At 41.1% G+C, this 56,906-nt stretch overlaps 2 protein-coding genes across 2 annotated transcripts; one reads left to right on the top strand and one right to left on the bottom strand.

Moving 5' to 3' along the window:
- Positions 1 to 859: 859 nt before the first annotated feature.
- On the bottom strand, positions 860 to 20,585 carry slc2a8 (solute carrier family 2 member 8). Its single transcript, XM_034118184.1, has 10 exons — positions 20,227 to 20,585; positions 18,518 to 18,680; positions 12,972 to 13,178; positions 11,488 to 11,587; positions 7,741 to 7,952; positions 7,468 to 7,617; positions 6,457 to 6,565; positions 4,954 to 5,127; positions 4,066 to 4,211; positions 860 to 2,746 (listed from the first exon to the last, which is right to left on the bottom strand). Exons 1-10 carry the CDS (start codon positions 20,319 to 20,321, stop codon positions 2,600 to 2,602), a joined length of 1,503 nt encoding a protein of 500 aa, XP_033974075.1. The 5' UTR covers positions 20,322 to 20,585; the 3' UTR covers positions 860 to 2,599.
- Positions 20,586 to 21,117: 532 nt separating this feature from the next.
- LOC117472780 (tetratricopeptide repeat protein 16) lies at positions 21,118 to 48,281 on the top strand. Its single transcript, XM_034118183.1, has 13 exons — positions 21,118 to 21,230; positions 21,662 to 21,846; positions 22,004 to 22,094; positions 23,303 to 23,440; positions 25,731 to 25,831; positions 26,673 to 26,802; positions 28,100 to 28,314; positions 28,514 to 28,806; positions 30,014 to 30,158; positions 30,245 to 30,410; positions 32,497 to 32,630; positions 47,610 to 47,751; positions 48,007 to 48,281. The coding sequence occupies exons 1-13, from the start codon at positions 21,198 to 21,200 to the stop codon at positions 48,133 to 48,135; spliced, it is 1,902 nt and encodes a 633-aa protein (XP_033974074.1). The 5' UTR covers positions 21,118 to 21,197; the 3' UTR covers positions 48,136 to 48,281.
- Positions 48,282 to 56,906: the final 8,625 nt, after the last annotated feature.

Raw genomic sequence — 56,906 nt, 5'->3', positions numbered from 1 at the left:
AGCTGGACTTTTTTAACATACTCAATTGTCTCCATTTTGAGAAATGTGTCTAAATTAAACAATTGAGTTTCAGCAGCAAAGGGTTCACCTTGAAATATAAAGCTGCCTTGAGTTGTTTTGTGTGTGCAACCTCCAGTTGCTGTTGTTCCTGGAGTTGGAATTTATTCAACTTTTAGCCCAATGTTTAAATTAAATGTAAAATGTTAACGTTTGTTTACTTTTCTTACTTGCTGTTTTTTCAAAAGCTACAGTCTCTCTGAACAAACTAAGTCTTACCAAGCCACCTGGGGAGTACTTGATGTGTGGGCCTCTTGCAGGGAAGATGAAATGCTCATTACGTCATAAAACTTTAAGGCATAAATCGATGACGTCTTGCCCTTCGGAGTCTTCGAATGAAGTCAGGGATGACGCCATCACGTTAGGTGTAAAACTACGGTGGCCGAACATTAACAACGTTCTAAGAAACGCTGCATACGTTAAAGGTTGTTAAATAATAACGATGCAAGAAGCTCAGGACATAAGGAAAACAAAAAAGGGGACACTAAACAGTGATGCACACGGCTGGGACCAGGAGCGCATGTTGACGGGGAGTTTTGAAGTCGGTCATCGGTCGGTGTTGCTGGAAAGTTACCTTAAATGTACGTTTTGTTGTCTTATTTTACCATTGTAAAGGAGAAAGCGTCAGCTAAATGTAATGTAATAGTGATGCGTGATTCAGATGCAGATAGCTCGTTTTTAGCCAGTCAATACAACTAATTACTCACAATTATGAAATTATAAAAGTCCTTTGCAGTAGGCTACACAAATATTACTACAACCACCATGTTTGGCTATAACAGTGTGAAATTGTACACAGGCCTCTTTGTCCAACTGTGGCTCATTTAATCAGAAATCATCAGAAATCCAAAACAATACCTGACAAGAATGTAAAAGTAAAAAAAAAGCGAAAATCAGAGGTTCAAAACTGTTTCAGCCCCTTCAACACAACACCTGAAATTAATGTTGAATATTCGGTTATAAATGAATTGTAATTTCACGTATTTCGTACGGATAGATCATCCTGCCATCATTTTTAAAAGGGTATTCTTTCTGCCTTCTGCATCCCAGGCTGTCCTTTAATAATAATAATAATAAAGTTGAAATTCTTTAATAGCAATGGTATAAGAAACACCAACAACAAAGAGCTTCATTTGCTCCCGTTCAGACTGAACTCAGAGTACATTTGTAAACAGAAAGTACAATTGTAAAACATTTAATTTAAACAAAATAAGAGCCGAATATTACATAAGTTACCAAAAAAACAGAGTTTGCAGTGTTGTTGATAGATGCTTCGAAAAGCTTTGCATTAGAGAATCTGTTCAAGTTTCACTTCATTTCTCTGATGATGTAAACTACGGTTAGATTAACAATTAGTCAGACTCCAGTCACATAAATAATTCGCCTCCCAAAACATCAGTACGATAAAGATTCTGCAAAATTCTTTGTTTCAAGGGACCTTGCTAACTGTCAGGTCCATATTTGTATTTTGTGCTGCGACATGTTCACATGCTTTAATGTTCAAAAAGCTCTTTATTTTTCTCATACTGCCTGTGCTGCAGCACCTCTTTTCACCCTCTGTCTGAAACCAGAGCCCAGTCTGCTCTGATTGGTTAGCTGACCGGCTCTGTTGTGATTGGTCAACGCTTAGAGATGAGTTTAGTGTAATCTCACCTCACTCATTATGTACAAAATATTATTAACAGACTTCATTAAAAATCAATACAGTTCATTCATAAACCACACCCTGCAAAAATGATCTCAGGCAGCTGAATTATTTCAATAAAACCAACACATTATCTAATAACACCAAATTATGTAAAAAAATGGACACAATGTAATACATTAAGACACTGCATCTGTTGAATTTAGTAAAAAAACACCTTTAGAAAGCAATATGTAAAGCATTCTACAGTGGCCGATCCACGCAAACACGCGACAGCGGCCCAAATCACAGGAAGGAGAAAAGCGCTGCACTGAAAATCGATGTAAATATAAACATTCTAAAGTGCCAAAACACATCCAAAGGAAGAAACATCTTCACCAACTTGACGTAACATACGCAGAGTTTCTTACAATCGCTGCACAAACGAATCACTGCAAGAAGCTCAAAACAAAATGGAAACAGCTTTTTTTTATTTGCAGTGTTTTGAATCTGCTTTTAGTAAACGCTTTGCATGTTTCCTCAAGTTGGTGAAGGTTTTCGAAATGCTGGGCATGTGCTGTCAAGTTGAAGATGGTTCTTAATTTGCATGTGTTTTGTCACATTTGTGGGTTTTTTTTGCATTATTTTTTAAAACTGCAACACGTTACTCCTAATGGAAGTGTTTTGGGCCGTTGTAACGCGTTCGCCCACATTGTGACATTCATTACATATTACAGTTGTTATAACAACTTTCCAATAAATCCTTGAACAAAATTATTTTATAAATTTGACTTTAAATCATACTGACTGAAAAAAAAAGTTTAAATGCCCGCGCAGAGTCCTGAGGATTAGTCCGCCCAGATATATAAGGTCTGGGACTTTTCAGTTTATGTCATGTGTGTTTCTGCAGGAGGGCCTTCATGGACCTGACGTCCCTCTGAAGATGGCTTCGATCTGCTCCAGTGTCTTGCCCTTTGTCTCTGGGACGAAGGCGATGGTGAAGATAACGTTGGCAGTGCACATGGAGGCGAAGAGCCAGAAGGTTCCTGCGCTGCTCAGAAGACTCTGGAAAAGGTCACAGTTAGATGCAGATGTTGGAAAAGATCACAGTTAGATGCAGATGTTGGAAAAGTTCAAAGAGGAAACTTGCATTGTTTCACAGTAGATACCAAAACAAGGGCTGCCAAACGATTCACAACTGTATCGAAATCGCAATATGGACTAGTGCAATATCCAAATCATAGCAAACATAATATTTGGTAAAGTAAATAAGTGAAAATATATTTCTGAATGGACTATTTCATAAAGTATGAAAAGGTATTCTACAGACTTAATAAAAAAATCCTTGTTTGGTACAGATCCTGTCTAAAGAAAAAGATGATTTCATATTATTTTTCAACAATATTGTGAATAATGTTTCAAAAATGACTATTTCTTCCGATATTGCGAATCATAACGCAACGGCAATATCAGTCCAAATAATTGCAATGATTTATATTTTTCTGTATCGTGAAGCTCTAACCAAAACACATACAAATTACCTTTTTTTATTAACACTATAAAATGTCAGTTAACTTTAAAACTCATTTTATCTTTTGCATTTTCCAGAGTGACGTCTTATTTTGTAGGTACAATGTTCAAAACCAAACGAAGATAATTTTACGTTGATATGAAACTGTGAGAAGCAACAAATTCCTCACGTTGGTTAAAGTGAAACGAACAAATTACTTGAATAATCATGTCATAGATTAAGAGATTAAATGTTTATAATGTTTTTCTGTCAAGATGAAATAATTAGGATCATAGAGGTTTCGTTGACTATATCCAATAAGTTATGCGTTCTGTAAAAAATAGCACATTTTTCAGAAGGAAATGTTGCCATAACAATGGGCCAATATCAGCGAAGAGATTATTTGGAACAATAATTATGATATGCACATAAGAGTGGTGCAGTGATGATGTATGTTTGGCATGGCTGCACATCACCACCGCTAAGCTAAAGGCAGACTTGGGTCGGCGTGATGACGTTTAGTAGTCCCATTTATTCACCTGTAAGCAACCTCCGTTTTATGATACACGGAGAAGCTTCGGACGTTCGCAAGTGGAGTATTTACTGACATATTTTATGTCGTAGAACAAAACGTGCAAATCTCTTCAGCTTGTGTTACCAACAGACCTTATTTCAGGCTTCTCACCACAAACACTTCTGTTTTGTCTTTTGTTATTTATTTAATTTCATTTGAACTTTTGTTTGTTTCAGCTGGGACTGTCATCTCATCATACTGTCCTGTCATTTGTGTGTATCTATTGCCTGTATAGCATACACAAAATGACCTCCGGAAAACATGCTCATGATCACTAAACAAGTCCTGTTGATCACTCACCATCATGTCTTGGAAGGTTTTGGTGATGAAGAAAGCCATGCTCCAGTTGGTGAGGACGCACACTGCGCTGGCCACCCCCCTAATTTTGTACGGGAAGATCTCCGACATAATCAGCCACGGGATGGGACCCCAACCGAGAGCGAAACCTGAACACAACAGCGATTATTAATGTTGTGCAACCTGTGGAGGCACACAGACCAGTCTATATGTTCTAAAATATTCCCAGTGGTGGAAGGAAACAATTAAAGATTCAACCAAGGACTTAAATACAAACTGGACATACTAGTCCATTTCAATTGTATGCAACTTGTGATTATATGAAGTTAGATTTTGAATATCTGTGATCATTTGAAGGACAAAGCGTTCCTTTATTAAAATTATCATTTTTTTCAAGCTCATTCAAAAGCTTCTTGGATTAGCTAGGAAAAGCATGGCCATCATTTAAATAAAGAAGGCTTTTCTGAGAAGAAATGTGTAGTTCTCACAGGAACGCTATAAACATATGATGATCTAGTGGAATATGATGCATTGCTGTGGATTAAAGGGGCCCTATTCTGCAAAGGTTCAGGTGGACATTTGTATTTTGTGCCTCTACTGTGACATGTTTACATGCTTTAATGTTCATAAAGGGACAGGGATGTTAGCCTTTGCAGACCATTTACATGCACACAAACCTATATAACACACTACAGGAAAGGGAAAAAACCCAAAAAGCACAATAGTATCCCATTAATTGTATGTCTGATATGTGTAATATGTAATATAAAGCGCTTTGAGCACTCGGAAAAGCGCTCTAATAAATGTCTAAACTTGCTCTTTGGTGCTTGTTCTGCGTGTCGGGGCCTTTAATGACAGGGTTAGAGTTGTGTCAGGGAGTCAGGGTCTCACCTGTGATGAAGACAGCCATGCTGGCCAGGGCCAGCCAGGCCAGGTCAGCATGGGGTTCCTCGCCCGCTGTGCTCTGGATGTCCAGCACCAAGTGTCCCAGTGTGGGGGGGTGATTTTTAGACACCAGGTAGAAGTAAACCCCGAAAGCTGTGGTGCTGATCGCCATGGCAACACCTTGATTATGAATGGGAAACAAGCAAAGTCTGTTATGATCATTTGGTAAAAATAGCTGTGCAGGTAATATTTCAAACCCTACTCCTCTACTGCGCTGGTAGCAGGAAGGGGTCGAATAAAAAAAGATTCCCTCCCTGATCATAAAGGGGAGGGGCTAAACAATCCACACCTGAGAGCTGGAGGAAGCTATTTTGACAAATAAGCCACACCTGTGAGCTGAAGAGGAAAGGAGATGACTGCTGAAAGTTGCACAAAGGAGACGAGAGGGCTGTGAAAAAATGCTGAAAGAGGAAAGAAGTGGCAGTCTGATCCAGTTTATTAACCTAGCTGCATTTTTGGGGACTTTTTTGGTCAACCAGGCTGTACTTTTGAAAACACATGACCCCGGGAGCTGGTGGGATGAATACAATTCATCTTAAACATCATCTTTTGACCTGCATGTGATGCTCTGGGATCTTCCCTGGCCTGCCTGGACCTCCAGGTAAGTTTTGCTCTGCCACTTCCAGGTTCTCCTCCAATCCCCCCAAAACCCTACACTCTAACCTGCACCCAAACGCCACACTCTGAACTCTGTATTCATAAACACCCATATCCACCTTAAATTGAACTGGACTATTTTCAGAGTGTTAAAGGACCCACACTCACTACAAATGTTTAAGCAATGAGCCCTCATTGTATTTAAATCATTGATGGATGTTTTGTTATTTGAAGTTCTGATGATTTTTCATCTCTTGAGTTTCTTAGGATTGTGGTATATTGACTGTATTTTGATCTTTTTGCTTTGTGATTTAAGTTTTTGATCATTTATCCATTCACACTAAGCTGTGGATACACGGTTTGTATTTGATTATTACAGGATTGTCCGTGTTGTTAGAATATATCTGGATGTCTACATCCTCAAAAACTGATATTCATTCATATAATTGCTGAACAACAGTGGTCCCAAAATTGAGCCTTGTAGCACTGATCATGGTTTAATTGCCTACACTTTATTACTATACAAACACTTTGAGAAGGACCAGATAGATATGATCTTACCCGTTTTAGTGTGCTAAACAATGCTTTATGCAGGTCAAGAATCCATGTTGCTTAAAATTATTCATATGGCATTATTACATCTTCATAAAACATTTGTTTAACCCCAGCATTTTGTAATCAGCCCTGCAATATTGTTTTACAGAATGCGGGGAAAAAATGCATGATATATTGCTTCCTGTTATTACATAATGTTACTAAAACTAAAGGCAAATGTTATTTCCTCCAAGAAGGGAGGGTGTATTAGAGTGCCGTCACATATTTGTTTAAAATATGAAGTTGGATTGAAAATACCTGAGATGATGAGAAGGATTTTTCTTCCAGCTCTGTCCATGATCAGCGCGGCCACTCCCGTAAAGACGACCTGAATCAGACCCACGATCACCGAGGCCAGGTCACTCTCCTGAGAAACAACACATTCACATTGACGCTTTTAAAAAACATATACATCATACATACATGGTATGAATTACAATTTCATGTACCAACAAATCAAAGGGATTTATGATTGAAATGTAGTCAAATCATTACTTTTTGTTTGCGTTTAGATTAAGTATATCCTTAAGGGGGGCAATATTACACAAATGTTCACGTTTCATAATTATATTTTGTGCCTCTACTGTGACATGTCACTATGTTACAGAAGTAACAGGGGAGTGTGTGGGAGAGAAACTCCCTCTGGAGGGAACTTTGCGATTTTAGCCTTTGAAGAATGCAGAAAAACCTAATTAACACACTACAGGAAAAGGGAGAACCCCCAAAGCATAATCGGGCCTCTTTAAACATATCAAGTTCTGACCAGGGAATAACAGGCTCTCTCAATGTCCAATGTGGAACTATTCCTGGAAAAAAGTCCAACAATGATTTCAATTATTTTGCTTTGCATAGCACATAGCTATCAATCATTATTTTCGACGACAGTTACATTAAAACGTTGTCGCACGGCGACAGAGGACAGAACAGGAGCACAAATACAGTTTTTATTTAATATAAAGTAATAAACATGCTAATTTTCACATTATTACTTCTCAGGTTGATATAACTATTTGTATTTTTTATTGTAAAGTATCTTTTAGTGTACATTTTACTTTCATTTGTAATGTTTAGATTGATGATGATAGATTAGTTTAGTTTTTAATTAATACTTTATCTTCTTATGTTTATATAAATATTTTATCTTATCTTTTATTTACTTCTTTGCAAATCGACTAATTGTCACAAAACCAAATTGGCACAGGAACAAACATTTTATTTATAATCTGTGATTTATCCGATGGAATAAATCACACATAAAAGCCTTTTCACCTTAAAATGTGCCTGTTCAAATATGTTCTCTGCGTAGAACATGATGGCGTTGATTCCCGTCATCTGCTGAAATATCATCAACATGACCCCGATCATCACAGGCTTGTAGACTCCAGGGTCTTTCAGGTCGGACATTTGGAATCTAGAGCCCTGAGAGGAAACACACATTTTCTCACTGACCAAACGCTTTAGGAAACCATCAGTGAGACATTTCATTCATAAATGTTCTTCATGGATAGACCAAAAATCATTGTAAAAACTCTCCAGACTCACCTCCTCATTACAGGCGTCCTCGATGCGGGCGCACTCCCATTCGATGGGGGCGTCCGGACCTCGCAGGAAACGCAGCGCCTCCTCGGCCTCCCGCCTCTTGCCCTGTGACAGAAGGAAGTGCGGCGTCTCTGGCATGAAGCACATGCAGACCATCAGCAGCGTAGGCGGGATGGAGCAGCAGATTGCCAGCCAGCGCCAGTCTAGGTAGAGCCCTGCAGGACGAGGTCACACAGCTCAGAAGATAGTGGTGCAGGAATGAGTTTTATAACCCAGAAATGAGTTAGCATTCTAACCAATCCGCGTCGTTTGATACCCATGTTAAGCAACTGACGAGATCTTGTTTCTTCCACCTACGAATCTGTAGTTTCAACACCCGACCTAGAAATGATTATACATGCGTTTATTTCATCTCGCATTGACTACTGCAACGCATTGTTCTCCTCTCTCAGCATGTCTGCTCTTGGTCGTCTGCAGGCAGTCCAAAATGCAGCTGCTAGACTTCTCACCCGGTCAAACAAACGGTCCCACATTACCCCAATACTGAGATCTCTTCACTGGCTCCCTGTAGCTTATAGGATACACTTCAAAATCCTCACTCTCACCTACAGAGCATTGCACGGTCAGACTCCTGCTTATGTGGCTGACCTAATTCATACATATACATCAGCCCGCCCACTCAGGTCACACATGCACAATTTACTGTCTGTCCCACGTAACCACCTTAAGACCCGCGGTGATCGAGCGTTGGAAGCCGTGGCTCCTAAGCTATGGAACGCTCTGGCCGCTCATCTACGGTCTGCTGACTCTGTTGACTCCTTTAAAGCTAATTTAAAGACATTCCTGTTTGGGCAGGCGTTTGGGTAACCGGTGTGCTTGATTTTATTCTATTTTATACTACGTTTATATTTTGTTTTCATTGTGTTTGATTGTGTTTTTATTGTGTTTTTATGATGTTTTGGTGCTTTTATGACTTCTTAACACGTGGCTTGTGTGTTCATTTACCATTGTACGATTCCTATGATGATGTTTTATTGTTTTGTCAAGCACTTTGTGACTTTGTCTGTGAAAAGCGCTTTATAAATAAACTTTACTTACTTACTTCCAGTTAGCTAATCTGAACATTTTTCGAAGGTGTTTTTGAGTGAAGGCATGACATATGGTTTGTTGTCAACACAAGCTGAAGGTATTTTTAAATGATGTTCAAAGACATAAAATACATCAGTAAATACCCCACTTGTGAATGTCTGAAGCTTCTATGTGTCCTAAAAAGAGTGGTTGCTAGAAGCAGTGGCTAAATTAAACTACTAAAAGTAATCACGCAAAAAACATTAGCCTCGTTAAGTTTAGCGGTGGAGATGCGAAGCCGTTGCGACGTGATGTTTGTTTATAACGTTAGATTTAACTTCTGGTGATTAATATGTACTATTAATCTGTGAGATTATTCTGGTGAACAAATAACACTACTAAACGTAATCACTCCGAACATTAGCCGCCTTTAGCTGAGATGCGCATCCGTGCGACATTGACGCAGTTCGTGTATAGCAGTGTTTCTCAAACCTTTTCACACCAAGGACCACTTAACCAATAAAAAAACACTCACGGACCACCTAACTCCACAAATATCCAAAAACAATAGGCCTGCTTACCACTCCAACAGTAGATAACAAATTACAGCCTAATAATGACAGCTTAACTTCTCTATATCGCCTCGTTCACACATTAAATCAACAATACAATTACAACTACATATTATATAAGCATTTTGTTCAAATGCGATTTGAAATGCTCAGGTTTTTTTTTTAAATGTAGACTACATTTATTACGGAGTTTATGTCCGAGCCAACAGACTCAAAGATCGTTGGCTACTGAGAGAGATGCAAAATACACTGCATGTATTACGACACAAACCTCAGCTGTGGATTTTCAAAACAAAATACAGTAAAACTATGGTCGCAGGCCCAAGTTTATCTCTCTGAGGTCTAAGCCCTTTTTTCACATGTTAGGCTCGCCTGGGCTTTTTTTGTAAAAATGCTATTAAAACATGAACCTTGGTGACCATCGGGCTGGCCTGCATGGTCTGCCTACAAAACAAAAATGTAAAAACGTTTATGCAGCCCCAACAACAGCCTCTGATCATCAACAGACTTCATGCAACGCTTCATCGGATGCATATATTAGATAATAATCTCTATCTAACTCCTAACACATCTAAATCTACTTCCAGCATGGATACATTTTCATAAAAGACATCCATTGTTTGTTTTAGACGCTTCTTGAAATCTAAAAAAAAAACACATCGTTTTTATTTATTACAAATCGCCTGAAAATGGTACAAACAAGTGGCAACATGTGTGACGAAGGTGTTGCAATGGGCTATATCATGCAATCGAAAGTTAAGCTCGCTCCATTGCGGAGATATTCCCGCGAGAGTGCGGAAAACTTAAATTTATTTATTTATTTCAAATGTGAAATGTTACTAATATACTCACGGACCACTAGGGTCACTCACGGACCACCAGTGGTCCGCGGACCACACTTTGAGAAACACTGGTGTATAGCATAGATAGACTGTATATATAAGGTGTATAGCCTAGCGTTAGCGTTGTACTTTTGATAATTGCCTTTACGCTTAAAAGAATCATAAAACTTGTGTTAATATGTACAGATTATCCTGCGGAGCAAAATGTGTAAATATAAAAGTGTGTTTGTCAAAGAGCTTATTTTTGAGATATTCCAAAATGTAATTGAAAACACCTTTTAACTTTTGTTAAGGGAGCCCTTGCTGCTTGATGCTAACTTTTGAGTGTTTTAGGTTTTTTTGCAGCCAATGTTGGCAATGGACAAGGTAATTATCTCCTACAAAAGGGACGTCATTTGCCTGAATTTCCTTCTTTCCTTCTTGTCTGTATTTTCAAATTGTTGGACCAAGCATCGAGTTTTTCCCCCCAGTTGTGTGCATGTCAGACTGAAGGCTGCAGGACAAAGAGGAGCCTTGTCCAGTCACGGCCGTCTTCATCTGCTGCATCCAAAAATATATTTGCCAGCAGATCTGATTGTTCCACTGGCTTTTCAACAACGACCACAGTGTTCACCTTTGTGCTGAACAGCAGCTGGCATGTGACAAAATTAGATTCCAATTTGTGTTCCTAGTTTGAAAACTACCAAACCGTTACTACTGTGAAAATTGGATTCCTTTATATCACATTGAATAATACCAAATGTGTGACACATTAAAGGGCAAACGACATAATATATACATGTCCTCTCACAGGAGACAACCCATGTCATGGGACACACATCTTCTATTGGGTCAAAGTGAATGGCATGCGGCTAACAAGATTAGCGAGAGGCAGGTCAGTGAGGCTGTAGAAGTTTCAGCACGGGACTCATATTTGAGGATGATGACATCACATGATGCACTGCAACCTTTGAACCAGACGTTGGAAACAGTATAGCAACCTCAGGACATGTTTAACTAAGCAGGTTTACATTAGGTGTTTAGAGAAGATAATGAATACAGATAATAACCAGAACGAGCAAAGATATTACACATTTTGAGATAAGATTTGTAGCTATGTATTTTGCAGCTACTGTCATACGCTGGAAGTTAATGATATACAGCTTGTAAACTGTGACCTCGTGCGACTTATGTTTCTTAAACATTCAGCAAGTTTCAATATCCTGTAGTCAGACTTTTTTACATGAGTTTGAAGGACTCCATAAAGACATAAAGCTGAGGAGACATACCTGCGAGATACACTCCCATGATCCCTATCACCACCATGAGCTGCACACAGGAGCCTAAGGTCCCGCGTACCCGCTCATGGGCCATCTCAGAGATATACAGCTGTATGAAGAGAGACAAAGAGAAAATTACACCAGAGAACGCTCAGTGATATTCTAGACTTTTACCCAAAGACACATAATGAAACTATCAAACTATTTACATTATCGAACTGAGTAAAAGAGAAACAAACAAGTTGCAGCTATAGCCAAAAATCATAGGTATATTACTATTCATATTTTTTTGTTGCGTTATTATTGATTCAGATGCTGTTTACTTACTTATTAATTCATTATTGGTTGTACAAAAAGATCCAAAGTTACCAGCACATCAAAATGCTTGTTTTGTCATTTGATAGAACAATAATGTAAAATAGAAAACCTAGCAAAGGCTCTATATTTATGAGGCTAAAAGCAGAGAGTGTTTGGCAATTTTGCTTTATAAAATACTTGAGTGATTAATCAATATTTATCAAATACATTAACAGTTGACATTTCATTTTCTGTAAATACATGAATTGTCTTTCCAAATGTTTAAGCTCGAAAGTAATTTGTCAGGGAAAATATGTATAAGAGACACATTTAAAAAGGATGTAGTTATTGATGTTTTATAAATATGCAGCATAACAACGCAAACAGATGTGCTAATATTCCACAGACATACCTGTAATGCAATCACATTTTAATTAAAAAAAATGGCTATTTGCATACTTGTGTTGTGTATTTAGTACCCTATGTTTATATACGCTGTTTAAGTTGTAAGTCTATGTCTATCAGTGGATTTTTACTGTTTATTTTGTATGTGAGTTTTCAGTCTGTGGCTATGTTTTTTATTGTCCTGTGTTCTACATTTGTTTTGATGTCCTATCTGTTATTTTTTTATATGTTTGTATTTATTGATGTACAGCACTTTGGTCAACTGTTTTTAAATGTGCTATAGAAATAAAGTTGGATTGGAGTTGAATTGGATATATTTACAGTTTATGTTTATTTAGTTTAAATTGTATCATATTTGTATCTCATGTACCATGCCTTGTAAACATGCTGCTGCAACAAAACTATTCTCCCAATTTGGAATCAATGACAGTTCCGCTGCTTATATATGAATGTTTGCACATCACAACGTCTGAAGTAAAAAGGCGATACTGGGGAGTGTTCATTTCATTCATTCATTCACCAATAAGATGATAGAAAAGCATTTGGAGTATGTCGGTTGAAAATCATTCATACTGTTTCAGGCAGCTGCACTTTGTTGCTGACTAGCCATTAGCTTTCTTCCCCTCTGTAGGGCATGGAAAGAAACAACAGTGAAACTACTTTTCTGCTAGAACAATTATTCAATTACATTATTTGACCCCAGCTTCTCCAAACATGTGCTCTTTTTCTGTTCTCAATCAAAATGATAACCAATTCCTTTAGGTGCTGGAAAGCGTGCCGGTGCTAATTACCGGGACCACCAGTGAGGTGACCCCGCTGGCGAGGCCGGTGAGCACTCTTCCGACGTACAGCATCCACACGTTCTGAGCTGCGATGATCATGGTGAACCCGAAGACGAACGGCAGCGAGCAGAACATCAGACTGAGCTTCCGGCCGAACCTCTCCACCATCCATCCGCCCAGCAGGCCGCCGGCCGCCGCCCCCACCGTCACTATGGACTGAGAAATAAACAACACTGAGCCTTGGGATTTGCCCAATTTGACAACTCCAAGTACACATTAGAAGTAGATTGTTGTCAGAAATCTGCTCTTCTCTGCTGCCTAGCTTTTCTGTCCAAACATTTCACTCATGATTATTCATGATACTTATTTCGATTTATAAAAGGTTTATATGCTGGCCAACGGGTGCAAACCATTTACAACGGCCAAGAACATTTACAATAGGAGAAACACGCTGCAGCTTCAGAAAGGATGCAAATATAAAAACATAAAATGTGCCAAAACACATGTCACATGTGTCACAATAATTATAGCGACAGCAGGAAACAAACAAAGTCGCTGAGAGGCTGAGGCCGGGCCTGTTGGATATTGTGTGACACGCTACAAAAAAGTACTTGCTGAGATCAAACACTCTGTTGAAAAATAATGTGGTTTAATGAAAACTGGGATGATCAACTTATTTTCCTTGGACATGTACATTGTTATATTAATCAAAGCAATCATTAAAACGTGCGGTCAACAAAAAGTACAACGGCCCTGTGTTGTACTTTTTGTTATACACGTTTCATGGCTCCTACACACCAGCCTCTAATTATTAGGTTAGTATACATTATAATTACTAACATTATTAAAATGGGAGACATGTGACAATTATAGCTTGGTACTCAAGTCCATACAGTTGCAGTTCATGCATGTGTAGTTTTCCTTCATCTTTCTTTATACGAGTCATAAGGCCAAAAGGTACCACCACCTAGGCTCAGTCAAAAATAATCCTTAGTGTCCTTTTAGTCTGTCAGTCGAAAAGAGTCAATATTGTGGTAAAGATGTCACTGATGTCGGATGTTCTTCCGTCTCTTCCTGCCGTTTCTGCATCTTCTCCGTGATATTCTCGCTTCGATCGCCCCACTCCTCCTTTAACGAGGAGCGCAGCGTGTCCTCGTCGTCTTTGATTTTGAGTCCTTCGGCCTTGTAGAGCACGTTGGTCCACTTCATCTTGTTCTCCACGGTCTCCACCTTGTTGAACACGATGGCTGTTACATTTATTTTGCTTGCAGCGGGCGCCTTTCTGAGCAGCCGTTGAAGGAGAGGGCTTTTGTTGGGATTTGGGATGAGGCTTCTTCCCATCTTTAAAACTTTTCTTTTTACACTTCTTCTTCGGCTCTTGCTGAGAAAACACTTTCTTCGCAAACTTCATAAACTTGAGATCCTCTCTTGACATTCCAGCTTGTTCCTCCAATCTGTATTCAGGTAAGTCTGTGCCGAACTGCTGTGGCCAAGGTTCATCTAAATTCATAACTAAGATTCTGTTCACAGATACTTCTGGTTTGTCAAAGTCTATTGCATTCCCACTCACTCCTTTAAGTGGTCCATTCACTGTCCAGCCTAGGATTGTCCTGCTTGCATAGGGTCCATCATCCACACTGCATATGACTTCCAATGGTTCCAAGGCCTTAGGAACATTGGTTCCTATCAACAGTCCAATCCCTGCATTTATTTCAGGCAAATTAACGTTTTTTAGATGAGGCCATCTTTGTAGGTCTGCTTGTCTAGGAATGTTCCCACTGTGGGCAGGCATGCACTCTTGGGTGTAGGTTTGTGGCAGTTCACAGAAATTGTCATTTTTTAAGACAGCCACTTCTAGTCCCAACACAATATGGCTATTTAAGACCCTTTCTTGGCCCATGGTTCATAAAAGAATCTGCGCCTTCTTTAGTTAGGCTGAGCTCGTGCATCAGATCCTCTGTACAAAACACTGCTGTACTTCCTGGGTCCAATAAAGCATAGGTGGTGACAATCTTGCTGCCTTTCGTTGACTTGACTTGCACTGGAACAATGGGAAGTTTACAGTTGTCATCACCAGCCCCAGTAAGGTCACTTGAAACTAGTGTGCTGTCCACTGATAGCTCTGATGTATTCTTGGCTTGAGCAGGATTGTGTCTTGCTTCATTCATTGGAAGGGATGTGAAGTATGGTTGGATGTTTGAACCCACATTTTGAACAGGAAATTCGTTTTTTGCAATTTCTGCTAATGTGCCCCACGCACAAACAGCCGAAACAGACACCTTTTTCCATCAAGAAGCCTATCTTTTCTTTGTGTGTTCCTTTTTCAAGCTGATGGCACGAGTCCAAGGTGTGACCTCCTCCGCAGCACAGACATGTCCTCCATTTTGTCAGAATGTGTTCCTTCCATTCAGTATCTGTCTGGGTTTCATTTTCTACAAGGGCTACAGTGGTGGCAAAGCTAGTTCCTACGAAATGTGAGCGAGGCTGTGATCTGTTTAAACCAGTATTTTGTGTTATGAAGGGAGCATCTTGTATGTTTCCAAACACTGGGTCGGTTAAGATTTTAACTTGTCTCTCAATGAAATGTGTGATGTCAAAGAATGTTGCTCTGCGGCTTTGAGCGAGGCTGTGATCGGTTTAAACCAGTATTTGTTGTTATGAAGGGAGCATCTTGTATGTTTCCAAACACTGGGTCGGTTAAGATTTTAACTTGTCTCTCAATGAAATGTGTGATGTCAAAGAATGTTGCTCTGTGGCTGTTCCTCTCCTGCAGCTCACAGGCTAAAGTTCTCCACTTGTCTCTGAATTGGTAAGGTAACTTTCTTATTATGATCATCATATTCGCAGCCATGTCAAGCTCATGCAAATACTGCACCTCTTCCATTGCGTTTGCACATGCTCTAAGGAAGAAACTGTAGTCTTGCAGAGCCTTAACATCTTCTGTTCTTATAGGAGGCCATGAAAGAGCCTTTTGCAAATATGCAGATGCCACTTTCTGCTCATTTCCAAACTGCTCCCTGATTAAAGCTTTAGCCTTGACATATCCCCTCTCTGGATCCATATGCTGGCAACTTCGAACAAGTCCTTTGGGATGACCCTGAGTGTACTGCTCCAAAAAATAGAGTCGGTCACTGTAGCTGTTTGTGTTTTTCTCAACACCATTCTCAAAAGCCTTCATAAATGTATGATATTTTAATGGGTCGCCATCAAAAACTGGAATCTCTCTCTTTGGCAAGGATGAAAGACATTGCTGTTGTATTAACAGTGTGGTTATTTCATTTGGTTTTCTCATAATGCCCAGTATGTTGTTTTGATCTTCACTTGAGTTCAAAGTATCTCCATAATTCATTTGTGTTTTCAAATTAGATTTTTTAAGGGATACTGGCTCTGAGGAAAGGAACCAAGGTGACATGTTCTCATTAGGCCGTGTTGTTGGATCCAAGAAGTCATTGCTAGTCTCTCTTTGGTTTAGCAACATTTGTGGAGTATTTATATTGTCCTTGGCAGTGTAGAGGGCTTGTGGTTTAAGGTTTCTTTGTTCAATATAAGAGTTCATTCCATCCGAATGCTTAGTTCATCCTCTGGGAGTAAAGGAATCAACATTTCATGTGAAATAATGGCTTTTTTACCCAGTTGAATTAAATTATCTAAATGAGTTTGCACACGTGAGGCATTTCCTTTTTCTCTCATATGTGCTTTTATTTCTGGTATGAGTGCTTTTATTTTATTCACACTGGTTTTACGTTCCCGTTGAAGTTGTTCTATCTTATTTACCAATGCCTTCGCAGTGAGTTTGCGTTCTCTTTTCTCATAGTCCATTTCAACATTTTCCACGTCAACATTTATTTGACTCATTTTCTCCGTTTGATTATTGGAGCTTCTTCAGTGCATTCGTTTGATTGTAACACACTCACAGATCGGAAGAAAATTCCTTGAAAAGCATCACATTTCCACATCAACAGAGCAGAGCAACTTCCATGCGACAGAGCGGAGATATACAGTGGAGATACACGGCGGTGAATATGAGCACATTCAGTGGTAAGGCTTACCTAGCCGTGATCCGCGTTGAATGCGGCTTCCAAAACTGCAATCTTTATTAACAGCCAGTGCTTACCTCCGTGAATTGTTTCCAATGATTTCTTATCTCCATTCTCCTCCAATAGATCCTTAATCCATGCGCTGTTTGATGATGATCGCCTTACGCCTTGTGTGCTTGTTGTGTTGTTTTTTGTTGACAAAATATAGCGACAGCAGGAAACAAGCCAACAAACAAAGTCGCTGAGAGGCTGAGGCCGGGCCTGTTAGATATTGTGTGACACGCTACAAAAAAGTACTTGCTGAGATCAAAAACTCTGTTGAAAAATAATGTGGTTTAATGAAAACTGGGATGATCAACTTATTTTCCTTGGACATGTACATCGTTATATTAATCAACGCAATCATTAAAACGTGCGGTCAACAAAAAGTACAACGGCCCTGTGTCACCCTCTCTTCCACACACACACCTCACGCGGGTGAACAGGATTATAATGAGTGCCGCCCATATCCATGTGACCCAAGCCAACCAATCAACAGTGACCAAACAAACATCCTATATCAAAACCAAACGCATTGCTATATACGTTTCATGGCTCCTACAATAATAAAAAACACAAATGTGCCACATGTGTTTTGGTACATTTGTGTTTTCTATTTGCGACAGTTGGCCAACTTTATAATCCCCGAACATCAACAAGCACTCCGGTCCCAGCTTTGCCTGTTTCCGTTGTGTCTTGAGATTCTTGCAGCGTTTCTATTTACTGTGTTTTGTATTTGCAGCGTTTTTCTCCTAATGCACGTGTTTTGGGCCGTTGTAATTCGTTTGCAGCAGTCGGCCACCGTGGGTTAACACACCAATACACATGCAACAATAAGTATACACAAGCAACTACCCAAAAAAAATTACAAAAACTAAATGCTTAATTACTCACTTAAAGGTGGGGTAGGTAAGTTTGAGAAACCGGCTCGAGATACACTTTTTGTTATATTCCATGGAATGCTCTTAACATCCCGATAGCAATGAATATCTTAAGTGCTTTGACAAAAAATCCATAAAAAAATGTCCTCTGTGGAAGCCGTAGTACTGTAAAAAGCACGACCAATCATTTTAGCCGGCCCGGCTAAAATAACTGGATGGCCTACCTGCCTGTCAGCCTTCCATCTGTGCACAAACTTATCTCGTGCCCTCATTGGTCATGTGCGCGTTCGTGTGTGTTGGAGGAGGGGCTCTGTAAGGAAGTGGCAGATTTCTTCCAGCTGTGTATTTTCAAATTCTAGCGCACTCGAGCCGGTTTCTCCAAAATTACCTACCCCACCTTTAAGTTAACTTACATTAGACGTCTGGTACTATTAGAGTTTTTTTGGTGTTTCTTTATACTTTTACCATGTTTTGAACCCATGTGAATCCAATGAGATGTGTATGGGCAACATGTGGTGACATAAAACTGCTGATATGTTGAAAACACATCTTTTAAAAGCAGTTCTGCTTTGAGCCAAGTGATATGGTAACATCCTACCCCAAACCAGGAGGCCTGGTTAGCGTCCAGCCGCAGCCGAGGGTCACTGATACTGGTAAGTTCTGGGATGGCAGGGGAGCTGTACCCCAACACGAACCCGAAGCTCATGGGACCAAGAACAGACACAAACGTTGCCAAGTACAGATTCCTGTTTTTCACTTTACTGTGGAGAGAAAGACGGAAAGAAGATGAAGGACAAAGGTCAGTGTGTTCATTTCTTTTCAAAAAATAAAAATAATGTGATTTTGATTCTGTCTGTTTTCAATTGTTTTTAATGTTTAAACAAGAATAATAATTGTATTGTGTTAGTACATAAGGAAACCTATACTATGATAGAAAAGTATTTGGAGTATGTAAGTTGAAAATCATTTATACTGTTTAAGGCAGCTGCACTTTCTTGCTGACTAGCCATTAGCTTTCTTCCCCTCTGTAGGGCATGGAAAGAAACAACAGTGATGCAACTCTTCTGCTAAAACCATTATTCAATAAATGGATTAACATTGTCTGACCCCAGCTTCTCTGAAGATTTGTGCTTTTTTATGTTCTCAATAACATTTTTAACCAATTCCTTTAGGTGCTGGATTGATTATGGACAAACAAAAAGAATAACTTGTTTTCTGACATGTTGCTGGCTAAAAGGACTTGGGTGGCAGTAGCTCAGTCCACAGGCAGTGCATTCTGATATCTCTTCACATTAATACGTGTTTGTTAATCAAGAAAATGATTACAGAATGAAAAATACATTGCTCACCTCTTTCTAACTACCAGAGCCCCAACACCAGAAATATGTTTTTGACTAAGAACCATCACAGACTACAAGAGGCTGATATAATGTCCACATCTCTCCCAGAAGAGCTGAGTAACTTGGCATGCTTTAATATAATCTCCCCAGTTAAGTAAGTACAACAGACTCAGGAGCCCAATAGAAACATACAGGACATAATGTGTAGACCTTTCAAACTGCTTAATCCAGCAAATCACCTAGATCTGATGACTACAGACTTGTTTCAAAAAGCCCTCTGCTTCATTGACTACCGCCCAGTCGTACCACAATCTTAAAGTGAACCTGAACTCACCACGCAAACAACATCTCAAAGAGAACAAGAGGCTCTTCTTCCTCCAAAAGGCTAAGGAGGTTAAACATAGACTCCAGGATACTTCTACGGGCGCATCATTGAGAGTATCCTAACCAGCTGGATATAACTTGCACTATTATTTAAAGCTGTTTTTGCTTTTACTTGTCAGATTTTCTGTTTTACATACAGTATATTAAATAAGTATTGTTGCCCTAAGGCCCAATATTTTAACTGCCAACGACTGCTTTGCTGTAATTGTGGAGCACATGATAGGAATGAGAACTTGAACAATTACATCACTGGTCCATGGTGAAGCCTCTTCAATAATAACGTCCAAATGGTAGTGGAACAACTAATAGGCACATTATTGTCAAGAGACAAGTCAACATTTTATATTTTTTGGTACTACATTAAAAAATAAATGGATATCCTTTGAATTATTAAAAGTGCATTCAATTGTTTGTAATACACCAGCATGAATTGCCTTACAGTTAGAAGGGTGTAAACTATGCCCCTTGAAGTTAACATACAGATAAATGTAAGACTTCTGTAATGGTACTTTAAAAATCCATATTTGTGTTGATAAAACAGACTACACTCAGCTCGGTACTGTGTATGGTTGTGTTAACTGACCTCAGATAAGCATCTTGCTCAGACATGAGTCCAGTAAGGTCCTCATCTCCATCCTCCGCATCCAGCAGCCTTCTACTCTCGTTTTGGATGTCCATACTGACGACAGTAATGTTACTATTGGGGTCTTCTTGTTCACGTTTTTCATGGATCACAGGTTAGGCGAAAACTATTTCCAGAGTATCGTCTACTTGTGTGTACAAATTGTTGTGCAGCCACACAAGCGAACAGACACCTAATACAATATCTCAGGTCATCGTGAAGTATGCATCGGATATTTCAGTAAAGTTAATCTACAAAATGATCAGCAATGGTTTTTGCTTCCTCCACCGGTGGTAGCCAACTTGCTTTGTCAACATTTCAGTCAGCTGATCATCATTTGTGCCGGCTGTTTCCCGCTTTCAAAATAAAAGTATCTGTGTAGAACCAAAAGAGCGTCTTGTAACAATGTGTTAATTTAAAAAGTGTTAGGAACTATAGAGCCTCGAAAAACAACACTGTCTAACTAAAGGTGAAACTTTCAAAGCCATTTTGCATTCATTATTTTCAATGAGGCAGCTAAAGCTAGTTACAGGTTAACGTTTAGTTGCTAAGTAAAGCCATAACGTTATACGCTAATATTGTCTTCTCTACGTAAAGTTATATCGTTGCTACATCAGTATTACCAAGTATAAACATTGAATATACATATTTTTTACGCTACACTAGCATAATAGAGTCATAATACGTGCATTAGCTCAGCTGTCTTGAAACTTTACCGGAAGTGACCGGAAAAGGGAAGCTCGCTCTCTTCTTGATACGCTTTGTTTAGAAAATAAAAGCCTTTCCCAGACCGCGGAGTGGTATGGAGGTTTCCATAGTGACAACCAGATTCAACATATCCGCAGCAACTCTTTATTGACAGATGGAAATAAACAGAGCAAAATAAACGGAACTAATGTAAAACAGCCTATATCAGCTATTTGAAACACACAATGGACACTTTAGCGGAGATAAAGGACAACACGGTAAACAAATGTTTGTTGAAAAGTAGTTAGGTACAACTAGCGTAATCTTATCAGTATTTGGTCAAATAGTTTGATCAAAGTAATATTGACTTTAGCAAAGTATTTGTGTTTTATTGAAAATGTTGAACACAAATAACGATGGGAGAGTTTACGACATGTAATAGTACCAGAATGAAGCAAGTTGTAACTCTATTAGTAGGCTACACATTTTTACACTTGCTGACAATAGGGAATGGGAATGTCACGTCATCAACGGAAAGTCGTCCATCTTTGGAGGAAGAAACAGAAATATTTCCTCAGTAGTGGTCAGAACTGTTTATACAACAAATATTTATATTTACTTTTTAATTCAGTTAGTCTATTCTTCATTGTTTTGTAGGTTGTCATCCCTACAAATTATTATTATATTTTTTTGTATTTTTTGTCCACAGCATGCAGAGGAGCCAGGTTTATTTCCCACTGCTGTGTCAGCTGAGAAGGTGGAAGAAGCCAGGAGAAAAAGCACCTTGAAGAAGTGTTTTGGCTCCAGTGCAATCTTTCTGGAACCAGGAGAGAAACGGCCTCAAAGACTAGACCTACAGGCGAGCCTCATCATCCAGAGCAAGGCCGCAGAGCAGTGAGAAACACTCATTAAATACATATTTTTCAGAAGTAAATACAATAATTTTACTTTAGCATCACTGACAGCTATGTGTTCCAATGTATCCTGGAACATAACATCCAGTGTGTGCCTTTTCAGGGTTCAATTATGCTTATAAGGTTTTTCTTTGCAGTTACATAAACGGAAAAGAGGCAATGGGAAAGTCTCAGTTTGAGAAGGCTGTGAACTGCTTTTCCAAAGCCATCACACTGCAGCCAGAACAGGTGATGGACATACTAGGACACAAAGCTCTATGTTAAAATGTACTGTATGTTGTGACACTTTGTAAAGATTAAGTTACAATTTTTAGGTAGTTTTAGCCCTTTTTATAATAATAGTAGCCTACTACTAATAATATTTATTAAAGGGGCCCTATTATGCACATTTTCAGGTTTCATATTTGTATTGTGTGCCTCTACTCTGTGACATGTTTAAATGCTTTAATGTAACAAAAAAGTGCTTTATTTTTCTCATACTGACTGTGCAGCAGCACATCTTTTCACCCTCTGTCTGAAACCAGAGCCCAGTATGTTCTGATTGGTTACCTAAATACTTTTCAGATGTCCTACTCCTTAGCCTATCATGTACAATGTGTTGGAGCCCTAGCAAATAGAAGCGTGATCTTTACGTGGTAATTGTAATAGAACAATATTATACTCACTTACTTACTTTAATAATATCATTGTGTGATTCTTATTTGCTAATGTTTATCTATATTTACTACTTCTCACACTTCTTAGCTAAGCTTGGGAACATTCCTTATTAAGAAGTTGTGTTGCAATGTTGTTAGTTACACTCTTTGTGCACCAACAGTATGACCTTCAACTCAGGTGAACTGAGAACATCCTGATATGGCCTCCCTAACTCCCTAAACTTCCAGAATGCTCCATTGTTATCACCAAGCTCAACCCCTCCCTTTCTCCTCTCTCTGTTTTTAAATATGTAACCCAAACTCTATTCTTCATCTTTCACTCTGCAGACTGTATGCTCTCTGTATGACTGACTGAACTTTCTTGCAAGAAATACAATACGACAAAGACAGCTGAATGGTTTGATTCTCTATCCACATTTGATAAATAAATTCCCACCACAGATGTCACCAGGTTGGGGGAAGTCAAGTAAGGAGTCCCATGGAGGCGTTTCAAGCAGGGAAGGAGTGTTTGGTAGAGAAACTTTGGGATTTTTGCCTTTGCAGACCATTTACAAAAACCTATATAACAGACGACAGGAAAGGGAACCCCGTCCCCCCCTAAAACTAAATCTCCTTTAAAGCAAAGATTGCATCACCTGTAAACTCACTGTTGTTTAGTTGCTTGATATTTTGCTTTTATCTGCTGCTGTGAGTTGTTGCTATAAGTTCCAGTATGTTTTTATGTTTCAGATAAACCGTTCGATTTTTTTCCACCTAATAACCTTGTGTTGTGTGTTTTAGACTCGGCTACATGAGAGCCAGGCGGAGGCCTACCTGCAGCTGTGTGACTTCCAGTCAGCAGCAGCCTGTTATAAACAGGCCTCTCTGCTGGAGCCCGGTGCATTCAGGGACCGCCTGGCCTTCATTTTTTATCTCCAGGTAACTACAACACAATTAATGTACAATTCTGTTTATGGACACAACGTAGACTAAAATACGGTGCAAAGAAAAAATGCCTTTTCAATTATTACCCATTAATGTAACATTAGAACAGGTAATTATATTGACTATTATATATCAGGAGCAGACAATTGAACAAAAGAAGAGAGTGTTTCACAGATGAGTTTATGCAAAAATAAATGAAACCATGTATGACAACAGACATAAAAACATATTTATGTGATACTAAAACAATAACAATGATGTCCAATGGTGACATTGAATAACCTGTTGCCTACAAGCTGTCAGATGTGATGATTATGTGCATGATAAATTACATTATTTGGTCGAAATACATGTATTATATTTACTAGTTCATTTTATTGAACAATACTGAGCAGAGTAGTTAACAAAAGAAAATACATTTTCTCAGATGAGTTTGTGCTGAATTAAAAAGGAAATCACAAATCATGTAAAGCTTGAAACAGGTGAGTTTGGACTCAGAAATTGTTATTTTTGATACAGTCAAGTAAAACAAATTAAGTTACATGTTTTAATGTTCAAAAAGCTCTTTATTATTCTCATACTGCCTGTGCTGCAGCACCTCTTTTCACCCTCTATCTCAGTGTTTCTTAAACTTTTTCATACCAAGGACCACTTAACCAATAAAAAAACACTCGCGGACCACCTAACTCCCCAAATATCCAAATAAAATAGGCCTGCTTACCACTCCAACAGTATATAACAAAGTACAGACTAATAATAACAACAGCTTAACGTGACCTCTCTACATCGCCTCGTTCACACATTAAATCAACAATACAAATACAACTACAGATTATATAAGCCTTTCGTTCAAATGCGATTTAAAATGCCCACAGGTTTTACACCTCTTATGAAATGTAGACTATATTTATTACGGAGTTTATTAACAGACTCACAGATCGTTGGCTACTGAGAGATATGCAAAATACACTGCATGTAGTACGACGTAAAACCCCGGCTGTGGATTTTCAAAACAAAATATAGTAAAACTATGGTTGCAGGCCCAAGTTTAACTCTCTGAGGTCTAAGCCCTTTTTTCACATGTTAGGCTCGCATAGGCTTTTTTTGTAAAAATGCTATTAAAACATGAACCTTGGTGACCATCGGGCTGGCCTGCATGGTCTGCCTACAAAAACAAATAAAAAACGTTTATGCAGCCCCAACAACAGCCTCTGATCATCAACAGACTTCATGCAGTGCTTCATCGGATGCATATATTAGATATATAATTTCTATCTAACTGCTAAAACATCTAAATCTACTTTCAGAAAGTTAAGCTCGCTCCATTGCAGAGATATTCCCGCGAGAGTGCAGAAAATGTAAATGTATTTATTTATTTCAAATGTGAGATTTTACCAATATACTCACGGACCACTAGAGGGCGCTCACGGACCACCAGTGGTCCGCGGACCACACTTTGAGAAACACTATGCAGCCCCAACAACAGCCTCTGATTCATCAACATGCAACTTCATGCAACGCTTCATTGGATGCATATATTAGATAATAATCTCTATCTAACTCCTAACACATCTACATCTACTTTCAGCATGGATAAATGTTCATAAAATACATCAATTGTTTGTTTTATATGCTTCTTGAAATAAAAATAAAAATACATAGTTTTTCTAGAACAGATTACAAATCGCCTGGAAATGGTAAAAACAAGTGGAAACATGTGTGACGAAGGTGTTGCGCTGGGCTATATCATCCCATCGAAAGTGAAAGTTAAGCTCGCTCCATTGCGGAGATATTCCTGCGAGAGTGCGGAAAATGTAAATAAATAAATTTATTTCAAATGTGAAATTTTACCAATATACTCACGGACCACTAGGGTGCACTCACGGACCACCAGTGGACACTTTGAGAAACACTGCTCTATCTGAAACCAGAGCCCAGTCTGCTCTGATTGGTTAGCTGGCCGGCTCTGTTGTGATTCGTGAACTGCTCAGAGATGTCCCACCCCTTGGCAAATCATGTACAATGTGTTGGAGCGCTAGCCTATAGAAACGCGTGTTGTCACTATGTTCAGGTGGTAAACAAGTGAGTCCAATGGAGGCATTTCAGGCAGGGGGGAGTGTGTGGGAGAGAAACTCCCTCTGGAGGGAACTTTGGGATTTTAGCCTTTGCAGACCATTTACATGCACACAAACCTATATATAACACACTACAGGAAAGGGAAAACCCCAAAAAGCGTAATAGGGCCTCTTTAAATGGTGGTCTTCCTGTTTCTCTTTGTCCTCAGGGCCAGTGCTTGTTTGACCGAGGCCTTTTCCTGGAGGCTCTGGAGGCTTTTAGCAAAGCTGCTGAGCTGAAGCCCGGCTGCAGGGCCTACCAGGTCAGAAGGTCAGCAACCTGCGTACTAAGACCTGGAATAAAGTTGTGCATGTGTGCTTAGGTTTTTCAAAATGTTTGTATCATGTTTTTATTTGGGATATTACATGAGGTATATGTAGAAGCATAGAGAAGTATATATGTAAAAAACAGGGTTGGGAGGGTTAATTCAAAACTGTATTCTGTTACAATTACAAAGTATGTGTAATAAAATTGAACCTAATCACCATAAAAAAGTAATGTAACTTGATTACTCTTCGTTGCTTTTGGATAACCCCAATATCCAATGCACTGCAAATAACTACAAGATAAAATAAAGATTAATAAGACAGCTTTTACTTAAGTGTGTTATGTATGTAAGTATGGAATTGTGAAGCCAAGCCTTTAGCTGCTTTTTTGCACATTCAGCTAACTTTAATATTTACCCCTTCGTGAAATGAGTGAAGTAATGAGAGCGCATGTGCTTCAATCTTCATTTTATTATGTATTGTAACATTGTATTCCTCTTAGTAATCCCCATTTTTAAAATGTATTCATAATTTGATTACCTATTGATTTATGTAACTGTGGAATACAGTTACGTTTTTTGTAACCCAGTAACATGTCATCCGTTACTCCTCAAGCCTGGTCAGAAGATATTTTTGTATACACATATAAATCTAAATTACAGCAGCTGGGGCTTAAGATTTTCATTGACAAAACTGCGCTATAGCTTTTGTGCATGTCACAATATAGCCTTAAATTGAATATCTGACATTACTATGAGAAAAGAGAGACCAAACATCTCAATAATGAATAGTAAGCAAGACTTCAGATGTTAAATGTACATGTTTTTTCTGTTCTTAAATCTCAGGCTGGCCTGCCTGTCAGCTGTAGGTCAGCACAGCGACTGTCTGAAGCTGGTGAGCGGCTGGATGCTGTCAGAGGGTCCCACCGCGGACCTCTACATCCTCAGAGCCCGACTGCACAAACGACTCAAGCAGGTTCGTAAATAACAGCAGGTACGTTTCACTTCTCAGGCAGATGGGCTGCAGGATTAAGAAAAAAATACTAATTGACTGGCAGTCAAAACAGATTCTGAGGTTTTAGGCAATCTCCTAAAAACATTTATTATTGCGGATGTTGCTCAGCTGCTCAATCCAGGAAAGTGCTAACACGTTTCCCTGACGTCCTTCTGGCATGGAGGAGTTGAGTACGGTGGCCGACATCTGCAAATGGCCAAAACACTTCCTTTAGGAGAAACGAGCTGCAGCTTCAAAAAAAGGTTGCGAATAAAAAAATGCTGCATAAACAAAATGCTGCAAATAAAAATTGTGCAAGAAGCTCAAACGTGGACACTAAAAGTTGACGCATACGCACACAGCTGGGACCGGAGGGCTGTCCCTGGAAACTTACCTAAACTGTTTCAGACTTATTGGGTTATTTAACAATGTGATCGCGTGATTCCTTCCGATATTATTGCAGATCCACCATAAGCTAGCTAGCTTACGTAGCTAACCTAGTCATTTCAAATATACTGACAAAATACTTACAATTATGAAACAGACTGACTCTGCCAACAGTTTAATTTAGCTGTATTGATATTCCCATGTTTAATTTATTCAACCTTTAGTTAATAAATGCCACTTGTAGGAGCCAATTAGCGCTTAGGATAAAAAAGGAAGAATGTTTGCTTACTCGGGTTCTGCCGGAAGGCCAAACAGTTTTCAACACACACAACGATAAGGTAAAGCTTGCCTACTGACGTCATTGTGTTTAAGTGTCATTCTTTATGGTGATGGAAACTGATCCGAGTTTAACGGATAACGAAACAGTGGATAATAAATGGACAAAGTGTTCAACTGGACACAATTTGTATCTGACATTTATTCACCTGACAAGCTAAAGCGTGCATCATTTACATACCTTAAGCGGCACATCAGTGGCTTAAAGCATTGGCCTCTACACCACTTGTTTTTACACGACCCCTGCTTACATCCCTTTTAAAAATGTTCTAGTGCCAAACCACTTCATCTGCCTTTTATATGGGGCAGCAGCACTGCAACACAGAAGAAAAGTCCAAAGCCTTTCCAAAGAAGTTAGAGCGGTAAATAAAGAAATCTTACTGACATCATAATAGTAAATTAGTGTTTATAAATATTCAGGTAGAGGGAATTACTTTGTAAAGAGTGATGGGGTTAAAGAAACTTATATTGGGTACATTTAGTATAGAATCTTAGATATACAGCTACTACTTTAAACACAAAATCAAATTTCTCTGGGATTTTCTCTTCTGTCCAGACAACGCAATGTTATAGAGATGTGAAGTCAGCGCTAGTGTTGGATCCTCAGAGTCCAGCGGCTGGCGCCATGCTGCTGCAGCTGCAGGAGGCCAGTGAACAGGCCAGACAAGAAGCAGTAGACAGATCTTTGTCTGGCCATCTGCCTGAAGCCTGCTGCATGATCAATATCGCTTTGGAGAACTGCCCAGAGGATGCACACCTCTACCTTTTCAGGTGAGTCTGAACAACATGAGACAGTGACAAGCTTCAATAAAGAAATAAGAGTGGGGAAATCTGTACACACGCTGCTGTGTCATCACACACGCAACTTTGAACTCAATGCATCGCCGAAGACCATATTTAATACTGTTTTATTTTATTACATTCATTTCAATTAAATGTACTTAAATGTGTGTGTTTATTTTTCCATCAGAGGGATTGTGTACCGCCGCCTGAAGGATTTCACAGCATCCCTCGAGGATCTGGTCCAGGCTGTGGAGCTGTGCAAGGAGGAGGAGGAGGAGGTCGGGGGTGAGGCAGAGGCTGCAGAGAGGAAGGATGAACGTGGCTCTGTGGAGGAGGAGGTGCAGTTTCAGCTGGTTCTGACCTACAATGACTTTGCTGTTGAGTGCTTCAGCAGAGGCCTCTTCGCCGAGGCCACGCTGCTTCTCAACAAGGCCATTGAGGAGGAGAAGGGCCAGGCGGGCCTCTACCTGAACCGAGGAGGTGAGGCTCTGGACACTTGTTCTTTGAGTGTGTGTTTGTGTGTGTGTGTGTGTGTGTGTGTGTGTGTGTGTGTGTGTGTGTGTGTGTGTGTGTGTGTGTGTGTGTGTGTGTGTGTGTGTGTGTGTGTGTGTGTGTGTGTGTGTGTGTGTGTGTGTGTGTGTGTGTGTGTGTGCGTGTGTGTGTGTGTGGTGTGTATATCTGTCCTTTCTGTGTTGAAAACTTCGTGAGGGTTAGGGTAAACTGTGAGGTTTAAAAGCCACAATTAATTCAAATAATTGGTGAACCATTGTCATTTCAGTCAATCTGATCACTAATAATAATTAACACAATAGTAATTGTCCCTTTCAAGCTAAACTTCAACATTTTGGCCATAAAAACTAGTGTGACACTTCCTCAGTTAAGAAAAGAAAATGGGGACAAACCATTTAAAGTGTACTTGGTACAGGAAATGTTTCAGAGGTATAGCATAAAGAGCTTCTTTTAATCATAATACATACAAAATGTCACAAAACTACACCAAGCATTTAGATATAAAACACACATGCATTCACTTAAAATAATTTGACCCTCTGATTGTGACTCATAGGGTAAATATGCGTTTATCAGTCGCCCCAAAGTTGCTTTTTTCCAAATAGGCCGGTTTTCCTGACAAAATGTTTGATGTATGTACTATAATGTGTATTGCAGATATATGTAAAGGGCCCCTATTCTGCTCATTTTCAGGTTCATATTTGTATTTTGTGCCTCTACTGTGACATGTTTCCATGCTTGAATGTTCAAAAAAGCATGTAAACATGTCACATTTTTCTCATACTGCCTGTGCTGCAGCACCTCTTTTCACCCTCTGTCTGAAACCAGAGCCCAGTCTGCTCTGATTGGATGGCAGGCTGGCTCTGTAGTGATTGGCCAACCAATACAAAGAAAACACACTACAGGAAAGGGAAATGCACAATAGGACCTCTTGAATCTTTACCTGCTTGCTGAATGGACCTTCAGCAGTGTTAATGTAATATATTCTTCATACTCTAGTGCAGATTAGATAGAGATCATCAGAAGCAGCTGTTCTGAAAACAGGAATCAATTGATTCAAATCAGACGGTTGTTGGCACACCTGACCTATTCAATTGCAGAATAGTGTTAACCTAATATTTATATCGCTTGTAAGTTCCCTTTCATTTTTGAATATGAATGTGCATGTGTGTGTCAGATTGTTTCTTTAAGCAGGGTGACTGGTGTTTTGCTCTGGCTGACTACCAGCAGGCTGAGGATATGATGCGGCCCAATGACCCTGCTGTCCGGCTGCGCCTTGCTGTCCTCCACAACACCCTGGGCTCTTTCTGCTTCCAGGACGGGTCAGGAGAACAAATATTTACCACACATGAAGAACATTTATCAAATCTCGTTTAGATGTTTTATTTGTGAGTGTCTTCATTTTCAGGTGTTACCAAGAGGCAGTTGAGATGTTTTCTCTGGCCATCCAGGACAACCCCACTGCGGGTCATTACTATGAAAGCAGATCCAAAGCTTCCCGAAAGCTTCTTAACTTGAAGGGAGCCAGAGAGGACTTTGTCTGCATGCTGATCCTGGATCCCAACAACGAGGAGGTCAGAACTTCCTCCTGCAGATTCCCTCACATAAGACACTCATATTTTTCTTCGCTGGTCTACTAAAGCAGTCCAAAACCCGGGGTATGGGGACCCCTAGGGGTACTTGAGGGCATTGCAGGGGGATCATAGAAAGATTAGGGGTTGCAATATATTTCCACACAAAAAACATTTTAAATCAATTTTTATTAGCCTGGTTTCCTGCCCCTGAACTATCAAAACTTATCAAAGACAAGCAAGCTCAAGTGTCTCATTAAAAGCTCTAGTTTTAACAAAATATGTTGAAACTGCTAGAAGTGAGTCTTAATAAAACATTTTTAATTGACAAAAAGTGTAAATACCAAGTTTAAATGCATTTGTATTAAAGGTAGGGTATGTAAGTTTGAGAAACCGGCTCGAGATCGCTAGAATTTGAAAATACACGACCGGAGAAAATCTGCCACTTCCTTACAGAGCCCCTCCTCCAACACACACGAACGCGCACATGACCAATGAGGGCACGAGATAAGTTTGTGCACAGATGGAAGGCTGACAGGCAGGTAGGCCATCCAGTTATTTTAGCCGGGCCGGCTAAAATGATTGGTCGTGCTTTTTACAGTATTACGGCTTCCACAGATGACATTTTTTTATGGATCTTTTGTCAAAGCACTTAAGATATTCATTGCTATCGGGATGTTAAGAGCATTCCATGGAATATAACAAAAAGTGTATCTCGAGCCGGTTTCTCAAACTTACCTACCCCACCTTTAAGGGTTAGTTATACAAGCGATTTTCATCTAAAGAGCAGTTGGGTTAAATCTGATTACAACAGGATTAACACAAGAAAAATGGCGAATCTGGGCTCTGGTTTCAGACAGAGGGTGAAAGAGGTGCTGCAGCACAGGCATGAGAAAAATAAACCTTAAAAAATGTACCTTTTTGAACATTAAAGCATTGAAACATGTCACAGTAGAGGCACTAAATACAAATATGAATCTGTAAATGAGCATAAAAAGGCCCCTTTACATATGTTTGAAATACACATTATAGTTCATACATCAAACCTTTTTTTGTCCGGCCTATTTTTTGTCCGGCCTATTTACAAAAAAACAACATTGGGGCGACTGGTAAACGCATATTTATCCACCGAGTCACAATCAGAGGGTCAGTGGTTCGATACCCCGCCCCTGCAGTCAACAATCAAAGTGTCAGGGCAACAGAAAAACCCCATTTGCTCCTGTAGGCATCCGTACGGTCACGGTGTTGAACTGTAGGTGAGTCGCTTTGGATAAAACTGTCAGCTAAATAACATTTAAGAGTGATGATAATAGCATAACAATACATTCATATTTAAACAGCTTAGTATTGTATCCACCATAAAATAAATATAGTCATATTTACCACTTTAGTATGGTGGCCCACAACACTTCGATTTGGAGAAACGCGCTGCAGTTTCAAAAATGATGCAAATTAAAAAAAAAATTAACAAATTGTCAAAACATGTGCAGCATTTAGAAAACACACAACGGAAAAAGTAATTGGAGTATTGCAGAAAATGAGATCTGTGGGACAACGTCAATGATACTTAAACGTTTCATTCAGCAGAATATCCTCCACATATTAACACCACTTTTAGGGTTTTTGAAGCTTAAATACAATCACCAGATGTAGAAAAGCTAACCTTAGGCTATAAATGTAAAACATCACAGTCACCTGACTCACATCACGTCACCACTGTTAAGCTAAAGGCGGCTAATGTTCAGCGTGAGCCTCGAGGGCGTTAAGTAGTTTAATTTACTTACTTTTTAGCAACCGCTCTTTATAAGAAACATAGAAGCTTCAGACATTTATAAGTAGGGTATTTACTGACATATGTTATGCTCTAAAACAAAACGTGAAGATCAATTTGTATCTAAAACCATATCTATCTATATCTACCAAACAGGCACAAAAAAACAGTTGACTTTGAACAAGGGAACTCGATGTGGTAAAATGCCTACTCTTTTCCGGGTTAAAGGATTAATCCCTGCAGCACTCCATTAATATGTATTAATAAAACGTGGGACTAAAAGCAGTAAATTGTGTGTCTGTCTGTGGGTTTTTGCAGGTGCCTCCTATGCTCATGAACCTGTTCCCTGGCTACAGTGAGTCGGATGTTTTGTCCAGTCCAGCAGGACAAAGGATCAGAGGTCAGCTGATGGACACCATCCAGGCCTGCAGCTCACCCTCTGATCAACAACAGTGAGAACCACAAACATTTACAAGATGTCTGGTTAGGACACACCTTGTGTACTGCAGCTTGACATGTAACAAATAACTTATATATCTTTCCTACATCCAAGATTCCTAGAGCAACCCATTTTCTCCCGGTGCCATATGATCAGCTGAACCCTTACTAATTCTCTTCCACCAATACATTATACGTATACTGTATACATTTGACATGGAATAAATGAAACGTTATTATGGACACTCGTTGTCAATACGTAAGGATTCAACTATTCAACTACTTGTTTTTGACATATTTTTATAGGCCGACCCGGAAGTTAGAAGCACCAAGGGTCCCTGAACAAAAAACATTTGGGATTTTTACCATTAGGCGCTTTCACACCGGAGTACCTTTACCCGTACTTTTCCCGTTTAGTTCCGTTAGTGCCTGGAATTTTGCGTTCACACCAAAAAGAGAACTTAGTTCAGAGAACTTTTACCCCCATGTTTAGTGCCTGCTAGAGAGGTGGGACTATCCTGGGGAGAAAAAAGTACCAACTTCTGATTGGCTGGTCGAATTGCAAACCACGCCCCGTAAAACTCTGAAATCTTTTTTGAAGCCGCCATTGTATTTGCTGGCATTAGCATTATTAGCATTAGCATTAGCCCCGCGCACCAACGGAGAGAGAATAACTTATGGCAACACAAAAAAAACATGGGAGCGGTGGAGTGATGAGGAGGTGTCGGCGTTCTGGCGATTTACTCGGAAGGCTTCAGTAGAAGCTGCTGGGAGTCCCAGCAGCTTCTACTGAAGCCAGTCCCCAACTCCGGGGACTTCCGGCCGGGGACTTCGGGTGGCAGTATACGCCGTGAAGTTATTTGCGGCCTGCCAGTAAACCAGAAGCAGAAGAAGAAGAAGTGACGTCAGTGGGTTCATTTGCGTAATCTTCCCTCAGGGAACTTATTCCGGTGTGAACTCGATCGGCTCTTAGTTGACTAAGTGCTGGAAACTAAGGCCCCGCTCACACGGGAACGTTTGCGTTTATGCACAGTATGCGTATTCAAAAAAGTATTCCGTTCACATGCATTTGTTTCATTTAACGTGTCTGTTCAAACGAGGCCGCTGGAAACGCTGTAGTACATATGCCGGGACTGTAAGTGGCGCTGTAACTTTCGCCAAAATACACCAAAAGCAGCGAAGAAGAGCAGCCCGAGCAGCCCCGCAGCAATGTTGCCATGGCTACCCTTCTGTTTAAGCCCCGCGGTGTATTTAGCAACATGTAGTTCATGTAATTCTCCATGTCCACTTGTTGCTGATGGTTGTGGTAGAGGAGCTGTAGATTTTGCACTAATATCTGTAGCATGGTCAGTAGCAGTAGCACTAGCAGTAGCTACTGACAGGAGGAAGTGTGTGTGGCGATTGCTGGTATTCAGCGGGATATAGTAATTTCCTCAGCATATGGATAAATGCAACGGGGAAGTTAACTGAAAGAAACCGAATCTGTGGATATTGCATCGACCGACCAAGAAGCACGTCTCTGTGGAGAGGACGCGCTCAGAAAGAGAGATATTCTCTACAAACACCGGGTGAGATCCTCCTTTGTCAATATAATGGATCAATGCATGAAATCTGACTCTGTTTATTTTGTTTAAGGAGTATATTGGGCGTTAACAATTCTGGTTTGCCTTTTATAATATTATTTCATTCAAGAACCCCTTGTGCGTTTAATTAACACAGCTATTTTTGATAGTTGCTACAGCAGTGAGCAGGAGAGGTGGGGAGAGGTGGGGCTATCGCTATTTTTTCAGGAAATATTCGTATAGAGGTGATTACACGGACTCGGTTGACCCCCCAGAGCGTTTCGTTTGCAAATCTATCCACCTTGGGACCCGTTATCGTTTGTGGGGTCAGTTTCTATCGGCCTCGTGTAAATAATAGGGCTATACGCACGCGAAACTATGCAGATACAAGCAGTTTTCTCCTCGTGTAAACGGCGCCTAAGTGCTGGGAACTAAGTATGGCAAAGTACTTGGTGTGAAAGTGGCTATTGGGTTCTTTGATTTTTGCAGAAAATAAAACCAAACGCACGTTTATGATACTTACTTGTTTTGTTCAGCAGGATAATCTCCACATATTAACACCCCTTTTTTATTCTTAAAGCATAAATCCCAGAAGTAAAAAGCTAATGCTAAGCTAAAAACAAACTACATTAATGTCAAACGGCTGTTTTTATGACACATATAAACTTTGGTTAATCACAAGTGGGGTATTAACGTAAATCTGTATATTATATCGTAGAATAAAATGTGTAAATCCCTCATGCTTGTGTTAATCACAGATCCTTTTTCACACATCTTGTAACAACCAGAAATGTAAACACCGGTAGTCACTCACGGTAATGCCCACCCAGCCAGTGATTCGCTGTTGGTTGGCGCCTCCATTCTTCCTATATATTTAGACGGAGCAGGAAGGGGAGCGTGTGTGTGCAGCAAGAGAGATCGTTGGAGCAACACGCTCATCCGTTAGAAACCAACAGTAAGGTCGTTTAAAGGTCGCCGTCCACCGTCATCATACCCTTCTGTCTCTTCACGTTTCCGGATTATAGAGGTGAAGTCCCGCCCATCTACTTCCGACCCATGGGACCTTATTTCGGAAAAAGTATGTATTGAAGTCAATGGGGAGAGAAAGATTATCTTTCGATCCCGTTTGAATTGTGCCACGAATTACACATATGATGTTTGTCAATCTTAAAAAATCATTTCCATGTCAAAAAAGTCACAGTTTGTCGTAAAACTGTTGACTTATAAGGCTATGAAAAATATGCAACTAGAAAGAATATAAATCCCAGAATCCCGGTCCCGCATGCTGGCTCTTACGGAACCGACTCACTCCCCTTTTGTGTATGTACAGCTCTCAACATGCCCAGACTCGTAGGGATTTTCACCTCTTTTAATACTTTTCGCCTCATTCTGAAAGAAAGAAGTGAAATGTGCCAACGTGACGGCCGTCTTGGTGTGTGGTGCGAGATGGGAGATGTAGTTCATTGAGCGGTTTCACACAAAAAAAGTGTTACTTCACAGTTTTACGACACATTTTTTTTTTTTTTACTTGCAAAATAATCTTTTAAATGTGTAATTCGTGGCACAATTCAAACGGGATCGAAAGATAATCTTTCTCTCCCCATTGACTTCAATACATACTTTTTCCGAAATAAGGTCCCATGGAGGTCCCCCGGAAAGGGAGGGACTTCGCTTCTCTATTGTTTACAAATCTGAAAGGAGCCGGTCATCTCCCAACCACCTTGAAAGCAGGATTGGATTTCCCAAACCGACTGGATTGACTAAAATGACTGACATTCTCCCGTGGTAAATTGACTGTTTTATTTATTTTGAAGAAAAACCGAAGTGGAACGTTTTGGATTTAAAAGTGAACTGTGGGAAGAAGGATTGTTTAATTATTTGTGGGGTAGCCTATTCGAAATACATTTGCTGTTTGTGATTATCATTTTAAGTTGTGTCTTATTTTTCTAATGTCATTCAATGTTGGGTGTTTGCAGTGAGATGTATATACCTTTGTGCAGCACAGACTTACTAAAACCGACTGTGACTATCAACATCTTAAATGTCAGGAGAGAGACCTGACTGGCACCCTAAAAAAGTAAATAAAGAAACCTAAAAAAGTAAGTCAAACTGTCACATAAAAAATGGCACCCAATGTGGGGCTCAAAGTGAAATATCGTTGAATGACAAAGATAAAAGAAAATAACTAAATAAAGAAACCCACCCCTGTGGCTAGTAGGCCTATACACTTTGTTTATTTTTATTTTTGGGAAAAAGAGAACAAAGGATAACAAAATGGCTGCTGATTCAGAATCCCTGTTGTGGGAAATGGAAGGAGGATCAGTGGTGTCTCCTACATCAAATACAGTACCTTCTCACGAGTCTCCTCCCACAACATATTCACTGTTGGACATGGACCTCACTATATTCTCAGAGTTTGTTAATCCCTTAACTCCTCAAACTGCTGTAAAAGACGACATCAATGGAAATGGAGGACCTCAACCTGTAACTTCTGCCTTAGAGGAAAATAATTCTGGCTCTAGGATTCAACAGCAGCTTCAGAAAATGATTGAGGACCAACATCACCATCGCCAGGAGCTAAAGGATAACATGGAACAAATGACAAACAAAATCACAACTCATAATGAACAAGTAAACAAAGCCAGGCCTATTTCATGAAAAACAACAAGAAGTTGTCAAACATATAAGCAGTTTGAATATCTGCAAACACAGCTCAATGCATCCCTTGGCTGGCGGTTAAATCACTATCATACTGACCTGCTTTATTTATTTATTTATTTACCTGCTCAAGGTTCTTTGTTCTGCTCTCACCCCAATGTCTGTTACCATAACTAACCTACAGGAGGAGCTTTCCCAATGCAAGAAAACTATAGATACATTGTCAGAAGAAATAACGACAGCTAAAGTTAGCACCACCTTTGGCCATGTAAGTGTTCAAACCCACTCTGTGGTTTTACAGGAAGACAAGCCCCTGTCCATTCCAAACCGCCCCAGATTACAATCCACCGTACAGCCTTGACTGTCAGAGAACAAATTTGGGTCACCTGGGGGGTCTACCATTCATGGGGAAGTAAAGAGCCGGTTCATGGGAAAGAGTCCTGTTAAACTTCAATTTCCATCATTTGGGAAACTGAATGATACACCTGACCCACTCCAATATCTGGAAAGGTGTGAGGATTTCCTGGCTCTAAATCCGCTCACGGATGAGGAGCTCATCGCCACCCTGCGTAATGTGCTTCACGCGACTGCAAGAGATTGGTGGGATGTTGGCCGCCATAAAATCCACACTTGGAGGGAATTCCATGACCAGTTCCGTGCTGCCTTCCTGTCAGAGGACTATGAGGATGAACTGGCAGAGATGGTGCGCAATAGAGTTCAGGGAGAGGACCAACCACTCCTGCCAACTCTTCTTCAGTACCACCAGAGGGCACTCTTCCCTGTCAGTTCATGGTTCCATTGCTCATTGGTCCATGGATGGGAACTGCAATTCTTGACACCGGTTCATCTTACACCCTGGTAAACGAAAAAATATGGAAAGGAATTAAAGGACAGCAAGATGTGCTCAAACCCTGGACAAGGGGACCCTTGTACTTGGCAGATGGCGAAGCGAGACAGCCTTTAGGATGGAGCGATATGGACCTCACATTACAGACGCAAACAGTTACATTACCTTGTGTCATCCTGCCTGCTTCCAGTCTTGCTTTCCCTGCAGTGGTCGGGCTTGACTTCATTTTCTTTTCCGGTTTGCAGTTTGATGTATCGGAGAACAGTTACTGGTTTAAGTGCAATAAGAAGCGCCAGTATCAGTTCTTAAAAGAAAGTCAGAGTGCAGGTTTTTCACCACAACTTGCCTTCTTCTCTGCTGTGCCTCCTGGTAGCGTGGTTTCTCTACCACCATGCCCTGACCTCCTACAGGCTGCTACCCTCACTTCTCACTTAGACAATTTCGGAAAAAAACAACTGTTATGTCGAGTACAAGCAAACTCTGATGTTTGTACAGAAAAACTCGGAAACACAAATATTCTGACACACAACATTTTCCTCACCCACAATATGCCCATCAAACAGAAGGCCTATCGTGTGTCTCCATCCAAACTTCAGGTCATAAAAGAACATGTGGAAGAAATGTTAGAAAAATACATTATTGAGCCATCTTCCTCTCCATATGCTGCTCCCGTTGTCCTGGTGCCTAAAAAACAGGATAGCAAACCAAGGTTTTGTGTGGACTACAGAAAGATGAATACAGCTACCCACACTGACGCCTATCCCTTACCAAACATCCAGGAAATACTAGAGTCATTGGCTGGATCTGTAGTATTCACTTCCTTGGACCTCAACAGTGAATACTGGCAAGTTCAAATGGATAATGATAGCCGAGAAAAAACTGCCCTTTTGGCCTGTATCAGTTCAAAGTATTGCCATTTGGACTTAAGAACGCCCCAGCTACTTTCCAACGGCTGATGGAGATAGTACTTCGGGACCTACAGGGAAAAACATGCTTTGTATATTTAGATGACATCATCATCTATTCTGACACCTTCGAAAAACACACATCTGATATACAAGCGGTGCTAGACAAGCTACGTGAGGCTAATCTTACAGTCAACATGATAAACAGTCAGTTTTTCCGAACCTCTCTAAAGTTTCTGGGCCATGTTGTTTCCTCTGTTGGTGTTGAAGTTGACCCTGAAAATACAAAGGCAGTACAGAACTTCCCTGTTCCCCAGAACATCAAGGAACTCCAAAGGGTTCTTTGGATTGCTGGATGGTATCATCGCTTTGTGCCTGGATTCTCACAGTTAACCGAACCACTCAACGCCCTTAAACGGAAAGGAGCCAAGTTCCTCTGGACTTCTCAATAGGTGCGTTCACACCGGAGTACTTTGGTGTACTTTTCCCACAATAGTTCATCAGAACTACGATATATTTGCGTTCACACCAAAAAGCCCCAGGAACTAAAGTAGCTCAACTTAGTTCGCGAGACTCGCTTTTCAGTCCCTGCTACAGAGCAGGGTCTGTCGTGGGAGAAAGTAGTTCGTACGTCTGATTGGCTGTGCGGAATGCAAACCACGCCCGTTTGACTCAGAATTTTTTGTTGTAAGCGGCCATTGTATTTCCTCGCTGGACAGCACATCCGAAGAGATTCCTTTTGTGAAAGCAGTTATTATAGCAACACTAAATAAATCAATTGGAGTGATGAGGATGTGTCTGCGCTTCTGGCGATTTACTCGAAGGACGCGAAGCGCCACATTCAGAAGCTTCTACTGCATGCAGTTTCAGTGGATCAGCAAAGTTAGCAGACCTGGCAAAGTCATGTCGGGACGACTACGAAGGTAAAATAAAATACATGCACTGCACTGTTTTAATCTGCACAATACTGGTCTTAGATGTACTTTTATTTGCTCAGTAGATCGAGCTAGCCATGGTAGAACTTGCTAACGTTAGGTCCAAGCTGGCTAATAACATCTAGCTAGCTAGCTATTCTCATCCATGCCCGCTATGAACACGTTTTGACTTGTGAATAAGTGCAATGTTCTGTAATTTGCTTCACTAACTCATGGCACTAATCGTGTGTTTCAGGCGAGGTGTTTCTCTCAGGATTAGAAACTAGTTTTCCCCTCCGGGATAAAAACGATAATATAACGTTAGCAATTAGCATGCTAGCTGGACATAATGCTACCTCTGTGGCTAATGCATAGAGGTAAACAACAGATTGTAGTTGCTATAATTTCAAGTAATTTGCAACATTCATTCTACATGTTAATGGTAAAAGCTTAAACAGTTGATTACCTGCATGCCACAAAGACTGATGTTCTAATATTTTTGCACATTTAAGTAGAAATGTAATTGAAATTCTATTTACTGCCTAAACATTGTTCCTTCTAATAGTATTATCCTAAATAGTTTGACCTTGTTTCCTCAGAAGGCTTCTCAGACTACATGGAGGATCCCTCAGAGAAACACAGTTTCCACGTTCAGTTCCCCCCCGCTGAGAGTAGGCAGCCTGCGCCCGGTCAGCGGACACCATCAGGACCACTATCTGATCACAGAGGATCGCATCCTGACCGCTGCTGCCATACTGCAGCAAACAGGAGGGAACGGAGGTGAAAACACACTTTATACATTTAGATATGTGGAGCACAAAGAAAAGTGTTGAGTTTAACTATAAAAATATTAGGTTCAACTAACCTAATACCGTTATATGAACTTTGCTGTGTTTTCAGCGTAGCTTTGTAAAAGTAACATTTAGCAGCTAAACTGTGGATAACAAGTAAACCACATTGGTTTGTTATTCAATATGGCCACCAAAAGCTTTTTGAATCATTACATGTCACTTGTTAGACGCTTTTATCCAAAGCTTACCTACTCAATACTGTGGGCAATCCCCACAGGAGCACTTTGGGGTGAAGTGTCTCGGGGACACAACGACATGCTACACCCTACCCCTACACACTACCCCTCCGTTTGCGCGTTCGCGCGGAGGGTCCGCCACATTAAGTGCTGTTCCAAACCAACGAGTGTGGAGAGGTGTGGAGGGGGAGTGGGCTATCAAGCCCTCAAACAGCGAGTCTGCATCGGTGCTGACTTGAGACCGGTCTCTACCTGACCGGAGTCACGCTGTTTGTGTCCGTCAGGAAACACGCTGTTAAAAAGTAGTTCCAGCAAACATCCACTGATAAATTGCGATGTTAACAACCTCATGATAACCTCATATTTTTTTAACTTAGGATCATACCTGTGTTTAGTCTAGAAAAAGGTAAATGTGTGCATTTTATTATAAAGTTGTGTATATTTACAGACTGTTGCAAAAACTAAGAAACTTATAAACATCAGGTTTAAAACTAAAAGAGCTTTACAGAAAAAGTAACACAATGAAAGATGTTTGGAGTTTTATTTGAGTTATTAATTTACATTTTTTGTCTAAGAGAAGCTGATTTGAAACCGTTGTTACATACAGTTACGGCATTTCCTGTTTCTGCCGGAGAGAGGGGAGTTTGTCCCAAAGCTTGCCGCTGTATTTACTCCCTCCATCTGACAGGAGGGAGCCTCGTTGAGCTGCGAGTGTGGCTACAGACGGAGTTCACTCCGTCACGGAGGGGTAGGGTCGAGGGAGTGGTTTGGGATTGGGCCTCAGAGGTGGAGATCGCCCACAGTGATGACTCTGACGTGGGGGGCTCTCTGTTATGGGCTGCTCCCCTTCTGGTATTTGGACAATGTTGTGTCGTTGTTGCGATTAAACTGATCTTGTATCTTGCATATTTCACCTTAGGAAAGTGAGCACGCGATGACAGCTTCCTTGACACCATCATGGCGATGGACTGCCGTGCCATGGTCAGCAAGGAGAATGAGGACCTGCGTGCCAAGGAGATGCACGACGAACGGCTGCTGCATTCACACAAGGCCCAGGAATCGAGGTGGAGCAACAAAATACCTTTCAGGCTGGGCTTCTGGCAGTGCTAAGCGAGCTGATTAAATCCAACAGGCCTTCAATACAAAAATTAAGAAAAACTTGTCGTTGTTGATAAACTGTACAATGACTTGTTGGGAGGCGTGTGGTGCAGTGGTCTGGTGCGTTGGTGTTCGGATCAGGGGAGCACAGGTTCAAACCCCACTGCAGTCAGGATGTCGTTGTGTCCCTGGGCAAGACACTTCACCCCAAATTGCCTACACCTGGGAGAGTTCATTTTGTATTATTGTGATTATATATATATATGCCACTGTTATTAATACTGACACTTCACTTTGCACTCTATGTTCTATATCTATTGTTATTATATATATATATATATATATATATATATATATATATATATATATATATATATATATATATATATATATATATATATATTGCCACTGTTATTATATTGTTTTGATACTACTGACACTTATTGATCTGCTGCTGATAAATAAAAGAGAACCTACATTGCGATTAAACAGAAAATGTATCTTGCTTATTTCTCCTGACACTTTATCTTTATGGTGACCTGTGTAGCATCCTATACATCACATGTAAGTGATTATTCTGATACCATCATGACACCATGAAACTGGCGAAGCTTTATTTATTGTGTCCCACCCCATATATGTGTCTTTGAAAAAGATCATTCAATTGTATTTCAAAATGGCGTCCATCAACACAAACACTATTTATAGAAAGATAAATGGTTAAGTTTGTAATTAACAGTGTTGTGAGTTCAATATTTTAATTAATTATAGTAAGGGAACATAGGAGGATATATAATAAAGGTGTTAACTGCTGAGCCTATTTACTGTGCAATACTACAGACATGTTAGTGGTATTATTTCTTATCTAACTCTTTCCTATGGTCAGACAAATCAGAAGTCATTTAAACAATTTGAGATTGTTCTTTTTGTTTCTCAATTGATTTTCCAGAATATGCACCACCTAGGCACAGACTTTATATCACAAATAAATGAATGACATGTACTACAGTAATTGATTATATTGATATTGCCTACTCAGATATAAATGTGTATAAAATGAAATCAATTCAAAGTTTCTTGCTGCTTTTAATGCAATTCATGGCTGCAGGGCAAACGTCCAAAATCCTTATTCTACAATCATTTAATCAAGACACTTGTGTATATTTTACTTTAATTTGTAATAAACAAAAAAATATGAATGGTTGTCATCAAGCTGGGTCGCCGGTAAAGCAGTCCATTCCTCCCTGTACTCATCACCACGACGCTCACACAGGTTATGCAATACGCAACATGCTGCCACCTGGATTTTGATATTGTCCATGTTGCAGTCGTTTCGCTTCATCAAGCACCGCATATCTGGAACACATACAAAGACACAAATTAGCCCTACATAACTCCATAAATCCTACATTAGATAGTATTAATGTGATTTACTGAACGTACCATTGCTGTTCTTTGGGCGTGATAACGGTCATCATCCTCAGCTGTCCTACGACGAAACATGTCCATAGCGTGTGCTTGTCGCCGTCCAGTCCTTTTGTTAAGGCTTCTTAACCGCGATCTGTATTTGTGGCTGAGTTATTGGCTTAAATAACTCAGCACCAAAACCACAACTTCAGTCAACTCCATAGCGTGTCTGACTGAGGTCGGAAGGTAAACAGAAGCATACAGCGGAAGCGGAAGTTTTTTTTCTTCTTCTCTCGGTTTTTTTGGCGGATTGCAACTTTAAGGTGCATACCGCCACCTACTGTACTCGCCGTGAAGTTGTTTGCGGCCTGCCAGGAAAAGCTAAGCAGAAGAAGAAGAAGTGACGTCAGCGGCTCATTTGCCTAATCCACCCCCAGGAACTCATTTTGGTGTGAACGCGATCTGCTTTAGTTCATCAGAACTAAAAGAACTCTCATGAACTAAAGTTCTCAGGAACTACTGTGGGAAAAGTACTTGATGTGAACGCGCCTATTGTCAGACCGCTTTTGAGGTTCTAAAAAAACATCTGGTTTCACCGCCAATCCTGGGTCACCCTGACTTTAAACTCCCCTTTATCATCTACACTGACGCCAGTGATGTTGGTTTGGGGGCAGTCTTGGCTCAACAGACTGGTCTCGGTACAGAGCAGGTCCTGGCTTTTGCCAGCCGAACTTTAAACCAGGCAGAGCGGAACTACTCGACCACAGAGCAAGAATGCCTCGCTGTCGTATGGGCCCTAGAGAAGTGGAGGTACTACTTGGAAGGCAGACACTTTACAGTCGTGACCGATCATTCCTCACTTGTCTGGGTTTTCAAAACGCAAAAACCCAGCACTCGACTTATTCGTTGGACTCTCCGTCTCCAGGAGTTCTCCTTCACTGTAGAGTACCGTAAAGGAAAATACAACACAGTTCCAGATGCGCTGTCAAGAGCTCCCGTGGATGATGCCCAGACACAACCTGCCACCTGTGCTGCTGTGCTGCGCTCCAAGAGGGACACCTATAAAAACCTCCAAATGACTGATGAGGACATCTGGAAAGCCCAGCAGGAGGATTCTGTCATCCAGACTCTGTACGATGCAATCATGGAAAAAGGAGAAGTTACTGAAAACACAACTACCACGTTTACTGTTTTGGAGGACAAGGTATACAGAGTGGTACAGTCTTACCTCACAAAACGTTATACCAGGTGTATATTCCATCTTCACTACGCCAACAACTACTCCACCATTACCATAATGATCCTGTGTCCGGCCATTTCGGAAGGTATAAAACGTATAAAAGACTTCAAGCCCTTGTGTATTGGCCTAAAATGAGCATTGATGTAAGAGAGCATGTACGTTGTTGTCAGGTTTGCCAGCTCTACAAACCTCAGACCCGAAAACCTCCAGGAAAACTTCAGCAGACTGTGGTACATGGACCTTGGGAGATGTTAGGAGTTGATCTCATGGGACCCTTCCCAAGAAGCTCTAGTGGTAACCTCTATCTCATTGTCTTTGTGGACTACTACACCAGATGGGTTGAGATGTTTCCACTTCGTAAAGCAACAGCAGAGGCAGTATCCCAGATATTAACAAAGGAGATTCTGACTCGCTGGGGCGTACCGACCTTCATCCTCTCGGACCAAGGTCCCCAGTTTGTTTCAGCTGTTTTTGGAGAAACATGCAGGCGGTGGAACCTTCAGCAGAAACGGACCTCACCGTACCACCCTCAAACAAATCTGACTGAAAGAGTTAACCGGAATGTGAAAGCTATGATAGCTTCCTATGTGGAAGAAAAACACAAAGCTTGGGACAAATACTTACCGGAATTCCGCTTTGCACTGAATTCAGCGGTGCATGAGTCCACAGGAGTCACCCCTGCAGAGCTAAACCTTTGTCGTCCGTTGAAAGGCTCATTGGATGTTGAGCTAAAGCCCCATCTCTGTGATCCTGATACCTCTGCATACACTACAGCTAAGCAGATAGCCAAGTTTCAGAAAATGGTAAACGGCAACATGGAAAAAGCAAGGCAGAGACAAAAAAGAAACTATGACAAAGGAAGAAGAGATGTGGATTTTTCAGAGAAGGATTGTGTATGGATAAAAGCACTTCCTTACTCAAGGGCTGATAAATCATATACGGCCAAATTGGCACCTAGGTGGAAAGGTCCCTATCGTGTCATCAGGCAAGTCGGACCTTTAAACTTTGAGGTGGTCCTAGCAGAGACTGGAGAGAACATTCATGTTGTTAATGTGGCTCAAATCAAACCATGCTTTCCCACTGCTGAAGAGATGGACAGAAAGCATCATCAGCGTATCCTCGAGATTTTTGAAGAGGATTTTTTGGGTTTAAATTTAAAGTTTGGAACAAAAATATCGGAAGTAAAATAAGGAGGGATAAGGAAAAAGAAAAAGCCTTCCTATGTCAGGCTTCTCTCATGGGGGAAGGAGTGTAACAACCAGAAATGTAAACACCGGTAGTCACTCATGGTAACGCCCACCCAGCCAGTGATTCGCTGTTGGTTGGCACCTCCATTCAATTCTCCCTATATATTTAGACGGAGCAGGAAGGGGAGCGTGTGTGTGCAGCAAGAGAGATCGTCGGAGCAACACGCTCATCCGTTAAGGCCCGGACACACCAGTCCGATTTTGGGAGTCAGAGGCCGTCAGAGGCAGTCGGGCATTCGCGGCGCCCTACTCAGGTTTGTGTGTCCCGCACCGTCGTCTCTTTACGGCACCTTTTCACACCTCCGGACACCTCGCACGGGAGGCGTCGGGAAAGTCATGTACATTTTGCAAGAAGTGGCCATTATTCAGATAGTGTTTCTGTCTACCCCTCTATTCTTTCTCCCATTATCCTCCACAATCTGCCTAGAAGTATTTTAACGTTGTAGCTGTTCAAGATGGTCATTTTAAAATGTGTTAAAAATATACTGTTAGTAGTTAAACCAATAATAATGTGCGGCTGCTACTGGCAGTTATGTAGGCACATTTTTTATTTTTTATTATCACTGTGTGATTAAAAGAATAAACACAAATAGCAGGATAGGCAATACAAAACTTTATTTCTTACCTTGATACTACAGCCATTGATAACACAGCATTAGACATATTTGGCAAACTCTTTTTTTTATTGTATTACACAATATTTTTATCGTATTGTAGTCGATTGTTGACATTGTACAGTTCTTTAGACATATTTGCTATATCTTATCCCACTGAAAAGGCACTGCACCGACATCGTTAAAATATTGGCATAGTTCATCCCTGTGCTGCTTGGCTCGAGCTGGATTATTGGTGGTGTGTGGCAGGGTGGCCTGCCGTAGTTCAGGGTCTTGTCTCCATCTTCCTGGGACAGTGCCATGATCAGGTCCTTCCTGGTCAACAACTCCCGCCATGTATGCGCTACAGTTCTCTGTGCATTTTCTACCACCCTCTGAGCCCGCGACAGCCTGTAGTTGAAGATGCGTTGCTCTACAGCTAGCCTGCGGTTCGGATAGGGCTTCATCAGGTGCTCCTTCAGGGGAAATGCCTCATCCGCCACAATGGAGTAACAAACCGCCTGGCCAGATGCTGTGTTTGTTTGTTTATATCACTCAGTCTGTTATTCTTCTCTTGGTGTATAAAAGGCAGTCTGTCTTCCGGTTGTTTTGAATGACGAATACACACTACCGCTGCCTGCTGGTAAGGACAGTTATTGCCACTCGTCGACTGAAGTATTTGTGGTGTGTTCGTAGGCGGGCGGCATAGCGGGCGACGTAGCCGACGCAGCCGACGCAGGCGACGAAGCTGACATAAAAGTCGGGACGCCTTCGGTACGCGTTCTTTGGTCTCAGGTGGGTGTGTAGCGGCCTTTAGAAACCAACAGTAAGGTCGTTTAAAGTCTGTGTTGCCGTTTTGTCTGATCCTCCGTCCACCGTCATCATACTCTTCTGTTGCTTCACGTTCCCGGATTATTGTTTACAAATCTGAAAGGAACCGGTCATCTCCCAACCACCTTGAAAACCAGGACTGGATTTCCAAAACCGACTGGATTAACTAAAATGACTGGCATTCTCCCGTGGTAAATTTACTGTTTTATTTATTTTGAAGAAAACCCCAAGTGGAACGTTTTGGATTTAAAAAAACTGTGGGAAGAAGGATTGTTTAATTATTTGTGGGGTATTCGAAATACACTTGCTGTTTGTGATTATAATTTTGAGTTGTGTCTTTAATTATTTTTCTAATGTCATTCAATGTTGGGTGTTTGCAGTGAGATGTATACACCTTTGTGCAGTACAGACTTACTAAAACCGACTTTGACTATCAACATCTTAAATGTCAGGAGAGAGACCTGACTGGCACCCTAATAAAGTAAGTCAAACTGTCACAATCTAACCACAAACATGTCCAAAATATCATTGACTTTGAGACGAGGAAACTGTAACTCCTAAAATGCTATCCCATTGCGGGGTTTTAGGACTCATTCCTGCACCACTCTATTGGGCATGTTACCATCAGTATATCTGACAAGTGTTTCTTGCTTTGTTCTCTTAGACTGAGTGAGCAGCTCCTAAAGATGGCTCTGACCAATGAGAACACAGCGAGTTCGTCAAAAGACCCGCCTGAAGCAGGAAAGGAGCTGAAGCTGAGTGTTAACCAGCAGGAGACGCAGATAACCGTGAAGAACCTCCTGCAGGTAATGTAGTTAAAAGCATAATTAATCACAGTGTATTTAGATAAAAATCAAGTTGAATTTAGAAAAACTGACAAAGAGACTTCAAAGGAAAATCCCCTGAACACAAGATACAGATATTTCAAAATCAACTGTGTTAAAAACTAAGTAACTATTTACTTTGCCCAGAAAGATTGATGCTTAAAACAGTACAAAGATTCAGCGAACAGGGTTGCCTTTTGCTGAACTACAGCATTTCTTCTGTGTCTGCTGTGGCAGGTTAAGGAAGTGGTTCAGTCATGTCTCCACGACCGTCCAGCTCTGCAGCACAGTCTGCCCACAGACACACCAGGATGTCGTAAGAAAACAAGCGATTTGGGGTGTTCTGAGTCCACATCTCAGAAGTAAAACTTCTCTGGGTGGTGATAATACCAGGAATAAATGTTTTTTTATCAATCGTCTGAGTGCTATATTTCTTTGGAGCAAATCTTAACTCAAAACTCAAACCTATGTTTCCAAACTTAACCTCTTAAGCCCTGAGCCTGTTTTTCAGGTCTCAGGCTCGAAAATGACATTCCCAGAACAAATGACCATATCTTCCCTTCTAAAAGGGTTAAATTAATAATCTTTATTCTCAAAGTAATGATAAACCTGTGAGTTGGATGTAGAAAAGTCAGAATCAATATAGATGTTTTTTATTTTAAAGAAAATTCAGATGTTACATAGTAAAAAACTGTAAATTATAGTGTCCGTCCAAAAATTATTTTTTACTTATAGTGAAAACTACCCTTGGATGATGGGTTAGTAGACTAAAAGCTTTAGGAATCCAAAGTACAACATATAATAAGTACCCTGTATCAAGATTGATGCAAAACAAGTGAAATTTGACCTTTTTAGAGAGATTTAGCCAAAAACTTCTGGGGTCATTTGGGTGGATTTGACCTATCTCTGGCCCCCCTTGCTCGATTTTGATGAATGAAATCTCTTTATAACCGCTAGAGCCAATGGAATCGAGGGAAAGTTATATACACACCAAAACGTTAACAAATAGAGTGGCGAAGTCACGCCCACTTACTTCCGGGTAATGGGACCTTATTTCGGAAAAATTATGCATTGAAGTCAATGGGGAGAGAAAACTTATCTTTCGATCCCGTTTGAATTGTGCCATGAATTACACATATGATGTTTGTCAATCTTAAAAAATCATTACTGTCACACCGGTTTAAGCCCGGGTACACCCTCCACTGGGGTCCCAGGGGCCGATGCTAATGTAGGCTAACGCTACATTAGCATTGGCGATCTTTTTTCTACTTCATGCTTTCTGCACAAATGGTTAACATTGAACATTAAAAATACCAGGCAGTTCAGGGAGAGTCGAAGGCAGGCAGGCAGGCAGCTTTGCATGACTTTCTTCTGGACGTGTTTCATTGTGATGATAGTGAGGGTGAGTCAGTCTGTTTTTTGGCAAGACAGTAGTTGAGTGATTACTGAGAGAAAATTATTCTAAGTGTTTCAAGTGTTGTTACTTTAAAGTGTTGTTACTGACCTTTTTCTCTTTTCTTTTCTTTGCCTCACCTGTAACTCTGCTGAGACCTTGAGGAACATGCACACTGGACTGAACTGCTCTGGCAACCTGATTTCCACTGTACGTATTTGGTTATGGTATATTATTTATATACATCAAAGGCACAATGCACCCCCCAGAGCTGCACCCCACATAGATACACATGTATTGAGTGTGATATTTTGCATAAGTCATGTGAAATCATCTTTACACACTTGAAAACTGTAAGAGCAGCAATTTTTTTTGAAAATTAAATGTTTAATATCCGATAATAAAGTTGATTTGTTTTCTTTATTCTTCTCTCTTCCCAGCTCCATCCATCACCATTCTCTGTTCCTGCAGGTCCTGCAGGTCCTGCTTGCTAATCAATGCTCATATTTTTTACACAATTACAAATAAACTCAATTAATTGTATGACATGAAGTTGTGCTTCATTCTGAGTCTACAACCAATATTTGTGTTTCCAACATTCATTGAAGTTGAAATGGTATTACATGGCAGTCAATATATGAAATAAAAACATTTAAATGTACTTTTTATACATTTATTTTGGGTTGGTGGTGGCCCTGGACTTAGGCACTTAGTTAGTTGCCCCCGTTTTGCTCCAGGGGGACTGTCCCTGAAATGAGTTAAATGTAAGTCGCTCTGGATAAACACATAAATAAATAAGCACATACATAAATAAATTCATTCTGCCTTCAACTGCAAAATGATTGTGGACTGCACCGACATCCATGTAGCTGCCCCCCAGTAAGATGAACCAAGCAACGTTGACATACTCAACATACAGCTGTGCTCTTAAGTTTACATGCATAATCAAGCTCTAGCAGTTATGATACTTCGGTGTTAAATTTAACAGGAGAACTGCAGGAACATTCAGCCAGAGGAAACACTTTCTGAATATTTTCTGTAACAAATAATCATGATGGAACATTAGGGTTATTATAGCGTGTCCATCAGGGGCGGACTGGCCATTGGGAATACCGGGAGCATTCCCGGTGGGCCGGTACCGAAGTGGGCCGGTCGGACAATTCACTAGCACCCGCCCCCCCCCCCCGTTGACAATTAACTAGCGGTACCGAGTTGGGCCGGTCGGCCGGTCAAGTTTCCCGGGCTGATTTTTAGTCCCAGTCCGCTCCTGGTGTCCATACAATTTTTAGAAATACATAAGATGAAGTAAAATGTGCAATCATAGTCGGTGTAGCCACTGAGACACAGCATCTTAGACACAGGAAGAGGCAGGACGTCCTCCACAGCAGGGGTTCCCAACTTTTTTCCCAAGAGCCCCCCCAAATGACTCCTGTTGGAAGTTGCGCGTTGTTTATCACTTAAACTGAACCTGTTAACCAAATAAAGACAACCAAAACACACACAAGCTGAATGTTAAAAGTGCTTCACAAGATAAATAGAAGAGTGCAGACTGTTAAAACTATGGATAGGGGGACTATTTGGCAGGTTTAAATTATTATTAGAAATTCATTATATAATTTTCTCATTGTAGACGAGCAGACAGGGAGCCAGATGACAACACAAGAATATGCAGCTGCCATTTTCCACATGGAAAAGAGAAAGGGCCATGTTTATTTGAGTGGACAAAAAAGAAAGTGAGCTTACCTGTAAATCAGTCCACCGACCACGGCTACAGCAAAGGGCCTGAGTCTGCAGGCACCAACCCCGAACCCTCCTGGGCAGGGGCGGACTGGCCATCGGGACGTTCGGGACGAATCCCGATGGGCCGGTACTGAAGTGGGCCGGTCGGATGACGTGGGCCGCTCGGATAAGTCACTAGCACCCCCCCCGTCGACAATTTCCCCGCGGTATTTACTTGCGGTACCGAGGTGGGCCGGTCGAGAGTCCCGGGCTGATTTGTAGTCCCAGTCCGCCCCTGCTCCTGGGTGCAGTCCACAGACGACGACGACGAACCTGGACCCTCCGGTTTGCAGTCCAGTCGCTACGAAGACCAGGCAGGGGATGATCGTAAGAGGTCATATGGAATGGCAAAATATTCAGCAGCAGGCTTACCTGATGATGTCATCCGAATGGAAACAGGGCTTCCTGATATGGCAATGTTTAAAAGGGTGGTGGGGTTGGTGGAGCGCTTTGAGGGCTCCATTGTCTATTTTGCTGGATGGAAAGTGGAGGGCATAGACCAGGTCTTCATGGCCTTAATGAAGATTCGCCAAAATTACCCACACCTGCATATTGCACAGCTGTTCCACTGCAGTACTGCAACAGTGAGTAATGTGGTGAACACCATGGTCCATCTGCTCCACAAGTTGCTGTTCCAAGCGATGATGTCTACTGTGCCCAGTCGTAAAAAAAAACAGAACAGCATGCCTGCTTCTTTCCACTCCTCTGCCTTCAACTGCAGAATGATTGTGGACTGCACCGACATCCACGTGGCCGCCCCAAGTCAGATGGACCAAGCGAAGCTAACATACTCCACTTACAGAGGGATGCACTCCTTTAAAGTGCTCATCTCTGTTGCCCCAAATGGAGTCATACATTTTTGCAGCACACTCTTCCCAGGCTCTGTGTCAGATAAGTCCATTGTGCAGCAGTCTGGCATTCTGACTCATCTTGTGGCTGGCGACCTTATTTTGGCAGATAAGGGATTTTTGATTTCAGACATTGTGCCTGAGGGTGTAATTGTCAACATTCCCCCTTTCCTAAACAAGGGCAAGTTCACAGAGAGTGAGGTGAGAGCAACCAGGGAGATCGCAAAGAACCGCATTCATGTGGAGAGGGCAAATGGCAGGATAAAGGATTTCAGGATTCTGGGCCTGATTCCTTCCCACCTCAGGAACTCTGCCAATGTGCTGGTACAGCTGTGTTGTGCCTTGGTGAACCTGCAAAATCCCCTCATCAATGAAGTTGCCAGCACCCTCACTGTTGACTAAGCCAGGGGTTCCCAAACCTTTCAGCCTGTGATCCCCGGGGGGAGGGGGAGACTAATGTGACTAATCGGTTAATTTAAATGTTTATTTACCCGTTTTGGTAGGTTTTGGGAGTGAGATGTTTATGTTTTGTCTGTTAATGTGGTTGTTTTTATTGGTCAGAATGTCCCATGTTAACATGGACAAATAAATCACCACTCAGCGTCTCCACCACAATCCCAATCTGCTGTGTCCTGTTTTCCTCCACTCTGCATAACATCCCATCCAGCCACAATAGAGTGTGTGTGTGTGTGTGGGGCACAAGCCAGCGTCCAGCCACAATAGAGTGTGGTGTGTGTGTGTGTGGGGCACAAGCCAGCGTCCAGCCACAATAGCGTGTGTGTGTGTGTGTGTGTGTGTGTGGGGCACAAGCCAGCGTCCAGCCACAATAGAGTGTGGTGTGTGTGTGTGTGTGGGGCACAAGCCAGCGTCCAGCCACAATAGAGTGTGGTGTGTGTGTGTGGGGCACAAGCCAGCGTCCAGCCACAATAGAGTGTGGTGTGTGTGTGTGTGTGTGGGGCACAAGCCAGCGTCCAGCCACAATAGCGTGTGTGTGTGTGTGTGTGGGGCACAAGCCAGCGTCCAGCCACAATAGCGTGTGTGTGTGTGTGTGTGGGGCACAAGCCAGCGTCCAGCCACAATAGAGTGTGGTGTGTGTGTGTGTGGGGCACAAGCCAGCGTCCAGCCAAAATAGAGTGTGTGTGTGTGTGTGTGTGGGGCACAAGCCAGCGTCCAGCCACAATAGAGTGTGTGTGTGTGTTTATTTACATGTCCTCCTCCCTACTGGCCAACACAGGGAGCATATGCTGGGTGTAGAAGTTCTCCAGGAGGAGGAGATTTCCATGCCATGCAGGGTCTTTGGGGATGGGGATGACGATCGCCTCCTTCGTGGTCCACACAACAAAGTAGCAGAGACTCCGGTCTGTGATGTGCAGCTGTCCTTGGACCTGGTGCCAGTATGGGTGATTCTCCTTGAGAACATAAGACCCACCCTCCTCACGGAGATAGAAGGATGGTGACTGGACTGCCTCCGCGATGGTCTTGTTCCTCTGGCTGTGTGGACACTTCACCTCCAGCAGGGCAGATGGCTGCACAAGTCCATCGGGTGATGCTCCCAAAACACCCGACTCACTCACAAAGAGACCAGACTTGAGCACTGTCACTTGATAGGCCTCCACAAAAGCCTTCACCCCTTCGGCCTCGTTTACAAGCCCCCAGTTGACATCCATGACTCCGTCTAGGTTGTACCCCCCAAGCACCCTCTTCATGAGGGACGGGCTCGGAGTGGATGAAAGTCCTGACCGCAGCACAGCACCAAAATTGCTGGCTGTCAACCTGCCCCGCCTGTGTAACTGCCACTGAGGATTTTTCCGCTGTCCTACGGTGGCTGTCTGGATGGCAGCTTGCAGGTTTCTTGTCAGTCGCATTGAGGCAAGAATAGCCTCAATTCCCCGACCGCCATGCGCCTTCACCAGCTCCGGCACGGTGACAATGGCCTGTTGAGGCTGCGGCTCTGGCTCAGGTGACAAAAGCCATGCCATGCCACACTGTGTGCCCCTCAGTGCAGACCTGAACCAGTCCACATCTTCAGTGGCGATGTCTCTGGCCAGGGGGTTGTATGTCTCCTCTCGCTGTTGATAAAGCTGAGACACCGGCTGGACTACTTTGGAAGTGCCAGGCTTCCTCCACTGGCACTCAACATCTGTGGAGCTGATCTGCCACATGGCAAATATTGCCAATGCTGCAGCGTGGCTGCATTTATACATCCCCCGTGCACAATCACAGACAGCGCTCTGCATCGCGCCATCGTCTCCCATGCAGATCTGTAAAAATAAAGTAAGTACCATTTGTTAGCATGCTATAATATAATAGATTGAATGAGCAATAATACAAGGATGGTCAGGATCTGGGGGTGGGAGGGTTTATTTGTATTATTTTCCATAGTTTTGTCCTCTTGTCTGATTGTTGTTATTGTTAGTTTTTTCTGTATTTTTTGTAATTTGTGTTGTATTGGTTGTGATTGTACATTGTATTTTTCTAAATATGTATGAATAAAAACATTTGATCAAAACCAAAAAAAAGGATGGTCAGGATCTAGACTCACACACTGGGTACTTGTAAATGTCTATTGGGTACTTGTAAATGTATCCTGTAAATATAATGTATGATGTCCTTTATTGTTTTATGTTTCATGTGGAACCTATATGCCAACCCAGTCTCACGGCATTTCGTGTTAATTAATTTAATCTATTGATTCGTGTTCACCAACACAATTTTCACCTTTTTTTCGTGTCACACAGAACGATTTTAAATGCAATGTATTTCTATTGGTAGTATGTTTCGTGCCTGCAACACGTCTTTTTGTCCGGTCGGGTCTTGGAAGACCAGAAGCTGTGTGGAAGTGCCAGGCTTCCTCCACTGGCACTCAACATCTGTGGAGCTGATCTGCCACATCGTTCTGTGTCAGAATACTTAAATCTGTATTTTTTTAAATGAACACGAATCAATAGATTAATTTCGTGACTATAACACGAAATGCCGTGAGACTGTGTTGCAACCGCTGCAGGTCTCCCTTGAAAGAGAGATCTATGATCTCAATGGGACCAATCTGGTTAAATAAAGGTTTGAAATTAAATGAAATGAACTCAGTGTGTAGTTTATTACTTAAATCAACGCTCTCTACATTAGGAAAACACATACCAGTGTACTAGAGGGAGTCACACACAGCTGTGCCTATAACCAAACAAATTGACAAGATAACCAAAATCCTTGAATCTTCACACAGCAAATAAACTCAAAGGACACAACGAGATGTAAAAGGAGATCACACATACAGTATAATCGATATAAAACTGGCCGCTTCAATCCGAAGAGCAACTAAAACAAAACACGAGAGTGCACCTTGTTAGCTAATGTTAGCTAGCTGACATTAACGTTACACATTACACTCGTGTTACTCACCGAAACCTTGTAAAGCCGGTCCCGCATGCTGGCTCTTACGGAACCGACTAACTCCCCTTTTTCATATGTACAGCTCTCAACATGGCCAGACCTGTAGTGATTTTCACCTCTTTTAATACTTTTCGCCTCATTCTGAAAGAAAGAGGTGAAATGTGCTAATGTGACGGCCATCTTGGTGTTGGTGACGTGTGTAATTCCAGAGTTGTAGTTCATTGAGAGCTTCACACAAAAAATGTGTTACTTCACAGTTTTACGACACATTTTTTTTTTTTTGACTTGCAAAATTATCTTTTAAATTGACAAACATCATATGTGTAATTTGTGGCACAATTCAAACGGGATCGAAAGATAATCTTTCTCTCTCCATTGACTTCAATGCATAACTTTTCCGAAATAAGGTCCCATGGGGCTCAACCGGAAGGGGAGGGACTTCGCCACTCTATAAGGAGTGAGAGTGACGCGTTACCAAAACCGGAAGCTGCATAACTCTGGTGGCTACCATTAGCAGCTAACTTTTCCGCTCCGATTTTTACATAAAAAATGGAATTATGGATTATAAATAATTTTTTAAAAGGCACAGGTACATTATCAACCTATGGATCAACAGTTGTAGAATTTTTTTTTTTCGTTTTAATGCCATTGAACACGTCTTTTGACCTAATTGACAGCTACGGTGAGACGATCTGCCGTAAAAGCTCCGTAAAGGTACGTGTTGTGATGTCTGTGTTTGCTTCCCCTGTCGCAAGTTCGGATCGCTCAGTGATGATACTATACCTACATAATCAGTGGAGTCTCAGCTTTAATAGGCTATATTGTATGTGCAGCTACGATAAGTAATAAGGGTATCTTTATCTTGAATTGTGTGCCGCAGTGAGTTAGAATTTTTTCGCTCAGGGGTCATTTAGACGCTTCTTATGAGACTTGTGTTTTGTTTTGGTAAAAATGGTTCATATCTTCAGTTAGCTGAGATTCTTCCCGTTAATCTGGTGCTACACATTAATAGTTTCATAAATGTTAAGAAGCCCTGAGACATTATCTCGAAAACAAAAAGGTGGGAGGGGTCCAATGGGGGGACCGCCGTGCTTAAGAGGTTAAATAGTAAATTGAAGTCATTATACACATTAAATACACAAACATATATATACAGTGGAGGAAATAAGTATTTGATCCCCTGCAGATTTTGTAAATTTACCCACTTACAAAGAAATTACCAGTCTGTAATTTTAGGTTTATATAAACAGTGAGAGAATATCAAAAAGAAAATCCAGAAATTAACATTATATAAAAGATACAAATTGATTTGCATTTAACTGTGTGAAATAAGTATTTGATCCCCTTGCAGAACGTGTCTTATACTTGATGGAGAAACCCTTGTTGGACAGACAGAGGTCAGATGCTTCTTGTAGTTGGTCCCTAGGTTTGTGAACATCTCAGGAAGGATGTTGGTCCACTCCTCTCTGAAGATCCTCTCCAAATCCTGAAGATTTTGAGGCTGATGCTTGGCCTCTCGTAGCTTCAGCTCCCTCCACAGATTTTCTATGGGATAAGGTCACCTTAATGTGCTTCTTCTTTAGCCCCTCCTGTGTTGTCTTGGCCATATGTTAAGGTTTATTGTCCTGCTGGAAGACCCATCCATGACCCATTTTCAGTGTCCTGGCTGAACCACATGGCCCCGTCCATCCTCTCCTCGATGCAGTAAGTCGTCCTGTCCCCTTAGC

Source organism: Trematomus bernacchii, unplaced genomic scaffold (assembly GCF_902827165.1).
Source record: "Trematomus bernacchii unplaced genomic scaffold, fTreBer1.1, whole genome shotgun sequence".
Lineage (NCBI taxonomy): Eukaryota > Metazoa > Chordata > Actinopteri > Perciformes > Nototheniidae > Trematomus > Trematomus bernacchii.
Note: the sequence above shows the minus strand (reverse complement) of the source record. Positions and strands in the feature narration are given on the sequence as shown.

Bases quoted from the DNA above. Each gene is read 5' to 3' on its own strand.
- slc2a8 (XM_034118184.1), bottom strand. From the start codon at position 20,321: ATGGACATCCAAAACGAGAGTAGAAGGCTGCTGGATGCGGAGGATGGA. The intron at 7,953-11,487 runs GTATGTCTCCTC...CTCGTCCTGCAG, and splicing joins CATGGGAGTGTATCTCGCAG to GGCTCTACCTAGACTGGCGC. The intron at 2,747-4,065 runs GTGAGTGATCAA...GACCTTTTCCAG, and splicing joins AAACCTTCCAAGACATGATG to AGTCTTCTGAGCAGCGCAGG.
- LOC117472780 (XM_034118183.1), top strand. From the start codon at position 21,198: ATGGACACTTTAGCGGAGATAAAGGACAACACG. The intron at 28,807-30,013 runs GTGAGGCTCTGG...TGTGTGTGTCAG, and splicing joins CCTCTACCTGAACCGAGGAG to ATTGTTTCTTTAAGCAGGGT. The intron at 30,159-30,244 runs GTCAGGAGAACA...CTTCATTTTCAG, and splicing joins TCTTTCTGCTTCCAGGACGG to GTGTTACCAAGAGGCAGTTG.